The 63,102-nt window shown below is 47.2% G+C and overlaps 4 protein-coding genes, 1 long non-coding RNA gene and 2 pseudogenes across 7 annotated transcripts; all 7 read right to left on the reverse strand.

The window, feature by feature from the left end:
- Positions 1 to 439: 439 nt before the first annotated feature.
- Positions 440 to 3,186, reverse strand: LOC109439851 (cathepsin G). The gene is given in 6 exon segments (XM_074326708.1): positions 440 to 542; positions 545 to 694; positions 1,235 to 1,489; positions 1,649 to 1,784; positions 2,189 to 2,336; positions 3,056 to 3,186. Coding segments are annotated over 6 exon segments (771 nt in total). The 5' UTR covers positions 3,111 to 3,186; the 3' UTR covers positions 440 to 515.
- An 8,216-nt stretch (positions 3,187 to 11,402) lies between these two features.
- Positions 11,403 to 18,396, reverse strand: LOC141570765 (granzyme H-like; annotated as a pseudogene).
- A 1,567-nt stretch (positions 18,397 to 19,963) lies between these two features.
- LOC141570613 (mast cell protease 1A-like) lies at positions 19,964 to 22,919 on the reverse strand (annotated as a pseudogene).
- A 5,863-nt stretch (positions 22,920 to 28,782) lies between these two features.
- Positions 28,783 to 31,286, reverse strand: LOC141570614 (uncharacterized). Its single transcript, XR_012494813.1, has 2 exons — positions 29,652 to 31,286; positions 28,783 to 29,034 (listed from the first exon to the last, which is right to left on the reverse strand). It is a non-coding gene; the product is annotated as an uncharacterized LOC141570614 (long non-coding RNA).
- Positions 31,287 to 31,302: 16 nt separating this feature from the next.
- On the reverse strand, positions 31,303 to 36,653 carry LOC109439895 (mast cell protease 1A). Of its 2 annotated transcripts, XM_074328101.1 has the most exons (5): positions 36,361 to 36,641; positions 35,254 to 35,398; positions 34,653 to 34,788; positions 34,212 to 34,469; positions 31,304 to 33,827 (listed from the first exon to the last, which is right to left on the reverse strand). In XM_074328101.1, exons 1-5 carry the CDS (start codon positions 36,413 to 36,415, stop codon positions 33,666 to 33,668), a joined length of 756 nt encoding a protein of 251 aa, XP_074184202.1. In that variant the 5' UTR covers positions 36,416 to 36,641; the 3' UTR covers positions 31,304 to 33,665. The 2 variants fall into 2 exon arrangements, with proteins under 2 accessions (XP_074184203.1, XP_074184202.1); XM_074328102.1 differs by lacking the exon at positions 34,653 to 34,788 and having other exon boundaries at positions 31,303 to 33,827; positions 34,212 to 34,551; positions 36,361 to 36,653.
- An 11,676-nt stretch (positions 36,654 to 48,329) lies between these two features.
- LOC109439931 (granzyme B) lies at positions 48,330 to 51,668 on the reverse strand. Of its 2 annotated transcripts, none has more exons than XR_012494375.1 (3): positions 51,439 to 51,668; positions 49,539 to 49,673; positions 48,330 to 48,460 (listed from the first exon to the last, which is right to left on the reverse strand). XR_012494375.1 is itself a non-coding variant. In XM_074326709.1 (3 exons), the coding sequence occupies exons 1-3, from the start codon at positions 50,290 to 50,292 to the stop codon at positions 48,424 to 48,426; spliced, it is 270 nt and encodes an 89-aa protein (XP_074182810.1). In that variant the 5' UTR covers positions 50,293 to 50,681; the 3' UTR covers positions 48,330 to 48,423. The 2 variants fall into 2 exon arrangements, 1 of the variants encoding a protein (XP_074182810.1); XM_074326709.1 differs by lacking the exon at positions 51,439 to 51,668 and adding an exon at positions 50,195 to 50,681.
- Positions 51,669 to 53,719: 2,051 nt separating this feature from the next.
- Positions 53,720 to 56,736, reverse strand: LOC109439940 (mast cell protease 1A). The gene is made up of 5 exons (XM_074328099.1): positions 56,526 to 56,736; positions 55,440 to 55,584; positions 54,839 to 54,974; positions 54,398 to 54,655; positions 53,720 to 53,989 (listed from the first exon to the last, which is right to left on the reverse strand). Exons 1-5 carry the CDS (start codon positions 56,686 to 56,688, stop codon positions 53,828 to 53,830), a joined length of 864 nt encoding a protein of 287 aa, XP_074184200.1. The 5' UTR covers positions 56,689 to 56,736; the 3' UTR covers positions 53,720 to 53,827.
- Between the last annotated feature and the right edge of the window lie 6,366 nt (positions 56,737 to 63,102).

Genomic DNA, 63,102 nt, shown 5'->3' on the forward strand with positions numbered 1-63,102 from the left:
TAATACCACATATGGAACGTTTATTGTTTTCCAGTGATTTGAGACACCACCTTTGCCATATATTAAATTGAACCTTGTATGGAATTTCAATTGGGTTCCTTTGGTCTGCCTGTCCTACACATACCAGTGGCACAGCGTTTTAAAGTGTACTTCTATATCTGTAGGGGAGTCTCTGGTAGAGTCTTGTAGGAGAGCAGAGAGCCTTGCCCTTGGGAGACATCTGCCCTTCCATCACACCCTGAGGACATGGTGGAAGGGAGATGGGGAATGGATGTCTTGGAGGAGGGAAGTAGCTCATCCTATCCCCCAGGGTGGTGTGTGGGGAAGTTCATTTGTCTGGGGGAAAGACCCCATTTCCCTGTAGTAGCTCAGACTCAGTCCTGGATACATTCATTATGTAATGAATGATGTTTAAAGAACACATGAGAAATAGGTTACATACACTCTAAACATGGACATTTATTATGGCTCTGGGAGCTGCGCTGGAGCTGGCCTCAATCCCAGAGAAGAGTCAGTCACAGGAGGGGCGTCTCAGTTTGATCCCCCGCTGCTGGAAGCGTTTCATTGTTCTTTTTATCCAGGGAAGGAAGTGTGTAACCCTGGTGAAGACTCCTGGAGGTGTCCCGGTGCCACTTCCATAGGAGACAATACCCTGGGCCACATTGTTACACACCAGAGGGCCTCCGGAGTCCCCCTGTGGGTGATGAGAGGAAGGACACTTGCTCCAGGCCTCCCCAGTGCTGCTGCCCTAAGGCCTGAAGCTCAGAGAGGCAGGGTGGGTGGGCTCCTTCAGTTGCTGGGTGTGTGTGAGATGGGACGGTGTTGGGGTTGCAGAAGTCAAGGTTCTGTATCTCTAATTGGTTGGGCTTGAACCCTGGCTATGGTTACTGTTTCTAGCTCAACTGAAGTCAAGGTATTAGGTTGGTGCTAAAGTAATTGCAGTTTAAAAGTTTGAAAATAATTGCAAAAGCCACAATTACTTTTGTACTAATCTAATACTTTAACATGACAAGGGTAAACTCTGAATACAAATATATATATTATATATACTCACTTGTCCTGTGTACCTCCCATTGCCCCGGACCAGACTGGTAGGAAAAAGCCCCCTCAATACTCTGATCTGGCTCCCAGATTGAGGCCGTTGGGATTCCCATGGGGATGCAGTCTGTTCCCATTGCCCTGTTCTGCCCACGCTTCTCTATCTCGGGCCCATTGGTAGATTCCGTGGTATTACCTTGAAGGCAGACTTCTTCTGCCTGCGGTCCCCTACACAGATCTGCGTTTGGCCAGTGTAGAACCTGAAGCGACCGCTGCACTCCTGATCTCTCTGCACGTGCAGCCGTACATCCCGGAGTGTGTCTGTTCCCCCGTTTAGGCTGACCCGGCCCCAGCCGGCCACAGTGCACACGGTCCCAGCACGCAGCATGGCCTGACTCCGAGGCAGAGCCACTGGCCTCACGCTTCGATTCCGCCTGGCTCTATTTTTCAGCTGGCATGAAGAGAGCAAGTAATCAGGGACTGTCTGTGCAGCACTCACTGCACGCACCCCACCACCCTCTGGGACTCTGCCCCTCCTTCCTCCTCCATGGTCACAGGACAAGGTGGGGAGCCAGCTCAGCTGGAGACCAGAGGGTCAGGCATGTGGTACCTGCAGTAACATGATGTCATTCAGGTTGGTTTTGTCATTATAACCAGGATGGGCGATGGCTCTGAGCACAGATATTGACTGCTGGGTCCTTTCCCGTTTCCTGATGTTGTGAGCCCCCAGGATGACACGCATAGGGCTGCAAAGGAATGGTGGCCTAGAGGTAGGTATGAGCCACAGGAGCTAAGGTCTGCAGTATAGGTGGACAGCCTAGGACAGCAAGACTGAAGTGGAGGGAAATGAGCTCTCTCTGCTGTCTGCTTCTCCAAAGCCCTGAGCTGGGGATGATGGGGGACACAGTGACCTTAAGTTTTGCTTCCTATAGACTAAATTGAGAATTAGCTTGAATTCATATTTCGATCCCCAATGCATGACTTCCATCTCCTCCTTCGGTCCTCATTTACTCTGTCCTCTTCCCTGCCCCCCAGTTCCTACCCAGTCTCTTCAACCCTTTATTGCTAGACACCTGCTTTCAGACAGATGTTCTCATTAACTTTCCTGGGCCTGCCTTATTGGTAGCCTAGAAGCTCCTTAGTTCCTCACCTGCCCAAGCAGTGAGCTGCTGTCATCACAAAGTCTTCTCGCACCAGGAAGCCCCCACACGCCATCGGACCCTTTGGTGTTTCAGTCAGAAGAAAAGCCATGTAGGGGTGGGAGTGGGGCCTGGCTTCTCGGCCTCCAATGATCTCCCCTGGAAGGAAGAATTCAGCACTTATCTCTGCGCTTGCTGAACTCACAGTTGGTGGCTCCAGAGAGGCTAGAAGTTGGGGAGGCTGGAGAGGTGATGCAGGGGAAGGAGTATTTGCCCTGAGAATTGGGGTCTGTAGGGTACCACATTATGGGAGAGGGCTCCAGGGTTTTCAAGGAAACACTGCTGGCTCCCCACTGGGACCTCAGCTCACTGCCACATCCCCAAAATGAGAGCACCCCTTGCTGTAGGCAAGGCCAGCGTAACCTCACATTGTGGAGAGATCTCTGCTGTCCAGATCTGGAACCTCTGGAGCGGTTCCTCCCTGAAGTTCCCGGTACTTTGTCTTCCTCAGGGAGCTTCCCTGCTCCCTCCGAGTCCAGCTCATGGCCCACATGGGAGCGGTTTTTAAGTTTCTAGACATGAACTGGTGGGACTGTTACTGCTGTACTTGTCTCCTAGGCTCTGACACATGAGCTACAGAATGAATTCACAGAGCACAGTTATAGAGCTTTTACTATGTACATACCAAGTGCAATTCCAAATTTCATGGACACTAACTAATTTAACTGTCTTAGCAACTCTATGAGGTAGGCTTTGCTATTATTCCTGTTTTGTAGATGAGGTACTGTGAATTCAAATAATGTGCCCAATGACAAAGAGTTAGGGAGTGCCTGGGCCGTCAGACTCTAGAGTATATGGGATGGGGTTGGGCCACTCACCTGCCCCAGCCCTGGAGGGTAGGAGAAAGGCCAGCAGCAGTAGGAGCAGCTGCATCTTCCCGGGAAGGCTGCCCAGCTAGTGGCTGTTGGTGCTCCCTCATGCCAGACTTTTAGTCCCCAGAGAGGAAGGAAGGGTGGGGTGGGGCTTGAGGGTTCACAGTCCCATTCTCCTGCTGGTGTGATAGGTTTCGTCACCCACGCTGCCCAGGAGGTTTGCCCACCAACTGCCAGTGACCTGGGGGAAGGTAGAGTAATCGAAGCCAACACCGGATCTCCCAATCTGCTGAGTCAGTACTGGCATCAGAAATGGGAAGCAGGACACAAGGAGAGGGGCTTTGGGCACTGCATTACCCCAGAACCCTAAACCCATGCAATTTAATAAAATTCCAACAAGGCATGAAAGATGCCAGCTGCCTACTTCTTTTCTTTCCTATTCCTTTGGGATTGAAGCTTGCCTGACTTCACCTTTTGGCCCCTGGCCACTCTGCTGAGACCCTGTCTGCTCCCATGTCTTTCAAGAAGTTGTCAAGGCAGATTAAATAGCTCTCTGTCTCCTGAGTGGGTGGAGGGGACTAGCAGAGAAGGAAAATGAAAGAAAAAGGCTCTGCAATTGATTTTAACTTTCTCAGGCCACGTGAGCCCGAAGAAATGCTCAGTGAAGGTTATGATACAGTTGCAATTGCAGACTTCTCTTTGCCTGCTTCCTACTCAAGGTGGAAGACTTTGTGTTCCAGAAGTTGCCCTGCATGCCAAAAAAGGCCCAGTGTCGTGATTTTGTTGAGAGTTGTCAGAGCCTGACTGGAAAACATCTAAGACCCTAATTCATCCTGAGGAAAGAGAGCAATCAGCCAAATCCCCAGCTCTTCCCATGGTGGAGAGCTTCTAAGCGGCAGATATGAGGCCTGATAATTAAGTTCATGAACTCATCCTAGAAAAAGTGCTACATACCTCATTGCTGAATATTGCTATGGTCACCTTCGAAGTACATCCTTGGGAAGCTGCACACTGACACCAGTGCCTAGTCCACCCTTAAATGCAATTTTGGAACTCTTTCTGGAATGGCCATCAGAGCTGTTGTTGTATGTCGCGTCCAGCACAACATGGGCAGTGAGGGTGTGAGAAGGGGCGGCGTTGGGTTAGATTTTAAGAAAGAAAGAAACAGAGACTTAATGCAGTTAAATCTCAGAAGGCCAGGGGGTCTCGCACTCACCAGAGACTGGAGCCCCGGATCGGGCCGACTGGTGGCTTTTATTGATAATCATAGAAGGAAGTGGTATTGTTTTTTACATGGTCTGTGAGACTCATCCATCATGTCACAGAAGTGAATCAAACCAATTATCTTTGTCCCCAAGCAGCCGGAGCAGAAAGTCTTGTGATGACTTAGATGACGTATGCACCTCCCTGGGGGGCAAGTCTCTCATGTTGTAACCTTTCCTTTCGTTGAGATAAGTGGAGAGAGCTGGTCTTTATTGCCCTCCTGACTTCTCTCACAATCAGGTGAGAGAGGAAAGCCAGAGTCAGTAATGGCTTTTCCCAGGCAGGGGGGGAAGGGGAGGCAAGGCTCCTTCCCGGATTTTCTAAGACAGCTCATTGGGGGTCCCCACTCAGTTCCGCGTGGCTTAGGTTGTATCTCACTTGAGATATCTTACCTGTCTTTGGCTGCAAACTATCTTTTGGAGACCAGACAGAGAGACATAAGGTGTAAAACACTGAGATAAGAAAAGTCCCAAAAAGGCACTGTCTCACAGACTTTTCTTTCCTTAAGGAAAGACACGGGGGGACTGTTGGCTAGGCTGCTGTGTGACGACAGTTGTATTACCCATGATGTCCTGAATGTCATCAAAATGTCTTTCTTTCAATATTTCCTTTATCATCAAGTAAAGAAGAAGTCACTGGAGGTTAGATCATGTGAGTAGGGAGGGTGTTCCAATACAGTTATTCATTTACTGGCTAAAAACTCCCTCACTGACAGTGCCAGGTGAGCTGGTGCATTGTCCTTTTTCAAGAGCCATGAATAATTATTGGCGAAAAGTTCAGGTCATCTAACTTTTTCATGCAGACTTTTCAACACTTCCAAATAGTAAAATTGGTTAACTGTTAGTCCAGTTGGTACAAATTTGTAATGAATAATCCTCCTGATATCAAAAAAGGTTAGCAACAGCGTTGCAACAAGTTCAGGAACGTAATTGTCAGACCTCATACATACTTGCTGTGTTACCTATAATACGTAAATCCAAAGAACTGGAATCACACATTCAATGTTGAGTGTAAGGCCCGGCCTAGTACTGCAGAATAACGCTGTGGGTTGTGAGGAACACTTAACACTACCGAGAAGCTTCTTGTATGCTCTGAAAAACATTATGACCCGGTATAATTTTTGCTAAAATACCAGAATTGTAAACTAATAGAATTTTCAATTTTTTTAAAAAAATATTTTATTGGGGAAGGGGAACAGGACTTTATTGGGGGAACAGTGTGTACTTCCAGGACTTTTTTTCCAAGTCAAGTTTTTGTCCTTTCAATCTTAGTTATGGAGGGTGCCATTCAGCTTCAAGTTGTTGTCCTTTCAGTCTTAGTTGTGGAGGGCGCAGCTCAGCTCCAGGTCCAGTTGCCGTTGCTAGTTGCAGGGGGTGCAGCCCACCATACCTTGTGGGAGTCAAACTGGCAACCTTGTGGTTGAGAGCCCGTGCTCCAACCAACTGAGACATCCAGGAGCTCAGTGGCAGCTCAGCTCAAGGTGCCGTGCTCAATCTTATTTGCAGGGGGTGGGGCCCACCATCCCTTGCCGGACTCGAGGAATTGAACTGGCAACCTTGTGGCTGAGAGCCCACTGGCCCATGTGGGAATCGAACCGGCAGCCTTTGGAGTTAGGAGCATGGAGCTCTAACCACCTGAGCCACTGGGCCGGCCCTAGAATTTTCAATTTTTTTTGATGATTGTAATAGCCCCACTTGAGATTCTTCTGAAAATGAAGTCTCCTCTCCTTATATCTTAAAATACACACTTATTTTTTCAGTTATTTGCAAAGCTGTGAAAAGTTTAATCCCTTTCTAATATATTCTCTATAATTGTGATCTCATGAAATGTTTTTATGCATCCAAAGTACTATGCAGAAAAATGTAGAAAAAGAAAAAATAGTATAGCAGCTTTATTAGTGCCTTAGCATTTGGGGTGATTTTAATTTATTGTTACTTAAGTGTTACTCAACACACAATTTTGTTTTAAAAACAATTAGTCTAATTTAAAACCAGAAAGATAAAGAACAGCCTGCACGTGTGAAAAGGGGAGCAAATTCTATGCACCCAGTGATCTGAACAGAGATATGGGGAATGATTTTACTAACAGTGACCTAGGATTTCATGCCAATCTTCCCACTAAAAACAACCAAAATAAAGCTGTTTAAAACGTCTAAAAACTTTCAAAGCCTTCATAGCTTTGAAGAAATGCCAATGCAGGAGTGATTATGAGGCAAAAATGAAGGAATAATGGGAGTTCTGTTGGTATTAATATCTACTATTTTTCTGAGGGAATTTGCTGAACCCACAATTTCTGAGCCTCTGTTTTGAAGACCATATAAGGTGAGGGAAATAGAAATCAAAGACCAAGACCCACCCAGGCAGATCCAGTCAGAGCCCCTCTCCACAGGAAACTTAACCTAAGTCCTATAACTAAGACTCTGCACCCATCTACATATCACTTGGTAGCTCATACCAAGTGGCTCTGGGCAAGGCCCAGGAAGGAGCTGACCTTGCTCTGACACAGAGCCCCTCTCGAGAGGTCTCAGAACAACACATCAAGGGGTCAGATTCAGACCACACCAAAGGGCAGCCTGGGCAGGCACCAGAGTCCTGCTAGAACAAATCCTGCTGTGTGTATGGTCAGCTCCAGCTCCTCTCATGGCCAGTCCTCACAAGCAATCAGCCTGAGTGTCAGTCTCTCCCATTGATATGCAAACAGCAACCAAAGCTTAACTACAACAGCAGGGCACATAAAACACACACAAGGGACAAACCTGGAGAACCTGGCTCAGGTGAGATTGTGCCATTGAGCCTCACATGACATCTACTACATAAGGTCACTCTACTAAGATTGGGAGGCATAGCAGCCCTACCTCACGCATAGGAACAAAATAGAGATGCAGCCAAAATGGGGAGATAAAGAAACATGTCCCAGATGAAAGAACAGAATAAAGCTCCAGAAAAAGAACTAAACAAAATGGAGACAGGTAATCTACCAGACGCATAGTTCCAAACACTGGTTACAAGGATGCTCAATGATCTCAGTTAGAACTTTAACAAAGAGATAGGAAACATAAAATTGGAGATAGGAAACATAAGAAAGAACCAGTCAGAAATGAAGAATACAATAACTGAAATAAAGAATACATTAGAGGGAATCAACAGTAGATAAAATGAAACAGAGGATTGAATCAGTGCTTTGGAAGATAAGGTAACAGAAGACACCCCATCAGAATAGCAAAAAGAAAAAATAATTTTAAAAAATGAAGACTGTTTAAGGGGCCTTTGGGACAACGTTAAGAATACCAACAATCACATCATAGGGATACCAGAAGGAGAAGAGAGGAAACAAGAGACTGAGAACTTATTTGAAGAAATAATGACAGAAAACTTCCCTGACCTGGTGAAGGAAATAGAAACACAAGCCCAGGAAGTGCAGAGAGTTCCAAACAGGATGAACCCAAAGAGGGCCGCACCAAGGCACATCATAATTTAAATGGCAAAAGTTAAAGACAAAGAGAGAATCTTAAAAGCAGTCAGAGACAAGCAATTAGTTACCTACAATGGAGCTCCCATAAGGCTGTCAGCTGATTTTTCAACAGAAACTTTTCAGGCCAGAGGGGATTGGCAGGAAATATTCAAAGTGAGAAAAGGCAGGAAATATACAAAATGATGAAAGGCAAGGACCTACAAGCAAGATTAATCTACTCAGAAATCCTATCAGAATTGAAGGGCAGATAAAAAGATTCCCAGAGATAAAAAAGCTAAAGGAGTTCATCACCACCAAACAAATATTACAAGTAATGTTAAAGGATTTTCTTCAAGAAGAAGAAAAAAGATCAGAAATATGAATAATAATATGGCAATAAATAGAAAGTCTGACAATTAAGTTAGCGAACTCATCCTAGAAAAAGTGATACACACCTCATTGCTGAATATCACTGTGGTCACCTTCAGACTACTCCCCTTGGGGAGCCATGCCCCTACGCCAACACCTAGCCCACCCTTCAAAGCAATTTTGGAACTCTTTCTTGAATGGCCATCAGAGCTGTCGTCGTATTACCCTTGATGTCCTGAGTGTCATCAAAAGGTCTTCTTTTCAATATTTCCTTTATCTTCCGGTAAAGAAAGAAGTCACTGGGGGCCAGATCAGGTGAGTAGGGAGGGTGTTCCAATACAATTATTTGTTTACTGGCTAAAAACTCCCTCACAGACAGCTCAGTGTGAGCAGGTGAATTGTGATGCAAGAGCCATGAATTGTTGGTGAAAAGTTCATGTCGTCTAACTTTTTCGCACAGCCTTTTTAGCACTTTCACATAGTAAACTTTGTTAACTGTTTGACCAGTTGGTACAACTTCATAATGCATAATCCCTCTGATATCACAAAAGGTTAGCAACATTGTTGCAACAAGTTCGCGAACTTAATTGTCTGACCTCGTATTAATGTTTTTGGCATCCTTTGTATTTAGTTATGAATCCTATAATTGAAATAATTTAACATAAACATTCTATTAAAATATATTAGTGAATATCACCTCAGAATCTCATTCATATTTGATAAGCAGGCTTTTAAGTTATCCAAATAATACATAATAGTTGTAGAAAAATAGGAAAAAGGATATAATGGAAGAAAAAAATAGCCTAAAAGGAAAATATAAGAAAAAATTTGATACTTGTATACAGTCCTGCATGCCATAACCATATTCTGGTCAAAGACAGCCTGCATATATGCAGGTGGACCCATAAGGTTATAATGGAGCTGAAAAATTCTCATTGCCCAGTGACATCATAGGCTTCGTAATGTCCTAGCGGAACGCATTCCTCAGGTGTGTGTGGTGATGTTGATGTAAACAAACCCACCACACTGCCAGTTGTACAAAACTATAGCACATGCAATTATGTGCAGTACACAATAGGTGATAGTAATAATAAACTACTATGGTACTAGTTTATGTATTTACTATAGTATGTTTTTTATCATTATTTTAGAGTGCGCTTTCTCTACCTTTTTCTGTGCTATAAAACCATATTTGTGTTAGGCCCACAGCAGCTTTATTTACATCTCTTGATTGCATCATTTTCTCTTGTGCTTGATTTAGTCTTGTGTTTTTTTGTTAGTGGCCTGTACTATCTGTGTGTATAAACGCACTCTGTGATGTTCACAAAACGACAAAACCACTGAACAACCCATGTTTTAGCATATCTCCATTGTTAAACGGTACAAGACTGTATACTGCTTTCTGACCTGCTTTTTCTTTTTCTTTCTTTTTTTTTTTTGCTGTGTAAATTAGTGCTTTGTCTGCTGTGTATTTTTTATATTTATTTATTTGTTTGTTTATTTATTATTAGTTTCAGCTCTAACCTGCCTTTGACTTAATTATGCCTGGTGAGCTTTCTTCCATGTGGCAAAATGCATTCTGTGTCATAGCTTTAATGGTTCCATAGTTCGATTATATGTAATAATGTAAAAGCTAATCCCAAATTTTTGTTAGACATATGTATGGTTTTTAAGATTTGACTTGTGCAACAAATATTTAAGAAATTATCTTGTCCAAATTTCTTGGTGTGGTTGATGGCTAGTAAAAGACTACTTTTTTTTTTAGGATGTTTGTGTACAACGTGTGAAAACGCCATTTTCTCAATGTTCATACTGAATCTGAATATTATTATTTTTGTAAACTCTTCCTAATCAGATAAGCAAAAATTTATTACTATTTTAATTTGCATTGATTAGTTAGTAAGCGGTTACTTTTTTCCAAATGTTTATCAGTTTTTTTCTTAAATTTGTCTATTAATGTTCTCAGCCTAGTTTTCTTTCTTTCGTTTTCTTAACCTAGTTTTCTGCAGTCATAGATAATGTAGCTGTGAATGGCTTGCATAATACATAATATGGTGTGGCATATATGACCATTTCCCTATTTTGGACATTAATATGATTCTAATTCAGAGTCTATTATTAAATAATGGTGTGATGAACATCTTTAGGAACAACCCCCAGCCCACATACACACTTCAGACCTCACGTAGGATAAACGTCCTAGAAATAAAAATTGCTAGATCAAAACAGGGAGAAAGAAATGTAAACATACTTAGAAATCACTTTAAGGAAACAGGTACCATCTTCATGATGCTATGGTTATTATAAGTAACAGTTGTTCCTCTTAATATGTGTCGTACTGTGTCAAGGGCTCCTCTCAGGTGTAAGGGAATAAGACTGACCCATCAGGCGCTGTCCTTTGAAGCCACAACCTTGCCCCTGGTGGCAGATATCCTTGGCTGCTTTTCTGGCTGGCTCTGGCTTACACCCTGGGGCTCCATGGAGCCCCTCATGGCTGACTATCTGGGGTCTTTATTTCTTTTGTGTGATGGCTTCTCCCTAGAGCGTCATGTTTTACTGCTGTAGCCTGAAGCTGTCCCTTGGCTCGTGCACGTTCTACTGTTCGCCTGTTTATCTCCGCACGTGCATTTAGCTCTTCTCTCACCTGTGCTTCTGCCAAGGCTGTGAGCCCTACAGAAGACTTGGCAGATGGACGAGGGTCAGTCTTGTGTGAAAATAATTTTGTTTGCTTTTAGCCTTATGTTTACATGTGCTGGATTTTGCTTCTCATACCCATGTTATCTTTTTCTAGTGAAGTTGTTTCTCTTTGGATGTGGGTTCTTCCCGATTCAGTTTGTCCAGCTCTTGTGAATTTGTTGTATCTGACACATCCAGCTAACTGGTGGTGCTGTTTGAAGGATACAGGCTCTAAACTCAGGTCATCTGGGTCACAATGAACTGTCTTGCACTTGAAATGTGGCATTTGTGGGTTTTGTGGACTGAGGCTTATCCTTCCTACATGTAATATACAAGGTCTGATAATTAAGTTTGCGAACTTGTTGCAACGGTGTTGCTAACCTTTATTTTTTTTTACATCAGAGGGATTATTCATTATGAATTTGTACCAATTGGACAAATAGTTAACCAAGTTTACTATTTGGAAGCGCTGAAAAGGCTGCGTAAAACAGTTAAATGACCTGAAATGTTCGTCAACAATTCATGGCTCTTCCATCACGACAATTCACCAGCTCACACGGCACTGTCTGTGAGGGAGTTTTTAGCCAGTAAACAAATAACTGTATTGGAACACCCTCCCTACTCACCTGATCTGGCCCCCAGTGAAATCTTCCTTTACCCAAAGATAAAGACAATATTGAAAGGCAGAAGACAGAACCTGGGAAGGCCAGGGAGGAAGGCCTTAGGGAGAAGCTAGGCTTTGGCTTTGCAATTTTGTGTTTGTAAAGACTTGACCATGTTGCAATGCTGATGGGGAACGTTAGGAGAGCTGAAGATGCAGGAGCGCTTGGGGAGGGGGATAGATGCAAATCAGCAAGGACCCTTAAGAGCCAGGACAGGAGGTATTTGAAGCCCATATGCAGAATCGTTTTGCTGGGTTTGAGAGCAAAGTCTTTGTCGTGCGGGAGACCCTGCTCGCTGCGCCATTTGTCGTGCGGGACGGCCTGCAGGGTCTCTGGTCCCGCTCCCCACATAACGCAGGATATGGTGAGGCCGAAAAGGAACACCCACGGAGCCATAGGTAGGGGAGTCATACCACTATATTCTCGCTGGCAGCACTATACTCTCACTGGAGGCTGGATCCACACTGTCCGCAAACCGCCATCCACACTTGCCAGCCTAGCCGCCATCTTCTTGCTAGCCCCCATTCTTCCTCTTTCTCCTCTCTCATCGCCACAGCAGTTATATTGTGGCCAATGGCTCACTGGTTACAGCTGACGGCCAACTAGCCACAGCTGATGGCCATGCAATCACAGTTGGCCATTTACTACCTGAGCCAGGCACCTATCTATGTGAGGCCGAGAGCCTGGAAACTACTTTCTGGGGCTCTGCCCCCCACAGTCTTGTATCTGCATCACCCTGTCACCTCCCACTGTCACTGCCTGAGAGTCCACCACTGTCAAAGTTCCCAAGGCCAAGTGACTTGGAAAGTGTTTGTAGTCAGAAACATTTTTACCCCACTGGGCATAACTTCGTATCCTTTCCAGTAAGGAGATACAAAATACATGATACCAGGACATGTATCCTGGGGCAGCTTCCTATGTACGTGACATGGTTTGATGCAAGGGACACTAAGTCTGTTTCCACCTAAAACAGCACTCACCAACCTGCCTCAGATCCCTGAAATATCACACCACTTGGATTACCTTCCTGAAGAGTCCTGTTAAAACACAAACAGGTCAAAACCATCTTGAAAAGAGCGCCCATGTTCATAGCAGCGTATTCCCAATGGCCAAAAGGTGGAAGCAACCCGAGTGTCCATTGATGGATGCATGGATAAACAGGAGGTGGTATGGTCACACTACGGAATGTTATTCAGCCTTGAAAAGGAAGGAAATTCTGACCCATGCTCCAATATGGATGAACCTTGAGGACATTATGTTAAGTGAATAAGCCAGTCACAAAAACACAAATACTGTAGGTTTCCACCCACATGAGATACACACAGGAATCAAATTCAGAGACAGGAAGTAGAATGGTGGTTGCCAGGGGCTAAGGGCAGTGGGGAGTGGGGCATTGTTGTCTAATGGGCACAGAATTTCAGTTTTGCAAAATAAAAGAGTTCTGGAGATGGATGGTGGTGGTGGTTGCACAACAATGTGAACGTACTTAATGCTGCTGAACTGTGCACCTAAAATGGTTAAGATGGTGAATTTTATGTTATATGTATTTTACCATAATTTAAAAATATGAAACAATAAAAAACACAGGTCATTTAAAAGGTGAAAAAGAAATATTGAAAGGCAGACATTTTGATGACATTCAGGACATCAGGGTAACACGATGACGACTCTGATGGCCAGTGCAGAAGAAAAGATCCAAATTTCCTTTGAAGGGTGGACTAGGCACTGGCATCAGTGAATAGCTTCCCAAGGGGAGTACTTCAAATGTGACCATAGTCATATTCAGCAATGAGGTGTGTAGCACTTTTTCCAGGGTGAGTTCTTGAACTTAATTGTCTGACCTTGTAATTAAAGATAAGGTACGCTGGTTGCCTCCTTCCTCACCTCTGGAGATGGACTTCACTGAACATAGATTGGAAACCACAGGACCTGTGGGTCTCCAGGTCTCTTAGGTATTTTACACGGCCCTTCTGGAATCAAACAAGATCCTGCGTGTAAAACTGTAATGTGCAATACAGATAAAATACTGAGAGTTTAATTATTTTCAAGACAAGATTTCTTGTGGATTCCAAATACAGATCTATGCGTGCTAAACTGATCTGCCTCATGGAAGGAGAGGAACCAGAAAAATTGAGAGACAATTTCTCATCACTGTAAGTTTCTCAGTGGTAGGGACAGAACCTGTTATGTGCCTGGCACAGAGAAATCTAAACTTGACGTGTTGATGGATGGCAAAGTGGTGCTTTGCAGCCCTGCAGCCTGGAACCTTCTGGCTCACAGAACTGCCATAACCCAGGTGGCCAGCAGAGGGAGGGAGGTCCCGAGCCCAGGCCAGGCTGAATAGGGTAGAGGCTGCAGAGTGACTCCACAGGCCATGGTGGCTGTGCCCCAGGGGGATGCTGGGCTGGAAGGAGTGCCTGGGCTGTCCTTGCACAAGTGGGACGTGAGTTCTGGCTCCTCCAATAGGTATTAGGTGGGCTTCCAGTTCAGGGCTGGTGAGGAAGCAATAGAGAATTCACTTGGGACACTGGGTACTCTGTTTGGGAAATGAGATTCTGGCTCAAAACAGTGTGGGCTGGGAGGGTAGGCGCTGGTGGCCAGGGCACTTGGATGGAAAACAGGGGCTGGTGTGGGAAGTTCAGCCAGGGAGGAAGGCAGACAACTGAGCTCAGCCCTGGGCCCAGGGCAGGGGAATAGGACCTAAGTGAAGCGAGGGCCATCATAGGAGCATCTCAGCCTCCTAAGCTGTTGAAAGTCTTGGCTGTGGTTGAAGCCTACTCCCTGTGGAGAGAGAGAGGCCCGGGAAACAGGAAACTGAGTGTCCAGATATGGCCTCTGGCCTCTGGGTCCCTTGAGATATTCCCCTTCCATTGACCTGCTCCTTTCTCTGCCAAACAGTTGGGGGATTGGTGATGGTGTTAGTCTTAGAGAAGGTAAGAACTTTCTAAGGCCCAGAGAGAACTATTTTTTTGGGGGAGAAGATTGTCCTTTAATAATAGAGTTTAGACTCAGTCCTTACTGACGGCTAAGCACCAAAGAGCTGTGCTCGCAGGTACGAAGCTACATGGGTTTTAGGGAGGAAAGAGGGCTGTGGGAGAAAGAAGGACGCAAAATCCAGAATTGCCAGCAGAGGGCTCCCTGGAGCGGTGTTGTTGCCTATTGAAAGTGGTTCAGTGAATAAGATTTCAGTGTCCTCACTCTAGGGATTTGTTTATCATGGCCCTGTACTCCCCACTGCCCACCCCCGTGGAATTCTTGCCTCTGCCCCAGGAGAGATGGTCAGACCCAGAGGAAGGTCAGTCTCATGCTGTTAGAGGTGCTTCACTGTTCTCTTTGTCCAGGGCAGGAAGTGTGAGACCTTCATGTAGCCGCCTGGAGGTTTCATGTTTCTTCCATAGGAGAAAGTACCCTGGGCTGTGTTGTTACACATGAGGGGCCCCCAGAGTCTCCCTGTGGCAGAAAAAGGAAGGACTGAATTGGGCTTCCTCATGGTCCTGCCTGTCCCAGGGGTGGGTGGCCTCTGTTAGGGGCTGCGTGGGGATCCAGGCCAGGGCAGGCCTCCTCACCTCCTTGTCGGAGGGCTCCAGCCTGGCTCTGACTATCTTTCCAGCTTGGCCCACGCCAAGCCTTTCTCTTCATTCCTCAGGGAAATGCTGGTGATGACATTGCTGTGGGATGACTGATCCTTCTTCCCCCAAACCCCGGATCCACTCAGGGCAAAACAATAAAGTCTATATTTGTGGACTGGGCTGTTCAAACTCTCAGGCTGACGCATGAAGATATGGCCGTTCCCATACCCCAGAGCTCCCAAGTTCCTCTCCCCACGACTTGTCTAGGTAAACGCTAGAAACCTGACCTTGACACCTGTCATCCTCTCCTGGGTCCCCTACACAAACCTGGGTGTCCCACAGTAGTAGCTGGGGAAGTGGGATCTGCACTCTCGATCCTTTTGAATGGTCAGCTCCACTTCCTGTAGAGTATTTGCTAAGGTGCCCATCGTGCCTTGTCCCCAGCCGGCCACGCTGCACTTCTGTCCTGGCCTCACCGAGTCCTTACCCCTGTGCAGGCGGACGGGCTTCACAGCTTTAGTCAGCTTGATATTTCTCCCCAGCTGATGGGGAAGAGGCAAGACAGGCCAAGGTCAGCCAACGACCCCTGGGCCTGGACATGCGATGGGTCTGCACTGTCTTCCTTCCCCCCTGAGGCACTGGGACTAGTCAGGTGGCCAGGATGGGCAAGAAGGAAGGAAGAGGTCACAGTGAGAGGAGAAACAATCTGGACCCTGGAGAGCAATCACAGGAGGAGGTTTCCTTACCTGCAGTAACATGATGTCATTGGAGAAGTTCAGGCTGGGGGATGGCTTTTGTCACTTTGAAGACATACTGGATCTTCTCCTGTTGCTTGATGTTGTGGGCTCCCAGGGTGACAATGATTGAGCTGCACAGAGAGCAGAGTGGGAGTGTGGGGGGCATGGGGTCTCAGGACATACAGCCCATGAGCCGTGAAGGGTAGATGACAGCTGAGGTGGGACAGAGCTGCCGTTAGGGGAAATTGAGGCAACTGGAGGGCCAGGAGCTGAGTGTCCTCTCTGCTTCTCAAGGACACTGAGGGTAGGGCTTCTGGGAGCTGTCTCTTGCTCTCAGGCAGTATCATGACATTGCCTGAGTTTGCATGTTTGCCCTAATGCACACTTTCTCCTCCACCATTGCTGGATTTGGCCAGTGTGGTCCCTCTCTTCTCAATTTGCCACTTGTCTCACCTGTGACCCTCTGAGCCCAGCTTGCCTGTCCTATTTCTCAGTTTTTCATTGCCCAGTCACGCTCTCACATGGCTCCTATGAAGAGCTCTGGTGGCTTGAGTTAGCATGAGCCCGGGGAGCTCACCTGGGCTGCAGCCCTTGGGGAAGGACAGGGGTCCCTGTAGGAATCTGGGGGGAGGGGAAGGCTGGCTGCTGCCACTTACCTGCCGCTGCAGTGAGCAGCTGTCAGAACAAAGTTCTCTCGCACAAGGACACCTCCGCACCTTTTCTGTGTCCCATTATCCACAAACTGAATGTAGGCCATGTCGGACGGGAGTGGGGCTTGGCCTCATGTCCCCCGATGATCTCCTCTGAAGGAAAGGCTGGAAGGTGGGTGACTGGGAGTGGCTGTGGGAGGAGGGAAGGCTTAGGGAGGCGATGACTGAGGTGTGACCCGAAGACAATGGGGGGAGGGTCTCTGGTTCTCTTTCAGCAGAATCACATTTTATGAACCTGAAGCCTCAGTTTCCAGCTTGAGAAAGGCGGGGCAGTGCTTGTTCTCCGAGTCATATGCAGACCCAAGTATGGAGGAGCTAAGACCTATCTTGAAGGTGACGGAGCTGCAGGTAATGTGTACAGGACGCAGTGAGTCTCCCTGACCACTCCAAGTCTCTGGTAGAATCCTGATTGGTGCTGTTTTCTAATGATCTACCCATGAGTTATGGAGCTGGATTTCTAAAATCTTCCTGTCTGAAGGCCTAGACATCCTAGGTTCTCAGTAAGCATGTTATGATTGCATCAATGCATGGCCTCCAATTAGCTTCTGGCTGAGGATTGGTGGGGACAGTGCTGGTGGGATTCAAAGCCACAGGGACGGTGAGAGGGCACTGCCAATGACAGTGGAGCAGTTGAGGGCCTGGGAAAGCCAGGGGAAAAGGGGATGAAATAGGCTGCCCAGGCCTGGGGCAGAGCCAAGGCTACCAGGGAACCCTGTGTGCAGTCATCTAGCCACTGCTGAGATCAGTCGCACCCTGGGCTCCTCTCCTGAGCAGGAGCAAGGTGGTGGAGGGCATAAGAGCTTTAAATGGTTCTTGAGCTGGTCCAGGGACAACTCTCCCAATGAGCGATTTGTCTGAGGTGCCCTTTCCTGGGTTGGAGTGAGGGATTTTAATTCCTTTTCTTTTGTAGCTTCACATCCTTTGCTAAATGTATTTCTAAGAACAATCTCCTTTCCCAGTGATGAGAGAGAGTGCTAAGACCTTGCAGTGGAACCCTTTTCCCAGCCATCCTTGTTGAGTATCTATCAAACATGGGACTTGTTGGTCTGGGTTGGGAGGGAAGCAAGCTGGGCTTCAGAAAGTTCCTGGGCTCAAATGCAGGACAAGCCCTGCCTGTGCTGGACCAAAGGTTTGGGAATAGGGGTGTTTTATGAGATGGGCTTAGGCCCTAGGAATGGGATGGTCACTCACCTGTCCTGAGCTCAGAGGGTAGAAGAAAGGCCAACAAGAGCAAGAGTGGATGCATCTTCCCTGAAGGTCTGCTCAGGTCAGAGCCACTGGTGTTTCTGCCTTCCAGACACAAAGCCCCAGAGGGGAACAAAGGAAGTGTGGCTCAGCGACTCACACACCTCCTCAACACTTGCTCCTTTAGTTTTGCTGGGTGTCACCATAGAAGGTGGTTTGTCAGAGTTCTCTGGTTTGGTTAGGTGAGAATGGCACTGTCACCACATTTGTATTTCATGGCTCCTGCCTCTTTTTCCTTTCTGATGAAATCATGAATAATTACTTAGCAAGTTGTGTTTAGTGGTATGAGTGATGTGGCCCTGTCCTTCAGAGGCTGACGGTCAGCTGGAGTAGACTGAGAATCTGTGGGTAGTTGGGGTGCTAAGGGCGATGGTGGAGGGTCTGCTTGGTGGTGGGAGATAGAGGCTGGACTGGCCTGAGGCCCAGGTAGCACTGAACACACCCCAGTGAGCCAAACGGTCACTGCATTTCCTATCTTACCACCTCTCCAGCCCATATTTTTCGAATATTTGGAATCCCCACTTTAAATATCAATATTCTGTGACACACAGAGACCTAGAGCTTTTCTTATCCACAGTTTTGAACACACATCCTTGACTTGATACTCACTGGATGGAAACAAGTCATCATGGCGTCTGTTGGAGCCGAGTGGCCTGATTGGCTCATGCTGCGGTTATTTAGCACCCCTTGGGCTGAGGACGGGACTGCCCCCCCCCCCAAATCATAGAGCCTCTGTGTGGGCAATTTCCCCTCAAGAAATGCTGGTTACTGTTGCCAGGCGATGGGGAAATTGATGCCGACCATCCCAATAGTTACTGGCCACTAAGTTTTCTCTGTCCAGTGTCCAGAGAACCTTGTCTCTGACGTCCTCGGGCCTAGCACTTATGTATGTTGCAAACAGATTATCCCAATGCTGTCATCAGTGTGACAGAAGAAGAAAGAGAAGTGGAAAGGGAGGTATGATGACTTCCAAACAGCCCGACCCAGTTCTGTTCTAGGAACGGCATCTGGTGAATACATCGAGAAGAGTGGAAGTAAACAGGCTTAAGCAGCAGTCATGATCTCTGGGTGGTGGATCTCGGCAGTTTTCATTTTCTTGTTTATGTCTTAACTCTCTTTCTATGACAAATAGGTATTACTTATATACCCAGAATACATTTTCCCTGAGTCAAAGCAACTCATCCACGGCCCACATTCAGTGAACCACTCTTTTTCACTCCTGCCTTCTCCAAGGTCGATGTTTAAAATGAGGTTACTTTTCTGAATTCAGTATTGTGAAAGATTTAGAGATTGTTGAAAAATAGAAGAAATAAACTCCCTCTATAAGCTTTATGCTGTAGGATACTGTTGAAACAATAGAAAAATACTGTTGAAAGTAGTACTTTTCATTACAGTGAGTTTCCTTTGGAGATACACACACACACACACACACACACACAACACACACACACACGCACAATGGGAGGTGGGGAGAGGCTGGCCTAGACCAAGATGGAAGAGCACCTTGAAGGTCATTTCGGGCTGCAGGAGGATGGGCGGCCAGGACAGCAGAGGTTGCAGTGAGCCCTGCGCCCAAGACAGGGCTGTGACAGGCACTGCGCTGGGCCTGGGAGTACTCAAGGGCCCTCCTGAATCTTCTCAGGCTTCCAACTGCTCTGATTTGGGGAAGGAGTGTTTCGTGGGGTGAAATTACATCTTTCCAAGGTTCTCACACATTTTTGTTCTGGTAGGAGAAATGGCCCCCTACCCAGGGCGTCTTAGCTCATCCTTGTTTCAATTTCTAAATTCTTTTATGTTGTGTATTGGCCCTTGGTTCTGCTAGTGGGGTAGGGCTGTGGGTGTGGATTGAAGTAGGAGAGGAATATGGATGCCATACGAGGGTTGTCAGGACGAGGGTCACTTTTTCCTGGGGTGACGCCCCTTTTTCCTGATGGAGCTTTCATTCAGCCTGGCAGGGGGAGGTGGCACTGGGAAGGTGTATTTGGAAGGAGTTTGTTATCGATGCAGAATGATTTTTTATTGTATGGATGGAAGGTGAGTTACACTGAAGGGGGAAGTCTGTAAAAGATCAGAGATGTGAACAGATGGTTTCTGGACACAATAGTTGGTAAGTAATAAAGGTTTCAGTGAACAAAAGAGGAATCAATGATTTTCAGTCTAGAGATGGGAGTTTATTAAGTGTCTGGCAGAGTGCTCTCCACCTACTGCAGTATTGGCCTGTGTCCCAGAGAAGATGGGTGGATCAGTTCCGGGGTACCTCAATGTGGTCTCCGCAGATTGAAGTGTTTCATTGTTCTTTTTATCCAGGGCACAAAGTATTTGATCCTGGCGTAGACTCGTGGAGGTTTTCCAGTCGTTTTTCCAAAGCAGACCATGCCCTGGGCCTTCTGTCCACATACGAGCGGGCCCCCGGAGTCCCCCTGTGGGCAGAGGGATGGAGGACTTAGTTGGACTTTCTCGTGGTCTGACCCTCCTTGTTGTATGAAGGGTGGGTGGTCTCTGTTAGGGGCTGTGTGGCAGTTAAGTGCCAGGTCCCAGGGCCAGGGTTACAGCTTGGCTCTGATGGGTCCCCTTCTCCTTTCTCCATAAAGCCTGTCCATAAGTGGCTGCGGGACAGTCTCTCATTCTACCCCACTTCCCGCCCCCAGGGAGCCGGCACCAGAACATCTGAGGACATAGGTGTATGCCTACTCCAGGAATTGCCACTGAGCCCGAGCTGCCAAGAAGCACAGGGCACACTGTCCTGGGTCTCCTCAAAGCTTGTCTGTGTCCAGGACTGGGCATCGACAATGATGCCATCTTACCTTAAAAGAAGACTGAATCTTTGTCGGGTCCCCCACACATATCTGGAATTCCTTGTTGTAATATTTGTAGCGAGAAATACATTCTTTTTCTCTCTGGATTTTCAGTTCTACCTCGTGCAGTTTCGCAGGGCCTGGGGTGTTCACACCTAGGCGCCCCCAGCCGCCACACTGCACACATCCCCGGGCTCCACGTTATCTCTTCCCCCGGGCAGGTCGATGATTCTCACAGCATCATTCAGTTTGGCTTTGTCCTTCAGCTGAAGGCAGAGGACAGGAATTGTAATGTACCTGTGGTCCACAGACTGCAGGGATAGTCGTGTGGTTGTCATCTTCACGGCCCTGGGACAAGTAAAGATGCCACACTGGGAAGAAGGACAGGACAGAGGTCATGTGGACACAAAACCCTGAGGCTAAAGTGTGCAAGATGCAGTGGAGCCCTACCTGCAATAACATGATGTCGTTCGCATGCGTGATTTTATTAAATTTTGGGTGGGATATAGGTGTTTTCACCGGGATGACCTGCTGGTTACTCTCGTTCATCTTGATGTTGTGGGCGCCCAGGACGACAGTAATTGAGCTGCAGAGACCAGAGAGGGTGGTTAAGTCACAGGAGATATAGCCTAGGGGCTGTGAAGGAAAGAGGCCAGCTGGGGACAGGGCAGGACTGGAGTGGGGAGGTGTGACAGGTCCCCTGGGGCTGAGCACATTTGTGCCTCTGCTTCTTGGCAGCTCGTGCTCAGAGGCAGTTCCTGGAGCAGATTTCATTGTGCTGAGCTTGCCTATCGCTTAGCCAAACTGTGAAGGTCTCACATGTGCCCGCTGGGCTCTAGGGCACAACCTCCATCTCCTTCCCCTGCCACCATCCATCAGTGCCTTCTGTCTTCAACAGGCCACCTGCATTGAGCTGTCCCTCTCTCCCCAAAGCTTACTTGTCTCATGAAGAGTTCCTCTGTGTTATTAGGGGGCTCAAGTCTGTAGCCCCCGAGATGAGGGTTCCCTTCCAGGTATCAACAGAAGGGTGGGGGCCCAGAAACAATTACTCACCTTCCCAGGCAGTGAGCTGCTGTCAGCACAAAGTCCTCACGCACAAGGAAACCTCCACAGTATTTATTCTTTGAAGATGTGATCTTAAGATATGCCATGTAGGGACGAGAATGAGGCTTGGCTTCTTGACCCCCGATGATTTCCCCTGAAAGGAAAATTCTACCCTGTGTGCTGTGCTCGTGGAGTCAAGGACTGAAGCCAGGGAGGCTGGGATAACCTGTCGCAGTTTTCAGAGGAGTGGGATGGAGACGGTGAGGTCTGTAGTCGTCAGCAGTAACAAGAAGGGGTCCTGCGGGTGACTGGGGCAACAACTGTGGCCTGCCAAGTGACCCACAAGACTCAGATTGTCCCTCTGACAAAGAGAAGGACAGTCCTTATTACTCAATTGCAGCTGCAGACACGTATGTGGGCAGAGAGGATTTGTGTTTGGAACAAGCAGGGAAGGCCCTGTACATCCTGGCAAATCCTTTCCCTGACGTCCCCTGGTCCTCTCTCCATTCTTGTTTCCCAGACTCACTGAGCTGCTGCTGGTTTGTAACACTCAGAACATTTTGACTGACAAATTACCAGAGAGAACTTGATGCTGAACCAGCCAATCACAAGTGCTAAGGGGACTAGGATGCCACCAACTCTGGGATCAACTGTGTCCTCAGCTTCTTTCCTGGGCAGCATAGGAATGACAAAGCTTGGAGAAGGAGGAGAGGATTGAGGGTAGATTTTAAGACATTGAGTTAGAATGTGAGAGGGCCTTCTTTATTCCAAAAGCCAGCCTGTTTTCCAAGCTGCCCTTTCCTGGGGATTTAATTATTTCTCATTCTCAGCTTCCAATCTTCTTCCAGATTCCTTTGTGGAAGAGCCCACATTCCAGATGAGAAGGGAAGACCTGGGAAGAACATGATACCCACTGGCCCTCCTGGAGAACAGCCCTCTGTCCTGCATTCCCGTGGAGTGTTTATTCTGCATCAGATACGCTGGTCTTTGATTCAAGGCTGAACCTAGAGTTCAGAAAGTTCCTGGGGATGGACCAGGCCCAGAATGTGTAGCGTCTGAGCATGGCTGTGGCAGTGTGCATTGGGGTTGGGAGTCTGTTGGTCGGGACAGTCACTCACCTGCCTCTGCCATGGGGGACAGAAGAAGGGCCATCAGGAGCAGAAGTGGCTGCATCTTGTCAGGAAAGCAGCCCAGGTGAGAGCTGCTGGTGCTTCCTCCTGCTCTTCTAACCCGAGGGCTCTTTGGTGTTGAGGCCTTTATCACGTTAGGCTCTATTTGCATGCCTGACGCAGCTGTCTGTTGAAATATTCAATCCTGAGTGGAGTAAGAACTTATCAGTAACGACATAAGCACCTGTAGCTCTTGACTCAGTGCTTGGCACAGCAGCTGAAACAGGAAACAGTGGCTACAGGGTGGGGTGGTGTGAGATGCTGTATTAGCCAGTAGCAGGTCCCAGAGCCCCCAGAAACCTGAGTCTCATGATGATGCCTGCAAGAACTCCTCATTTCCTTATTTCTCTAGACTGTTTATTGAGGCCCCTTTTTTGAGCCTCAGGGGTATTGGTCATGAGATTTCTTGCATCTGGTAGAGACAAAACCATCAGTGATCAGATAAAGATGGTGAGGGCACGGTTAGAGGGATGGATACAATGGTGTGGCAATAGTGCTCAGGGGGCTTATTCCAGTTTCTCAAGAGCCGAGTGGCTTCAAACAACAATGACAACACAATTTATTCTTCTCACAAATCTGCATGTTGGTCAGGATGTAGTGTGGATCGCTCCCCTTTGCTCCCCTTCCTGTCAGGGGAGGCTTGGCCTGGAGCCTCTGAAAAGCCGAGGGATGACTGACACATGCCCAGTGGTTGGTGCTGCTGCCCACTGGGCATGTCAGTTCCTCTCCGTGAGGGCCTCTCGTATGGTCTCTGCATAGGATCGGTCGGTCTGGCAACATGATGGTGGGTTTCTGCAGAGTGAGCACCTCTGAAAAATGGACTTGGGTAGAAGATGTGTTCTTTTTCTTACCTAGACATCGATGTCGTGTGGTATCCATTGTACCACGTGCTACTGCCTGGGGCAATCAAAAGCCCTGACCCAGATTTAAAAAGGAAGCAGTGCTGCAGGCATGTAAGAAGAGCCTGTGGGATGGGACATACACAGTGGCGGTCAGAGCAAAGCCCAGTCTGCCACTCCGCTTTAGGTGCATGTACAGGTGGCCAGACGAGTCGAAACCAGTCAACCCTGTAAGCCTGGATCACAGCCTTTGCAAAGGTCGGGGTGTCCTGTCCAAACCACGTGTCCTGAGAATGGAAGACGGTTGGCTCTCCCCAAAGCTGTTCTCTTTAATGAATCTCTGATACCATGTGAAGTGGGAATGGATGCCAGGAAGCCAAAGCAGTACTGTCAGACCACTGTCCAGAGAACTGGTACATTTCTGATATCCTGGTGCTATGCTAATATGTGCATTAAATGTGATTTCAATAGAATAACTGCACTAGAAAATATAGTTTATTCTCCTAGCCTTATACAAGTTCTAGACTCTTCTAAAATTCACGTGGAAAATTAGCATGCAAGAATAGCTAGGAAAATTATGACAAAAAGAAAAAGAATGGTAAGGGAGAGGCTTAGCTTTATCACATATTAAAAAGATCCTATAAAACTTCTTTCCTGAAAATAGCATGATGCTGACTCATGAGTGAACAGAGAGACCAATGAAATGGAATAGAAAGTCCAGAAACATTTCCAAGTACGTAAGGACGTGTAGTTTATGATAAGGTGGCATTTCTTTTCTTTCTTTCTTTCTTTTTTTTTAAAGATTTTGTTGGGGGAAGGGGAACAGGACTTTATTGGGGAACAGTGTGTACTTCCAGGACTTTTTCCCAAGTCAAGTTGTTGTCCTTTCAATCTTAGTTGTGGAGGGTGCCGTTCAGCTTCAAGTTGTTGTCAATTCAGTCTTAGTTGTGGAGGGCGCAGCTCATCACCTGGTCCAGATGCCATTGCTAGTTGCAGGGGCACAGACCACCATCCCTTGCGGGAGTTGAACCAGCAACCCTCTGGTTGAGAACCCACTGGCCCATGTGGGGATCGAACTGGCATTTTTTGGAGTCAGGAGCATGGAGCTCCAACCGAGGTGGCATTTCAATTCATTGAAAAATAGACTTTCTAATGAGGGATATTGCAACAACTAGATAGTTCTTTTTTGAGATATCGAGATGGAGTATATTTCACATAAACTACCAGAATAAACTCGAAATTGATGAGACTCAAATACACAATAAAACTGTAAGGGCACTAGAAATAAACATGAGTAAATTTCTTTATAAACTCAGAAGGGGCAAAGTCTTTCTAGCAATAACTCTAAATAGAGAAACATAAAAGAACAGATTGATAAATACATTTTAATATGTTAAAAATCAACTTTAAAAGTTTGGATGTCAAAAAGCAGCATAAGTGAACTCAAAATACGGACAGCAAACATGGAAATAAATCAATGCAATATGTATCACAATTAAAGAGGGAACCTATTTTATATAGAAAGAACTCTGAAAATCCAGAATAAAATTCGGAAAAGTTGACAGAAAAATGGGCAAAGACCTGCACAGATCACAGTAAAATATACTTAAAAAAATAATGCAGAGAATGTCAACTTCACTCATATGAAGAGAAATGGAAATAAATATGGAGAAATGGAAATGAAACTTCAACTGAGACACTTTAGCTCTTTTCACAGGTGGCCTGTGAAAAGTTAAACAGCACACTTCATGGGCAAGGTTGTTTTCTTTGGATTGGTTGCAGAGTATCTCTTGTGTATTTCTATAGTTTTACATTCATTCTACCCATGTCTTTATATTTAGCATGGGTCTCTTATATACAGGAAAAAATTGGGTCTTGCATTGTTTTAGCCAGATGGCAACCTCTGCCTTTTAATTGGATAACTTATATTTTCCCTCTGTCTAATTTCAACTTTTTCCCTTTTTCTTTGATTGTTACCATTTTGACTATTATGGTATGTGCGTAGATGTGATTATCTTTGTCCTATCAGAGGTTGGCTGATCATCCTGAATCTGTGGATTAGAAATGGAGTCTAGCAAGAGGCCTAGACAAAAAGGAACCCATTGCTGTACTCCTTTGACGCTAAAATATGTTTATTGTTCAAACTCAGTGTTGTGTAGGATACCAAGACAGGAAACAAACCCTGTAGGACCTAAGTCCACATAGAGTGGAAGTAAGGCAGAAGTATGGTGCTGGGCAGGGAAGGCAGAGCCATCCCAATGCATGTTACTGGGACAAGTGAGCAAGCTCTTGCCTTCCTTTGGCCCATTCCCCCTGCTCAAGGAGCTGGCTTTGCAGTTCTCTCTGAAGCCGTGCTGAGCCCTCACTCTTCTTGTGGGTCTGGAGGGAAGAAGGGGTGGTGGAAATGGGTCTTGGTGAGTAGAGGCATTACAGAGGCATCTTATTTTGTTTTATTGTTCAATGTTCATGACAAAGATTTTTAAGCAAGGGAAGGTTGTTTCCTCCATGTTGGGGTGGCATGGGGTGGGAGGGGTGCTTCCACAGGCAAAGGACATTTGAATGACTCAGCATGTTTAAGGTGCTTACCAGCCTCCATTCCAATGTGTCCATGGGCAGACTTCACCACACAAAGGAAAGTGTTGGGAATACTTGTCACAGAATGGCTGCCATAGGAGCCTAGAGGCTTTCTCTCCAGGGAGGTGTCTGAGCAGAAGCTTATGATTTGTTCAGGGAGCCAGGAAGTTGTTGCAGGGTAGGTGTTAGAAAACATATAAGAGGTGTTGCTGCGCTGGCTGCAAGGGGGCCTGGACTCAGTCCCGCCTCTGTCCTAACTCTGTGGTACCTTCAGTTGCTCGCCACTGCCTCCTGGGACATTGTGTCTCTCTCTTTCTCTCATTTCTCAAAAAAGGATGTCATACAACAGGGTCCTCAAAGTTGTTTTAAACCACAGAATCGTTTCCTCAAAGTAAATGTTGTATATTAACCAGTATGAGGTTCAGCAACTTTTTTAAATACTAGTTTTGCTTTGCCTTCTATGTTTTCCTTTGTCTTTTTCAGTCAAGGCGCCAGGCCCTTAGCAAGTGTTAGATGTGGGGATTTTTTTCAGCTGCACATCAGTAGCTGTGTGACAATACTGTTCTTCCCTTGTAAAAGTGCCCAAGGTCATTCAGTGATGTGCTGTTGCGTGCTTTGTGGGCAACAAGATGTGAGAAGCCTTATGGGCCTTTGAGGGTTAGGCCATCTCAGAGTATTTACCCCACGCCCGAAGAGAGTGTAGTGTATTTGGGGCAGGAGGGATTTAGCTCAGAGCTGGAACTTATGCTCAGCTCTTAGGCAGTGCCCCACGATACTGGCAAGACATGGAGGGATGGCTGATGGGAAGGTCTGGAGGGGTTAGCCCAGCACTGGGAGAACCTGGCTCAGATATATTATCATTCTAGAGATACACAATGTGTGGCCTCTGAGCCAAGAACTTCCCGACGTTGAAACGTCTGGATAGTCTTGGATACCATGGATGCAGCAGTCACCAGGATGGATTAAGGAGCAGAGGCATTCCTCCATTTTTCACCACGTGAGCCTTCCTGATTCTACAAAAGCCAGAGCTTCTACATAAGTCATGACAGGGATCATGTTTCTGGCCCATCCAGTCGGGTGGGGGTTTAAAGTCAGACTCTCACTGGCTTCTAGCAGGTATGCAACCAGGTTTTCCTACCCTTTGAATCTGTACAATGACATTCACACCTGCTACTTTGAAAGCAAATGAAAATGAGGCTGCCCCACCTGCCTGCTGCCCTCTCCCCTGGGTGAAGAGGATGTTCCAGTGAATAGTTTGGCAACTTCACATCTAGGAACTAAAGGACTGAAGGCATTCCCAATCCTGTACACTGCTGTTCTACTGTCACATGTGATAAAACTCGTTCAGGGTGTAAGCTGAAATAAAACGAAATACCAATGCTTCCCTCCTGTGGGCTTCCCACATAGACCTAGGCCACGTGGATGCATGTGAAGGAGGAGAGGGCATTGGATGATTTGGATAAAAGCCAACACTGTCATTTTCTTTTGCATTTGGAACAGAACCTGTATTATGTTCACTGTACGTCCTCAATGCCTGGCCCGTAGTAGGTGCTCCATCAGCACGTGTTTGTTGATCGATAGAAAACACTGTGCTTTGCAGTCCTTCTGCAGAGCAGAGTCCTTTCTAACTGAAAATGTCGAGATGGCCCGAGGTGGCCAGCATGGAGTCTTAGTCTAGAGGCCAGCAGTGACTCAGAGTAGCAGGCTGACAGGGACTAAGGCTACCGAGTGACCAGGAGGCCAGTAGCCTCTGAGCACATGTGGGACACTGGGCTGGATGTGAGGGGTTGAGCTGACCCTGTCGGGGTGGGGGATGGGGCAAGGGTTCTGGAGAGACATCCTGCCAGCCCTGTCCTCCAGGGGTCCTGCCTGGTGCAGGCACAGGCCTAGGGCCTCTGATCACCCTCTCTAGGGTGTTAGCTGTGGAGTCATCTCCGTGGCGAGACCCTGCTGGAAGCACACGGAGCTCTGGGTGTCCTAGGTGGGAGGGACATGGGATGTGGCCACCTCAGATCTGTGGTCTGGAGGGGACAGGAGTTAGTAGACTCTGAGACCTCTCAGCGGTAATCAGGATGCAGAAGGAGGGACACAGGGTCCTGGAGGCCAAGCTGTGCTCTGAGCTCAGAGGAGGGCAGAGTAGGGCAAGGAAAGAGTGAGCCTTGGTGAGAATGAGAGCTTCTCAAGGCCGTTTGCACCCTAACTCTGCCAGCGTCCCTGGCTCTGGGAGTGAATGTCCTGCTCTGGAGGATTTTGCCCTCCCCGGTGTGGGGTGGGGGCAATGCTCTTAATCTGCAGCCCCAGGCTTGATGTCCAGCACACAGGGTGTTACCCCTTCCTCTCTGCCTTGTAACACAGGGGAAGGAGGTGAGAAGTTCAAGCTGAGCCCCAGTCCCTGAGAGACTCCCGTTTTCTCCTGATGGGGCTCAGCTTCAGCCCTGGCACAGAGCAGCCCTGGAGGTACAGGTGTGGGTAAGAAGGAGCTGGGTAACAGCTTTGCATGGGGTTTGGGGGAGGTGGGGGGGCTATGGGGAAGAAGAGGAAGCAGAAAACTGCAGAATTGTTCCCTTGGCCATCTACGCATACAGCTGGTGGCTGTGAATCAGGGTCAATGAATAAACAAGGAACCAGCTCTTCCCACTCAGCTAAGAGGCATTTATTAGGGTGCTGGCACCACCTGCCCTCTCCTACCCCCTCAGTGTGATTCTGGATTCGCTCGAGAAGACAGTCTGGTTCCTGCAGTCAGGCTTTGTCCATGGTTTCCTTTATCCAGGGCAGGAAACTTGAGACTTTGGTGTAGGCCCGGGGAGATGTCCCATTTTTTCTTCCGTAGGAGACGATTCCCTGGATCACACGTCTGCACACGAGAGGGCCCCCGGAGTCTCCCTGCAGACAGACGGGGGGGACTGAGCAGCTCTTCTCCTGGTCCTGCCCTCTCTGCCATCCCACGCCCCCTCTCAGAGAAGGCCACCTCGCGTGGCTGCCATGTGGGAGATCAGAGGGCGGCAGGCCACTGTGGGACCCTCAGCTTGGACATTGTCACAGCTTCACTTCACCCCAGGTGTCAGTTCCCTCTCCTCTCCCAGGTCCCGGATGCTCTTCCTCTACAGGTGCTGTGGGACTGTGGCTCGTCTACTGTGTAAGGACATGAAAGCAGGCGGCTGGGGCTGACACTTAGCATGGAGGACCAGCCTGTTATCCAGGGTGGGTGACAACTCTGCTCACGCAGGGAGCACAGTTATACAAGCGCTGTGCCTCAGTGTGTGCCAGAGAATTACAGAATCATCCTCTGGAGGAGGACCATGTATAGATTGACCAGGGGCCCTTGGTTGGTTCTCAGAGGCCCTATTTCTCCCCAGCTCTGGCTGCTCTCCGTTGCCTTTCTGGGGAGAATGATCATAGGCTGGAGGGTGGCGAGGTTCCCCACTGCTTGTGTCTCCACGTCCCCCATCTTTCCCCCAAAATTTGTCTCTCCAGATCAAGCTAGCCACGCTCAATCTCACCTGAAAGGAAGCCTTCCTTTCTGTCGGGTTCCCCATGTAGAGTTGAATGGCAGGGTCATAATAATTTTGTAAGTAGCTTTCACACTCCCAATCCTCTTGCACAGTCAGCTCCACTTCCAGTAGAGTGTTTGCTAACGTGCCCATCAGGGTGATCTGTCTCCAGCTGGCCACACTGCACTTCTGTCCTGGCCTCACCGAGTCCTTGCCCCTGTGCAGGCGGATGGGATTCACAGCTTTAGTCAGCTTGATATTTCTTTCCAGCTGATGGGGAAGAGGCAAGACAGCCCAGGTCAGCCAGTGACCCAGGGCCTGGACATGCGATGGGTCTGCACTGTCTTCTTTCCCCCCTGAGGCACTGGGACTAATCAGGTGGCTAGGATGGGCAAGAAGGAAGGAAGAGGTCACAGTGAGAGGAGAAACAATCTGGAGCCAGTAGAGCAATTACAGGAGGAGGTTTCCTTACCTGCAGTACCATGTTGTCATTGGGGAAGTTCTTGGGATTATAGACTGGGTGGGGGATGGCTTTTGTCACCTGGAAGACCTGCTGGGTCTTCTCCTGTTGCTTGATGTTGTGGGCCCCCAGGCTGACATTGATTGAGCTGCACAGAGAGCAGAGTGGGAGTGTGGGGGACGTGGGGTCTCAGGACATACAGCCCATGAGCCTGAAGGGTAGGTGACAGCTTATGTGGGATAGGGCTGCAGTTAGGGGAAATCGAGGCAACAGGAGGGCTAGGGGCTGAGTGTCCTCTCTGCTTCTCAAGGACACTGAGGGTAGGGCTTCTGGGAGCTGTCTCTTGCTCTCAGGCAGTATCATGACATTGCCTGAGTTTGCATGTTTACCCTAATGCACACTTTCTCCTCCACCATTGCTGGATTTGGCCATGTGGTCCCTCTCTTCTCAGCTTGCTACTTGTCTCACCTCTGACCCTGTGAACCCAGCTTCCCTCTCTTATTTCTCAGTTTTTCATCACCCAGTCACGCTCTCAGATGGCTCCTGTGAAGAGCTCCTGTGGGCTTGAGTTAGCAGCTGTCCAGGGAGCTCACCTGGTCTGCAGCCCCTGGGGAAAGACAGGGGACCCTGTGGGAGTCTGGGATGGGGTAGGCTGGGTGCTGCCCCTCACCTGCCGCTGCAGTGAGCAACTGTCAGAACAAAGTTCTCTCGCACAAGGACACCTCCGCACCTATACTTCTTCCCAGGACGGGAGTGGGGCTTGGCCTCACGTCCCCCGATGATCTCTGAAGGAAAGGCTGGAAGGTGGGTGACTGGGAGTGGCTGTGGTAGGAGGGAAGGCTTAGGGAGGCGATGACTGAGGTGTGACCCGAAGACAATGGGGGGAGGGTCTCTGGTTTTCTTGTAGCAGAATCACCTTTTCTGAAACTGAATCCTCAGAATCCAGCTTGAGAAACGGGGTGCAGTGCTTGTTCTCCAAGTCATATGCAGACCCAAATATGGAAGAGGTAAGACCTATGTTGAAGATGGCAGAGCTGCAGGTAATGTGTACAGGACGCAGTGAGTCTCCCTGACCACTCCAAGTCTCTGGGAGAATCCTGACTGGTGCTGTTTTCTAATGATCTACCTATGAGTTATGGAGCTGGATTTCTAAAATCTTCCTGTCTTAAGGCCTAGACATCCTAGGTTCTCAGTAGGCATGTTATGATTGCATCAATGCATGGCCTTCAATTAGCTTCTGGCTGAGGATTGGTGGGGACAGTGCTGGTGGGATTCAAAGCCACAGGGACGGTGAGAGGGCACTGCCAATGACAGTGGAGCAGTTGAGGGCCTGGGAAAGCCAGGGGAAAAGGGGATGAAATAGGCTGCCCAGGCCTGGGGCAGAGCCAAGGCTACCAGGGAACCCTGTGTGCAGTCATCTAGCCACTGCTGAGATCAGTCGCACCCTGGGCTCCTCTCCTGAGCAGGAGCAAGGTGGTGGAGGGCATAAGAGCTTTAAATGGGTCTTAATCTGGTCCAGGGACAACTCTCCCAACGAGCGATTTGTCTGAGGTGCCCTTTCCTGGGTTGGAGTGAGGGATTTTAGTTCTTTGTCTTTCGTAGCTTCACATCCTTTGCCAAATACCTTTCTAAGAAGAACCTCCTTTCCAGGTTGATAAGAGAGAGGCTAAGACCTTGTAGTGGAACCCTTCTTCCCAGACATCCTTGTTGGGTATCTATGCAGCATGGGACATGTTGGTCTGGGTTTGGGAGGGAAGCAAGCTGGGCTTCAGTAAGTTCCTGGGCTCAAATACAGGACAAGCCCTGCCGGTGCTGGACCAAAGGGTCAGGAGTACGAGGGGTTTTATGATATGGGCTTAGGCCTCAGGAATGGGATAGTCACTCACCTGTCCTGAGCTCAGTGGGTAAAAGAAAAGCCAACAAGAGCCACTGTCATCAGGGCATCTGTTGGAGCCGAGTGGCCTGATTGGTTCATGCTGTGGTTATTTAGCACCCCTTGGGCTGAGGACGGGACTGCCCCCCAAATCATAGAGCCTCTGGGTGGGCAATTTCCCCTCAAGAAATGCTCATTACTGTTGCCAGGAGATGGGGAAATGGATGCCGACCATCCCGATAGTTACTGGCCACTAAGTTTTCTCTGTCCAGTGTCCAGAGAACCTTGTCTCTGACGTCCTTGGGCCTAGCACTTATGTATGTTGCAAACAGATTATCCCGATGCTGTCATCAGTGTGACAGAAGAAGAAAGAGAAGTGGAAAGGGAGGTATGATGACTTCCAAACAGCCCGACCCAGTTCTGTTCTAGGAACGGCATCTGGTGGATACATCGAGAAGAGTGGAAGTAAACAGGCGTAAGCAGCGGTCAGGATCTCTGGGTGGTGGAGGTGTCGGCAGTTTTCATTTTCTTGTTTATGTCTTAACTCTCTTTCTATGACGAATAGGTATTACTTATATACCCAGAATACATTTTCCCTGAGTCAAAGCAACTCATCCATGGCCAAAATTCAGTGAACTACTTTTTTTCAGTCCAGCCTTCTCCAAGGTGGATGTTTAAAATGAGGTTACTTTTCTGAATACAATCTTGTGAAAGATTTAGAGATTGTGGAAAACTAGAAGAAGAAAATCTCCATCAATAAGCTTTATGCTATAGGATACTGTTGACACATAGAAAAATACTATTGAAACTAGTACTTTTCATTACTGTGAGTTTCCTTTGGAGATACACACACACACACACACACACACACACACACACACACACGCACAATGGGAGGTGGGGACAGGCTGGCCTAGACCAAGATGGAAGAGCACCTTCAAGGTCATTTCGGGCTGCAGGAGGATGGGCTGCCAGGACAGCAGAGGTTGCCCTGAGCCCTGCGCCCAAGACAGGGCTGTGACAGGCACTGAGCTGGGCCTGGGAGTACTCAAGGGCCCTCCTGAATCTTCTCAGGCTTCCAACTGCTCTGATTTGGGGAAGGAGTGTTTCGTGGGGTGAAATGACAGCTTTCCAAAGCTTCTCACCCATTTCTATTCTGATAGGAGAAATGGCCCCCTACCCAGAGAGTCTTAGCTCATCCTTCTTTCAATTTCTGAATTCTTTTTTGTTGTGTATTGGCCCTTGGTTCTGCTAGTGGGGTAGGGCTGTGGGTGTGGATTGAAGTAGGAGAGGAATATGGATGCCGTACGAGGGTTGTCAGGAAGAGGGTCACTTTTTCCTGGGGAATCTCTCCTTTTCCCTAATGGAGCTTTCATTCAGCCTGGCAGGGGGAGCTGGCACTGGGACGTTGTATTTGGAAGGAGTTTGTTATCGATGCAGCATGATTTTTTATTGTAGAGATGGAGGTGAGTTACACTGAAGGGGGAAGCCTGCAAGAGATCAGAGATGTGAACAGATGGTTTCTGGACACAACAGTTGGTAAGTAATGAAGGTTTCGGTGAATAAAGGAGGAATGAATGATTTTCAGTCTAGAGATGGGGGTTTATTAAGTGTCTGGCAGAGTGCTCTCCACCTACTGCAGTATTGGCCTGTGCCCCAGAGAAGATGGATGGATCAGTTCCGGGGTGCCTCAATGTGGTCTCTGCAGATTGAAGCGTTTCATTGTTCTTTTTATCCAGGGCACAAAGTATTTGATCCTGGTGTAGACTCGGGGAGGTTTTCCAGTATTTTTTCCAAAGGAGACAATGCCTTGGGCCTTCTGTCCACATACAAAGGGGCCCCCAGAGTCCCCCTGTGGGCAGAGGGATGAAGGACTTAGTTGGATTTTCTCCTGGTCCGACCTTCCTTATTGTATGAAGGGTGGGTGGTCTGTGTTAGGGGTTGTGTGGCAGTTCAGTGCCAGGTCCCAAGGCCAGGGTTCCAGCCTGGCTCTGATGGGTCCCCTTCTCCTTTCTGCATAAAGCCTGTCCATAAGTGGCTGTGGGACAGTCTCTCATTCACCCCCACCTCCCGCCCCCAGGGAGCCGGCACCAGAATATCTGAGGACATAGGTGTGTGCCTACTCCAGGAATTGCCACTGAGCCCGAGCTGCCAAGAAGCACAGGGCGCACTGCCCTGGGTCTCCTCAAAGCTCGTCTGTGCCCAGGGCTGGGCAAGGACAATGATGGGGTCTTACCTTAAAAGAAGACTGAATCTTTGTCGGGTCCCCCACGCATATCTGGAATTCCTTGTTGTAATAGATGAAGCGCGAAGTACATTCTTCATCTCTCTGGATTTCAAGTTCTACCTCGTGCAGTTTCGCAGGGCCTGGGGTGTTCACACCCAGGCGCCCCCAGCCGGCCACACTGCACACCATCCCCGGCTTAATCTTATCTCTTCTCCCTGGCAGACCGATGATTCTAACGGCATCATTCAGTGTGGCTTTGTCCTCCAGCTGAAGGCAGAGGACAGGAATTGTAATGTACCCGTGGTCCACAGACTGCAGGGTCAGTCGCGTGGTTGCCATCTTCAGAGCCCTGGGACAAGTAAATGTGCCACACGGGGAAGAAGGACAGGACAGTGGTCATGCGGACACAAAACCCTGGGGCAATATGTGCAAGATGCAGTGGAGCCCTACCTGCAGTAACATGATGTCGTTCGCATAGGGGGTATTATTGTATTGTGGGTGGGGTATGGGTGTTTTCACCGGGATGACCTGCTGGGTACTCTCCTTCACCCTGATGTTGTGGGCTCCCAGGGTGACAGTAATTGAGCTGCAGAGACCAGAGAGGGTGGTTAAGTCACAGGAGATATAGCCTAGGGGCTGTGAAGGAAAGCGGCCAGCTGGGGACAGGGCAGGACTGGAGTGGAGAGGAGTGACAGGGTCCCTGGGGCTGAGCACGTTTGTGCCTCTGCTTCTTGGCAGCTCGTGCTCAGAGGCAGTTCCTGGAGCAGATTTCGTTGTGCTGAGCTTGCCTATCGCTAAGCCAAACCGTGAAGGTCTCACATGTGCCCGCTGGGCTCCAGGGCACAACCTCCACCTCCTTCCCCTGCCACCATTGATCGTCCCTGTCTCTTCATCAGGCCACTTGCATTGACCTGTCCCTCCCTCCCCACAGCTTACCTGCCTTCCGAATAGCTCCTCTGTGTTACTAGGTGGCTCTAGTCTGTATCCCCCGAGATGAGGGTTCCCTTCCAGGTGTCTAAAGAAGGGTGGGGACCCAGGTGCAATTCCTCACCTTCCCAGGCAGTGAGCTGCTGTCAGCACAAAGTCCTCATGCACAAGGAAACCTCCACAGTATTTATTCTTTGAAGATGTGTACCTAACATATGCCATGTAGGGACGAGAATAAGGCTCAGCTTCATGGCACCCGATGATTTCCCCTGAAAGGAAAATTCTACCCTGTGTGCTGTGCTCGTGGAGTCAAGGACTGAAGCCAGGGAGGCTGGGATAACCTGGGGCAGGTTTGGGAGGAGTGGGATGGAGACGGTGAGGTCTGTAGTCGTCAGCAGTAACAAGAAGGGGTCCTGCGGGTGACTGGGGCAACAACAGTGGCCTGCCAAGTGACCTGTAAGACTCAGATTGTCCCTCTGAGAAAGAGAACAACAGTTCTTGTTACTCAATAGCAGCTGCACACACGTATGTGGGCAGAGAGGATTTGTGTTTGGAACAAGCAGGGAAGGCCCTGTACATTCTGGAAAATCCTTTCCCTGACGTTCCCTGGATTGTCTCTCCATTCTTGTTTCCCAGACTCACTGAGCTGCTGCAGGTTTGTAAACTCAGAACATTTTGACTGACAAATTACTAGAGAGAATTTGACACTGAACCAGCCAATCACAAGTGTTAAGGGGACTAGGATGCCACCAACTCTTGGACCAACTGTGTCCTCAGTTTCTTTCCTGGTCAGCATAGGAATGACAAAGCTTGGAGAAGGAGGAGAAGGTTGATGGTAGATTTTAAGACATTGAGTTAGAATGTGAGAGGGCCTTTTTTCTTCCAAAATCCAGTCCCTTTTCCAAGCTGCCCTTTCCTGGGAAATTAATTATTTCTCTGCCAGCTTCCAAAATTCTTCCAGATTCCTTTGTGGAAGACCCCACATTCCAGATGAGAAGGGAAGACCTGGGAAGGACATGGTACCCACTGGCCCTCCTGGAGAACAGCCTTCTGTCCTGCATTCCCGTGGAGTGTTTATTCTGCATCAGATACGCTGGTCTTTGATTCGGGGCTGGACCTAGAGTTCAGAAAGTTCCTGGGGATGGACCAGGGCCAGAATGTGTAGCGTCTGATTATGGCTGTGCCAGTGTGCGTTGGGGTCGGGAGTCTGTTGGTCGGGACAGTCACTCACCTGCCTCTGCCTTGGGGGACAGAAGAAAGGCCATCAGGAGCAGAAGTGGCTGCATCTTCTCGGGAAAGCGGCCCAGGTGAGAGCTGCTGGTGCTGCCTCTTGGTCTTCTAACCGGAGGGCTCTCAGGTCTTGAGCTTTTATCGCTTCAGGCTCTATTTGTATCCCTGACACAGCTGTCTGGTGAAATATTCAAGCCTGAGTGGAGTAAGAACTTATCAGTACGACATAAGCACCTGTAGCTCTTGACTCAGTTCTTGTCACAGCAGCTGAAAACAGGAAACCGTTGCTCAGGGTGGGGTAGTGTGAGATGCGGTATTAGCCAGTAGCAGGTCCCAGAGCCCCCAGAAACCTGAGTCTCATGATGATGCCTGCAAGAACTCATTTCCTTGGTTTTTGTAGACCGTTTATTGAGGCCCCTTTTTTGAGCCTCAGGGGTATTGATCATGAGATTTCTTGCATCTGGTGGAGACAAAACCATCAGTGATCAGATAAAGATGGTGAGGCCACGGTTAGAGGGATGGATACAATGGTGTGGCAATAGTGCTCAGGGGGCTTATTCCAGTTTCTCAAGAGCCGAGTGGTTTCAAACAACAATGACAACACAATTTATCTTCTCACAAATCTGCATGTTGGTCAGGATGTAGTGTGGATCGCTCCCCTTTGCTCCCCTTCCTGTCAGGGGAGGCTTGGCCTGGAGCCTCCGAAAAGCCGAGGGATGACTGACACATGCCCAGTGGTTGGTGCTGCTGCCCACTGGGCATGTCAGTTCCTCTCCGTGAGGGCCTCTCGTATGGTCTCTGCATAGGATCGGTCGGTCTGGCAACATGATGGTGGGTTTCTGCAGAGTGAGCGTCTCTGAAAAATGGACTTGGGTAGAAGATGTGTTCTTTTTCTTACCTAGACATTGATGTCGTGTGGTATCCATTGTACCATGTGCTACTGCCTGGGGCAATCAAAAGCCCTGACCCAGATTTAAAAAGGAAGCAGTGCTGCAGGCATGTAAGAAGAGCCTGTGGGATGGGACATACACAGTGACCGTTAGAGCAAAGCCCAGTCTGCCACTCCGCTTTAGGTGCATGTACAGGTGGCCAGACGAGTCGAAACCACTCATCCCTGTCAGCCTGGGTCACAGCCTTTGCAAAGGTCAGGTGCTCTGTCCAAACCATGTGTCCTGAGAATGGAAGAGGGTTGGCTCTCCCCAAAGCTGTTCTCTTTAATGAATTACTGATACCATGTGAAGTGGGAATGGATACCAGGAAGCCAAAGCAGTACTGTCAGACCACTGTCCAAAGAACTGCTACATTTCTGATATCCTGGTGCTATGCTAATATGTGCATTAAATGTGATTTCAATAGAATAACTGCACTAGAAAATATAGTTTATTCTCCTAGCCTTATACAAGTTCTAGACGCCTCTAAAATTCACATGGAAAATAAGCATGCAAGAATAGCAAGGAAAATTATGACAAAAAGAAAAAGAATGGTAAGGGAGAGGCTTAGCTTTATCATATATTTAAAAAATCCTATAAAACTTCTTTCCTGAAAATGGCATGATGCTAAATCATGAGTGAACAGAGAGACCAATGAAACGGAATAGAAAGTCCAGAAACATTTCCAAGTACGTAAGGACATGTAGTTTATGATAAGGTGGCATTTCAATTCATTGGCAAATAGACTTTCTAATGAGGGATGTTGCAACAACTAGATAGTCCTTTTTTGAGATATCAAGATGGAGTATATTTCACATAAACCGCCAGAATACACTCGAAATGGATAAGAGACTCAAATACACAAAAGAAAACTGTAAGGGCACTGGAAATAAACATGAGTCAATTTCTTTATAAACTCAGAAAGGGGAAAGCCTTTCTAGCAATAACTCTAAGTAGAGAAACATAAAAGAAGAGATTGATAAATACATTTTAATATGTTAAAAATCTTCTTTAAAAGTTTGAATGTCAAAAAGCAGCGTACGGAAACTCAAAATACAGACAGCAAACATGGAAATAAATCATTGCAATATGTATCACAATTAAAGAGGGAACCTATGTTATATAGAAAGAACTGTGAAAATTCAGAATAGAAATACGGAAATGTTGACAGAAGAATGGGCAAAGACGTGCACAGATCACGGTAAAATATATTTAAAAAATAATGCAGAGAATGTCAACTTCACTCATATGAAGAGAAATGGAAATAAATATGGAGAAATGGAAATGAAACTTCAACTGAGACACTTTAACTCTTTTCACAGGTGGCCAAAATTCAAAAGTTAAACAGCACACTTCATGGGCAAGGTTGTTTTCTTTGGATTGGTTGCAGAGTATCTCTTGTGTATTTCTATAGTTTTACATTCATTCTACCCATGTCTTTATATTTAGCATGGGTCTCTTGCAAACGGCACAAAATTGGGTCTTGCATTGTTTTAGCCAGACTGGCAACTCTGCCTTTTAATTGGAGTGTTTAATCTGTTCACATTTAATGCGATTACCGAGAGGGTTGGATGGAAGAATATCATATTGCCGTTTGATGTCTCTCAGCATCATTTCTTCTTTCCTTTGTCGTTTTCTTCTCTTCTTTGGAGGTATCTTGTTTTCTTTTCTTTTTTTTTTTTGGGGGGGGGGTTGTGATTATGTTCTTGTATGTGGTCTGACAATTAGTTCGAGAACTGTTTGCTTACTGTTTTTGATATCAGCGGGATTATTCATTATGAATTTGTACCAACTGGAGAAACAGTTAACGAAGTTTACTAGTTGGAAGTGCTGCAAAGGCTGTGTGCAAAGTTAGACGACCTGAACTTTTTGCCAACAATTCATGGCTCTTGCATCACGACAATATACAAGCTTACAGGCACTGTCTGTGAGGGAGTTTTTAGCCAGTAAACAAATAACTGTATTAGAACACCCTTCCTACTCACCTGATCTGGCCCCCAATGACTTCTTTCTTTACCCGAAGATAAAGGAACTATTGAAAGGAAGACATTTATATGAAGTCATAGTGATATTCAGCAATGAGGTGTGTAGCACTTTTTCTCGGAGGAGTTCGCAAACTTAATTGTCGGGCCTAGTATATTATTAAAGTGGTTACTCTAGGGTACAATATGCCTTCTTCACACATCACAGTCTACTTGGAATTAATGTTATAGCACTTCCTATGAGAACCTCGTAATGCTACGTTTCTGTTTATCGTCCCTCCCACCTTTTGTACTTCGTCTCATTTTAAACTTTAATTTCTCTTTTCCCTTCTGCTTACAATGGAGATCGTTTCCCTTCAGCCTGAATATCTTCTTTTAGCAATTCTTTCAGTGCTCGTGTGATGGCAATGAATTCTCTTACCTGTGCTCTTTTGAACACATTCTTATTTTCACCTTCATTTTTAAGCCATATTTTCAGTGCATATAGAATTCCAGAACTAGATTGCTTATTTTTCTCTCAACTGTTTGAAAATATAAGTTTTCTGTCTTCTGACTTCCATTATTTCTGATGAGAAGCTTGTTGTAAATCTTATTGTTGCTTCCCCTAAAGTAAGGTAACTTATATTTTCCGTCTGTCTAATTTCAACTTTTTCCCTTTATCTTTGATTGTCACCATTTTGACTATTACGGTATGTGTGTAGAAGTGACTTTCTTTGTCCTATAGGAGGTTCACTGATCATCCTGAATCTGTGGATTAGAAATGGAGTCTACATAGACACAGACAATGGTTTGGTGGTTGCCAGAGGGTAAGGGGTGTGGGGGGTGGGAGATGAGGGTAAAGGGGATCGAATATATGGTGATGGAAGGAGAAGTGACTCTGGGTGATGAACACACAATGGGATTTATAGATGATGTAATACAGAATTGTACACCTGAAATCTATGTAATTTTACTAACAATTGTCACCCCAATAAATTTAATAATAAAAAAAAAGAAATGGAGTCTAGCAAAGGCCTAGACAAAAAGGAACCCATTGCTGTATTCCTTTGACGCTAAAATATGTTTATTGTCCAAAATCAGTGTTGTGTAGGATACCAAGACAGGAAACAAACCCTGTAGGACCTAAGTCCACATAGAGTGGAAGTAAGGCAGAAGTTTGGTGCTGGGCAGGGAAGGCAGAGCCATCCCAATGCATGTTATGGGACAAGTTAGCAAGCTCTTGCATTCCTTTTGGCCCATTCCCCCTGCTCAAGGAGCTGGCTTTGCAGTTCTCTCTGTAGCTGTGCTGAGACCTGACTCTTTAGGTGGATCTGGAGGGAAGAAGGGGTGGTGAAAATACGTCTTGGTGAGCAGAGGCGTTACAGAAGTATCTTATTTTGTTTCATTTTTGAATGTTCATGACAAAGACTTTTAAGCAAGGGAAGGATTGTTTCCTCCATGTTGGGGTGGCGTGGGGTATGCGGGGTGCTTCCACAGACAAAGGAGATTTGAAGGAATCAGCATGTTTAAGGTGCTTACCAGCCTCCATCCCAATGTGTCCATGGGCAGACTTCAGCACACAAAGGAAAGTGTTTTGAATACTTGCCACAGAATGGCTGCCATAGGAGCCTAGATGCTTTCTCTCCAGGGAGGTGTCTGAGCAGATGCTTATCTTTTTTTTTTAATTTTTAAAAAAAATTTATTGGGCTGACAATTGTTAGTAAAATTGCTTAGATTTCAGGTGTACAGTTCATATTACATCATCTATAAATCCCATTGTGTGTTCACCACCCAGAGCCAGTTCTCCTTCCATCACCATATATTTGATCCCCTTTACCCTCATCTCCCACCCCCCACACCCCTTACCCTTTGGTAACCACTAAACTATTGTCTGTGTCTATGATTTTTTGTTTCTCATTTGTTTGTCTTGTTCTTTTGCTGTTTTTGCGTTGATTTTGTAGCCAGTAACTTTACTATATTCGTTGATTGTTTCTAATAGCTTTTTGGTGGAGTGTTTAGGGTTTTCTGTAAATAGCATCATGTCATCTGCCAAAAGTGACAATTTAACTTCTTCATTCCTAGTTTGGATGCCTTTTATTTCTTTCTCTTGCCTGATTGCTCTGGCAAGGACTTCCAACACTATGTTGAAAAGCAGAGGTGACAGGGGACAGCCCTGTCATGTTCCTGAACGTAGAGCAAAGGGCTTCAGTTTTTCACCATTAATTATGAGATTAGCTGAGGGCTTGTCATATATGGCCTTTATTATGTTAAGGTACTTTCTTTCTATACCTATTTTATTAAGTGTTTTAATCATAAATGTATGTTGTATATTGTCAAATGCTTTTTCTGCATCAATTGATATAATCATATGATTTTTGTCCTTTATTTGGTTTATGTGATGTATAGCTTGATGGATTTGCGGCATTGAACCATCCTTGTGGCCTGGTGATGAACCCCACTTGGTCGTGATGAATAATCTTTTTAATGCATTGTTGTATTCAATTTGCTAGAATTTTATTTAGGATTTTTGCATCTGTATTCATCAGAGATATTGGTCTGTAGTTTTCTTTTTTTGTGGTGTCCTTACCAGGTTTTGGTATCAGGGTAATGTTGGCCTCATAAAATGAGTTAGGGAGTCGTGTCTTTCTTCAATTTTTGGGAAGAGTTTGAGCAGGATTGGTATTAGATCCACTTTGAAGGTTTGGTAGAATTCACTAGTGAAGCCATCTGTTCCCGGACTTTTGCTTTTGGGAAGGTTTTCGATGACTGATTCAATTTCGTTACTGGTGATCGGTCTGTTTAGATTTTCCAATTCTTCATGGTTCAGCATTGGAAGGGTATATGTTTCTAAGAACTTTTCCATTTCTTCTAGGTTATTGAATTTGGTGGCATATAGCCCTTCATAGTATTCTTGGATGATCCTTTGTATTTCTGTGGTGTCTGTGATAACTTCTCCTTTTCCATTTCTGATTTTGTTAATTAGTGTCTTCTCTCTTTTTATGTTAGTGAGTCTAGCCAAGGTTTGTCAATTTTGTTAATCTTTTCAAAGAACCAGCTCTTTGTCACATTAATTTTTTCTATTGTCTTTTTGTTTTATATTTCATTTAGTTCTGCTTTGATTTTTGTTGTTTCCTTTCTTCTGCTGACCTTGGGTTTCACTTGTTCTTCTTTTTCTAGTTCTTTAAGGTGTAACATGAGGTTATTTATTTGGGAGTTTTCTTGTTTCTTGAGATAGGCCTGTGATGATATAAAGTTCCCTCTTAAAACTGCTTTCGCTGCATCCCCAAAATTTTGGTAGGATGTATTTTCATTGTCATTTGTTTCTATGTATCTTTTGATCTCTCCTCTAATTTTTTCTTTGACCCAGTCATTCTTTAAAAGTATGTTGTTTAATCTCCATGTATTTGTTGTTTTTTCCTGCTTTCTTTTTGCAGTCGATATCCAATTTCAAAGCCTTGTGATCAGAGTCTATGCTTGGTATGATTTCAATCTTCTTAAATTTGCTGAGGCCGATTTTATGTCCCAATATGTGGTCTGTCCTTGAGAATGTTCCATGTACACTAGAAAAGAATGTATAGTCTGATGTTTTAGGATGAAGTGCTCTATAAATGTCAATTATGTCCATTTCAACTAATGTGTCATTTAGGGCTGCTATTTCGTTATTTATTTTCTGTTTGGATGATCTATCCATAGCTGTCAATGGTGTATTTAAGTCCCCTAGTATAATTGTGTTGTGGTCAATTTCTCCCATTATTTCTGTTAGTAGTTGTTTGGTATATTTCGGTGCTCCCTGATTGGGGGCATAAATATTGATGACTGTGATGTCTTCTTGTTGTACAGTCCCCTTCACCATTATGAAATGTCCATCTTTGTCTCTTGTTATCTTTTTCACCTTGAAGTCTGTTTCATCTGATATCATTATGGCTACACCTGATTTTCTCTGGGTACCATTTGCTTGGAGTGTCAATTTCCACCCTTTCTCTTTGAATCTATGCTTGTCTTTGTAGCTGAGATGTGTCTCTTGGGACAGCATATGGTTGGGTTTAGTTTTTTGATCCAATCTGCTACTCTGTGCCTTTGTATTGGTGAGTTCTGTCCATTTACATTTAGGGTGATTATTGATATGTGAGGATTTCCTGTCATTCTATCTTTAGTTTTCTGGTAAGGCTGTGTCTCCATTGTTTCTTTGCCTTTTTGTTGTTGTCTATTATTTCTGTGCGGTGGTATTCAATGATGTTTCCCTCTGTTTCTTCTTTTATTATAGTATATATTTCAGTTCTGGATTTTTTTGAGTGATTACCCTTAAATTTATGTAAAAGAAAGTTTGATATTTAGAGTATTCCATCTTCTTCAGCACACTTACTTTCTCCATTCCCATGTTCTGGTTCAGGCCTTTACTCTCCCCCTTTTTATGTTTGGGTTGCCACAAATTGTCCCTGTTGATGGTGGTCGAAAAGCCTCATTTAGTATTTCTTGTAGTGCAGGTCATGTATTAGAAAATTCCCTCAGCTTCTGTATGTGTGGAAAGGTCTTTATTCCTCCTTCATATCTAAAAGATATCTTTGCTGGATATATTATTCTTGGCTCATAATTTCTCTCTTTCAATAGTTTGAATATTTGGTTCCACTCCCTCCTGGCTTGGAGAGTTTCTGCTGAAAAATCTGATGATAATCTAATGAGATTTCCTTTGTAGGTTACCATCTTCTTTTCCCTGGCTGTCTTGAGGACTCTTTCTTTGTCATTGATTTTGGACAGCTTCAATGCAATGTGCCTTGGAGAAGGCATGCTGGGGTTGAGGGAATTAGGTGTTCTATTTGATTCATCGATTTGAGGATCCAGTTCTGTCCACAAGTTTGGGAAGTTCTCATTGACAATTTGTTTGAATATATTCTTTGTTCCCTTCTCTCTTTCTTCTCCTTCTGGTATGTCCATTATTCTTATATTGCTCTTTCTGGTGGAGTCAGAAAGTTCGTGTAGAATTCTTTCATTTCTTTTAAGTTTCAAGTCTCTTTCTTCTTCCATCTGTGTAATTTCCAGGTTTCTATCTTCAATGTCAATGATTCTTTCCTCCATCTGGTCAACTCTACTACCTAAGCTGGTTATTTCATTCTTAATATCTTCTGTTAAATTCTTAATCTCCAGAAGTTCTATTTGGTTCTTTTTTAAAATTTCAATCTCTTTCATAAAATGCTCATGTTGTTCTTTGATTGTGTTTCTGAGTTCCTTAAACTGCCTTTCTATGTTTTCTTGCATCTCGTTGAGTTTTTTCTGAACTGCAATCTTGAATTCTCTGTCATTTAAGTCACATATTTCCATATCTTTAAGTTTTTTTTCTGGGGACTGTTCACTTTCTTTCTGAGCTGTCTTGTTGCCTTGGTTATTCATGGCAATTACTGATTTATTATTTCTCTTGCTAGACATCTACAGGAGTTGCTTCTGCAACAGGTTGATAGGAAGAGGTTTTTCTTTTGTGTTCCAGTACGTGTTGGTTGAATGTTTTATTTTCTCTCCGACTGCAGCCTTCTTTTCCCCTCACATGGTAGTACTATGTTTTCTCTGCACTATCCCAGCTTCTCACACACTAGGGGGATTCCCTGGAGACAGGCTTCTCCTCTGTTAATAGTTCGTCTGGGTCACAGGGCGCAGTGTCTGCGTGAGTATGCAGAGAGCTTTTGAAGTTCCAAAGCACTTCCTGCACCAGATTCAGAGCCCGTATGTTTCAGCAGTTCTGTTTACTCCTGCAGGGATCCGCCCAGATAGGTGGGGCCAGGGGCGTGGTGAGTTGTGAGAGGTGGCCCAGAGTAATGTTGGTGACCACCACCACAGCTGGTCCTGCTTCCACAGCTCCCTCCCCTTTCCCGGAACTAGTTGGGCTGCGAATCTGTGTCTGCGGACTACAGTTCTCAGGACAGCAAATATTCTGTTCTTTTGATCTGACAGTGCTACTGTTCCGCTTCTTGCACCGGGCAGGTGGGGGCGGGGTGAGCTCTGGGAGGGTAGGCAGGGGGCGGCTAGTCTCAGTGACTAAGGCTTCTGTTCTCTGCTCGGCAGTGAGGGCTTCAACCACCTTTTTCAGCCTTCTTCCCTCAGTCTTTTATCCGAGGTCTCTGCCGTGAACGTTGCGTTCAGCTGTGTTATATGCTGCCCCCTCAGCCCTGTGGGCCATAAGCGGAGCCCTAGCAGTCCGAGTTCTTCCCTCTCCTGCAGCTGCGGTAGTTCCGGGATGCAGCGAGCTCGGAGCACTGAGCTAGGTCTGCGTTCTACACCCACGCGGCTCCAACTCTGCACTTCTTCCTTCCCTCCTCCTCTGCTCGTGCGATTTGCCCACCTTTAGGTGAATTCAGTAGTGGGTCTCTTTGTCTTGCCTGTCTGCTGTGCAGGGAGTCCTTTGTGGAGTTATTGTTGTTCAATTAGTTGTAAATTCCAGGGGAGCTTTACAGAGGCTCACCTCATGCCGCCATTTTGATCTGGAACCAAGACCGCTTATGTTTTGTTCAGGGAGCCAGGAAGATGTTGCAGGGTAGGTGTTAGAAAACACAAAGGACCTGTTGCTGGGCTGGCTGCAAAGGGGCCTGGGCTCAGTCCAGGCTCTGTGCTAACTCTGTGGTACCTTCAGTTGCTCGCCACTGCCTCCTGGGACATTGTGTCTCTCTCATTTCTCTAAAGAGGATGTCATACAACAGGGTCCTCAAAGTTGTTTTAAGTCACAGAAATATTTCCCCAAATTAAGTGTTGTATCTAAACCAGTATGACGCTCGACAACTTTTTAAAATACTAGTTTGCTTTGCATTCTATGTTTTCCTTAGTCTTTTTCAGTCAAGGCGCCAGGTCCTTAGCAAGCCTTAGATGTGGGGATTTTTTTCAGCTGCAATTCAGCAATACAGTTCTTCCCTTGTAAAAGTGCCCAACATCATTCAGCTATTGTGTTGCTGCGTGCTTTGTGTGCAGCAAGATGTGAGAAGCCATATGGGTCTTTGAGGGTTTGGCAATCTCATAGTATTTACCTCACTCCGGAAGAGAATATAGTGTTTTGTGTATTTGGGGCAGGAAGGAATTATTCCAGAGCTGGAACTTATGCTCAACTCTCAGGCAGTGCCCCACGATAGTGGCAAGACATGGAGGGATGGCTGCTGGGAAGCTCGGGTGGGGTGAGCCCAGCACAGGGAGAACCTGGCTCAGCCAAAATATCTTTCTAGAGATAAGTAAGTGTGGCCTCTAAGCCAAGAACTTCCTGACCTTGAAATGTCTGGATAGTCTTGGATACCATGGATGCAGCAGTAACCATGACGGATTAAGCAGCAGAGGCATTCCTCCATTTTCCAGACCACGTGAGCCTCCTGATTCTACAAAAGCCAGAGCTTGCAGTCATGACAGGGATCATGTTTCTGGCCCGTCCAATCGGGTGGGGGTTTAAAGTCAGACTCTCATTGGCTTCTAGCAGGTATGCAACCGGGTTTTCCTACCCTTTGAATCTGTACAATGACATTCACACCTGCTACTTTGAAAGCAAATGAAAATGAGGCTGCCCCACCTGCCTGCTGCCCTCTCCCCTGGGTGAAGAGGATGTTCCAGTGAACAGTTTGGCAACTTCACATCTTGGAATTAAGGACTGAAGGCATTCCCAATCCTGTACACTGCTGTTCTACTGTCACATGTGCTAAAACTTGTTCAGGGTGTAAGCTGAAATAAAACTAAATACCAATGCTTCCCTCCTGTAGGCTTCCCACATAGACCTAGGCCACATGGACTCATGTGAAGGAGGAGAGGGCATTGGATGATTTGGATAAAAGCCAACACTGTCATTTTCTTTTGCATTTGGCTGATAGAACCTGTATTATGTTCACTGTACATCCTCAATGCCTGGCCCGTAGTAGGTGCTCCATCCCCACGTGTTTGTTTATCGATAGAAAACACTGTGCTTTGCAGTCCTTCTGCAGAGCAGAGTCCTTTCTAACTGAAAATGTCGAGATGGCCCGAGGTGGCCAGCATGGAGTCTTAGCCTAGAGGCCAGCAGTGACTCAGGGGAGCAGGCTGACTAGGACTAAGGCTACCGAGTGACCAGGAGGCCAGTAGCCTCTGAGCACATGTGGGAGACTGGGCTGGATGTGAGGGGTTGAGCTGACCCTGTTGGGGTGGGGGTTGAGGGCAAGGGTTCTGGAGAGACATCCTGCCAGCCCTGTCCTCCAGGTCTCCTGCCTGGTGCAGGCACAGTCCTGGGGCCTCTGATCACCCTCTTTCAGGGTGTTAGCTGGGGAGGCATCTCCGTGGTGAGACCCTGTTAGAAGCACAACGCAGCTCTGGGTGTCCTAGGTGTGAGGGACATGGGAAGTGGCCACCTTAGATTTGTGGTCTGGAAGTGACAGGAGTTGGTAGACTCTGAGACCTCTCAGTGGTAGGCAGGATGGAGAAGTAGGGACAGCAGGATCCTGGAGGCCAAGCTGTGCTCTGAGTTCAAAGGAGGACAGAGTCGGGCAAGGAAAGAGTGAGCCTTGGTGAGAATGAGAGCTTCTCAAGGCCCCTCGCCCCCTCAACTCTGCCAGCATCCCTGGCTGTGGGAGAGAATGTCCTGCTCAGGAGGGATTTCCCGTCCCTGGTGTGGGGGTGCAATGCTCTTAAACTGCAGCCCCAGGCTTGGCGTCCAGCACACAGGGTGTTACCCCTTCCTCTCTGCCATGTAACACAGGGGAAGGAGGTAAGCAATTCAAGCTGAGCCCCAGCACTCTAGAGACTCCCGTTTTCTCCTGATGGGGCTTAGCTTCAGCCCTGGCACAGGGCAGCCCTGGAGGTACAGGTGTGGGTAAGGAGGAGCTGGGTAACAGCTTCACATGGGGTTTGGGGGAGGTGGTGGGGGCATGGGGAAGAAGAGGAAGCAGAAAACAGCAGAATTGCTCCCTTGGCCATCTATGCATACAGCTGGTGTCTGTGAATCATGCTCAATGAATAAACAAGGAACCATCTCTTCCCACTCAGCTAAGAGGCATTTATTAGGGTGCTGGCACCACCTGTCCTCTCCCACCCCCTCAGTGTGATTCTGGATTAGCACGAGAAGACAGTCTGGTTCCTGAAGTCAGGTTTTGTCCATGGTTTCCTTTATCCAGGGCAGGAAACTTGAGACTTTGGTGTAGGCCCGGGGAGATGTCCCATTTTTAATTCCGTAGGAGACGATTCCCTGGATCACACGTTGGCACACGAGAGGCCCCCTGGAGTCTCCCTGCAGACAGACGGGGGGCGGGGATTGAGCAGCTCTCCTCCTGGTCCTGCCCTCTCTGCCATCCCAAGCCCCCTCTCAGAGAAGGCCACCTCGCGTGGCTGCCATGTGGGAGATCAGAGGGCGGCAGGCCACTGTGGGACCCTCAGCTTGGACATTGTCACAGCTTCACTTCACCCCAGGTGTCAGTTCCCTCTCCTCTCCCAGATCCCGGATGCTCTTCCTCTACAGGTGCCGTGGGACTGTGGCTCGTCTACTGTGTAAGGACATGAAAGCAGGCGGCTGGGGCTGACACTTAGCATGGAGGACGAGCCCGTTAACCAGGGTGTGTGACAACTACTGCTCACGCAGGGAGCACAGTTATACAAGCGCTGTGCCTCAGTGTGTGCCAGAGAATTACAGAATCATCCTCTGGAGGAGGACCATGTATAGATTGATCAGGGGCCTTTGGTTGGGTCTCAGAGCCCTATTTCTCCCAGCTGTGGCTGCTCTCCATTACCCTTCTGGGGAGAAAGATCACATGCTAGAGAGTGGAGGAGTTCCACTGCTAGTGGTGCGTCCCCATTCTTCCCCAAACACCTCTCTCCCCAGATCCAAGTTAGCTAAGCTCAATCTCACCTGAAAGGAAGCCTTCTTTTCTGTCGGGTTCCCCGCGCAGAGTTGAATGGCAGGGTCATAATAATTTGGAAAGTAGCTTTCACACTCCCAATCCTCTTGCACAGTCAGCTCCACTTCCTGTAGAGTGTTTGCTAACGTGCCCATTGGTGTGACCTGTCCCCAGCCGGCCACACTGCACTTCTGTCCTGGCCTCACCGAGTCCCTGCCCCTGGGCAGGCGGAGGGCCTTCACAGCTTTAGCCAGCTTGATATTTCTCTCCAGCTGATGGGGAAGAGGCAAGACAGCCCAGGTCAGCCAGCGACCCAGGGCCTGGACATGCGATGGGGCTGCACTGTCTTCCTTCACCCCTGAGGCACTGGGACTAGTCAGGTTGCCAGGATGGGCAAGAAGGAAGGAAGAGGTCACAGTGAGAGGAGAAACAATCTGGACCCAGGAGAGCAAACACAGGAGGAGATTTCCTTACCTGCAGTAGCATGTTGTCACTGGAGATGTTCTTGGGATTACAGTCTGGGTGGGGGTGGCTTTTGTCACCTGGAAGACCTGCTGGGTCTTCTCCTGTTGATTGATGTTGTGGGCACCCAGGATGACAATGATTGAGCTGCACAAAGAGCAGAGTGGGAGTGTGGGGGGCGTGGGGTCTCAGGACATACAGCCCATGAGCCGTGAAGGGTAGGTGACAGCTGAGGTGGGCCAGGGCTGCAGTTAGGGGAAATTGAGGCAACAGGAGGGCTAGGAGCTGAGTGTCCTCTCTGCTTCTGAAGGACACTGAGGGTAGGGCTTCTGGGAGCTGTCTCTTGCCCTCAGGCAGTATCTTGACATTGCCTGAGTTTGCATGTTTACCCTAATGCACACTTTCTCCTCCACCATTGCTGGATTTGGCCAGTGTGGTCCCTCTCTTCTCAGCTTGCTACTTGTCTCACCTCTGACCTGAACCCAGCTTGCCCCTCTTATTTGTCAGTTTTTCTTCACCTAGTCATGCTCTCAGATGGCTCCTGTGAAGAGCTCTTGTGGGCTTGAGTTAGCAGGAGCCCGGGGAGCTCACCTGGTCTGCAGCCCCTGGGGAAGGACACGGGACCCTGTAGGAGTCTGGGAGGGGGTAGGCTGGGTGCTGCCCCTCACCTGCCGCTGCAGTGAGCAGCTGTCAGAACAAAGTTCTCTCGCACAAGGACACCACCGCACCTATTCTTCCCGTTATCCACAAACTGAATGCAGGCCATGTAGGGATGGGAGTGGGGCTTGGCCTCACGTCCCCCGATGATCTCTGAAGGAAAGGCTGGAAGGTGGGTGACTGGGAGTGGCTGTGGTAGGAGGGAAGGCTTAGGGAGGCGATGACTGAGGTGTGACCCGAAGACAATGGGGGGAGGGTCTCTGGTTCTCTTTTGGCAGAATCACCTTTTCTGAAACTGAAGCCTCAGAATCCAGCTTGAGAAAGGCAGGGTAGTGCTTGTTCTCCGAGTCATATGCAGACACAAGTATGGAAGAGCTAAGACCTATCTTGAAGGTGGCGGAGCTGCAGGTAATGTGGACAGGACGCAGTGAGTCTCCCTGACCACTCCAAGTCTCTGGGAGAATCCTGATTGGTGCTGTTTTCTAATGATTTACCCATGAGTTATGGAGTTGGATTTCTAAAATCTTCCTGTCTTAAGGCCTAACACATCCTAGGTTCTCAGTAGGCATGTTTTGATTGCATCAATGCATTGCCTCCAATTAGCTTCCGGCTGAGGATTGTTGGGGACAGTGCTGGTGGGATTCAAAGTGACAGGGATGGTGAGAGTGCACTGCCAATGACAGTGGGGCAGCCGAGGGCCTGAGAAAGCCAGGGGAGGAGGGGAAGAAATAGGCTGCCCAGGCCTGGGGCAGAGCCAAGGCTACCAGGGAGCTTTGTGTGCAGTCATCTACCCACTGCTGAGATCAGTCGCACCCTTGGCTCCTCTCCTGAGCAGGAACAAGGTGATGGAAGGTATGAGAACTTTAAATGGTTCTTAAGCTGGTCCAGGAACAATTTTCACTATGAGCGATTTGTCCGAGGTGCCCTTTCCTGGGTTGGAGTGAGGGATTTTAGTTCTTTGTGTTTCGTAGCTTCACATCCTTTGCCAAATGCCTCTCTAAGAACAACCTCCTTTGCAGTTTGATAAGAGAGAGGCTAAGATCTTGCAGTGGAACCCTTCTTCCCATCCATCCTTGTTGAGTAGCTATAAAACATGGGACTTGTTGGTCTGGGTTTGGGAGGGAAGCAAGCTGGGCTTCAGAAAGTTCCTGGGCTCAAATGCAGGACAAGCCCTGCCTGTGCTGGACCAAAGGTTTGGGAGTACGGAGTGTTTTATGAGATGGGCTGAGGCCTCAGGAATGGGTTAGTCACTCACCTGTCCTGAGCTCAGAGGGTAGAAGAAAGGCCAACAAGAGCAGGAGTGGATGCATCTGCTCAGGTCAGAGCCGCTGGTGTTTCTGTCTTCCAGACACAAAGCCCCAGAAGGGAACAAAGGAAGTGTGGCTCAGCGACTCACACACCTCCTCAACACTTGCTCCTTTAGTTTTGCTGGGTGTCACCATAGAAGGTGGTTTGTCAGAGTTCTCTGGTTTGGTTAGGTGAGAATGGCACTGTCACCACATTTGTACTCAGATGCTAAGCCACAAGGCAAAAGCAGAAAGAAGGAAAAAGAAAGTGAAGGCCATGGCTACTGCCAGCAGAGAGGCTGGAACCCCAGAAGTCCCTTAGTGACTAAATCAAGAATGTTTCCACTTCATGGCTCCTGCCTCTTTTTCCTTTCTGATGAAATCATGAATAATTACTTAGCAAGCTGTGTTTAGTGGTATGAGTGATGTGGCCCTGTCCTTCAGAGGCTGACGCTCACCTGGAGTAGACTGAGAATCTGTGGGTAGTTGGGGTGCTAAGGGCGATGGTGGAGGGTCTGCTTTGTGGTGGGAGATAGAGCCTGGACTGGCCTGAGGCCCAAGTAGCACTGAACACACCCCAGGACACTAAACGGTCACCCCATTTCCTGTCTTACCAGCACTCCAGCCCATGTTTTTCGAATATTTAGAATCCCCACTTTAAATATCAATATTCTGTGACACAGAGACCTAGAGCTTTTCTCACCCACAGTTTTGAACACAAGTCTTGGACGTGATACTCATTGGATGGAAACAAGTCATCATGGCGTCTGTTGGAGCCGAGTGGCCTGATTGGTTCGTGCTGCGGTTATTTACCACCCCTTGGGCTGAGGATGGGACTGCCCCCCAAATCATAGAGCCTCTGGGTGGGCAATTTCCCCTCAAGAAATGCTCATTACTGTTGCCAGGCGATGGGGAAATGGATGCCGACCATCCCGATAGTTACTGGCCACTAAGTTTTCTCTGTCCAGTGTCCAGAGAACCTTGTCTCTGACGTCCTCGGGCCTAGCACTTATGTATGTTGCAAACAGATTATCCCGATGCTGTCATCAGTGTGACAGAAGAAGAAAGAGAAGTGGAAAGGGAGGTATGATGACTTCCAAACAGCCCGACCCAGTTCTGTTCTAGGAACGGCATCTGGTGAATACATCGAGAAGAGTGGAAGTAAACAGGCTTAAGCAGCGGTCAGGATTTCTGGGTGGTGGACGTCTTGGCAGTTTTCATTTTCTTGTTTATGTCTTAACTCTCTTTCTATGACAAATAGGTATTACTTATATACCCAGAATATATTTTCCCTGAGTCAAAGCAACTCATTCATGGCCCACATTCAGTGAAACACTCTTTTTCAGTCCTGCCTTCTCCAAGGTCGATGATTAAAATGAGGTTACTTTTCTAAATTCAGTCTTGTAAAAAATTTAGAGATTGTTGAAAAATAGAAGAAATAAACTCCCTCAATAAGCTTTATGCTATAGGATACTGTTGACACATAGAAAAATACTATTGAAACTAGTACTTTTCATTACTGTGAGTTTCCTTTGGAGATACACACACACACACACAATGGGAGGTGGGGAGAGTCTGGCCTAGACCAAGATGGAAGAGCATCTTAAAGGTGACTTCGGGCTGCAGGAGGATGGGCTGCCAGGACAGCAGAGGTTGCACTGAACCCTGCGCCCAAGGCAGGGCTGTGACAGGCACTGCGCTGTGCCTGGGAGTACTCAAGGGCCCTCCTGAATCTTCTCAGGCTTCTAACTGCTCTGATTTGGGGGAAGGAGTGTTTCGTGGGGTAAAATGACAGCTTTCCAAAGCTTCTCACCCATTTCTGTTCTGGTAGGAGAAATGGCCCCCTACCCAGAGAGTCTCAGCTCATCCTTCTTTCAATTTCTGAATTCTTTTATGTTGTGTATTGGCCCTCGGTTCTGCCAGTGGGGTAGGGCTGTGGGTGTGGATTGAAGTAGGAGAGGAATATGGATGCCATACGAGGGTTGTCAGGATGAGGGTCACTTTTTCCTGGGGAGTCGCTCCTTTTTCTGGATGAAGCTTACATTCAGCCTGGCAGGGGGAGCTGGCACTGGGACGTTGTATTTGGAAGCAGTTTGTTATCGATGCAGCATGATTTTTTATTGTAGAGATGGAAGGTGAGTTACACTGAAGGGGGAAGCCTGTAAGAGATCAGAGATGTGAACAGATGGTTGCTGGACACAACAGTAGGTAACTAATAAAGGTTTCGGTGAATAAAGGAGGAATGAATGATTTCCAGTCTAGAGATGGGAGTTTATTAAGTGTCTGGCAGAGCTTCTAAACCTACTGCAGTATTGGCCTGTGCCCCAGAGAAGATGGATGGATCAGTTCCGGGGTGCCTCAATGTGGTCTCCGCAGATTGAAGCGTTTCATTGTTCTTTTTATCCAGGGCACAAAGTATTTAATCCTGGTGTAGACTGCTGGAGGTTTTCCAGTATTTTTTCCAAAGGAGACAATGCCCTCTGCCTTCTGTCCACATACGAGGGGGCCTCCGGAGTCCCCCTGAGGGCAGAGGGATAAACGACTTAGTAGGACTTTCTCCTGGTCCGACCCACCTTGTTGTATCAAGGGTGAATGGTCGCTGTTAGGGGGCTGTGTGGCAGTTCAGTGCCAGGACAGGCCTTGTTCCCTCTCTAGGTCCTAGGTCCAGGGTTACACCCTGGCTCTGATGGGTCCCGTTCTCCTTTCTCCATAAAGCCTGTCCATAAGTGGCTGTGGGACAGTCTCTCATTCTCCCCCACCTCCCGCCCCCAGGGAGCCGGCACCAGAATATCTGAGGACATAGGTGTATGCTTACTCCAGGAATTGCCACTGAGCCCGAGCTGCCAAGAAGCACAGGGCACACTGCCCTGGGTCTCCTCAAAGCTCGCCTGTGCCCAGGGCTGAGCAAGGACAATGATGGGGTCTTACCTCAAAAGGAGTCTGAATCGTTTTCGGGTCCCCCACACATATCTGGAATTCCTTGTTGTAATAGCTGAAGCGCGAAGTACATTCTTCGTCTCTCTGGATTTCAAGTTCTACCTCATGCAGTTTCGCAGGGCCTGGGGTGTTCACACCCAGCCGCCCCCAGCCGGCCACACTGCACTCCATCCCAGGCTTCACCCCATCTCTTCTCCCGGGCAGGTCGATGATTGTCACGGCGCCATTCAGTTTGGCTTTTTCCTCCAGCTGAAAGCAGAGGACAGGAATTCTAATATACCTGTGGTCCACAGATTGCAGGGACAGTCGTATGGTTGTCATCTTCACTGCCCTGGGACAAGTAAAGGGGCCACACTGGAAAGAAGGACAGACAGTGGTCATGTGGACACAAAACCCTGGGGCTAAAGTGTGCAAGATGCAGTGGAGCCCTACCTTCAGTAACATGATGTCGTTCGCAAACGTGATACTGTCATATTTTGGGTGGGGTATGGGTGTTCTCACCGGGATGACCTGCTGGGTACTCTCATTCACCTTGATGTTGTGGGCTCCCAGGACGACAGTAATTGAGCTGCAGAGACCAGAGAGGGTGGTTAAGTCACAGGAGATATAGCCTAGGGGCTGTGAAGGAAAGCGGCCAGCTGGGGACAGGGCAGGACTGGAGTGGAGAGGAGTGACAGGGTCCCTGGGGTTGAGCACGTTTGTGCCTCTGCTTCTTGGCAGCTCGTGCTCAGAGGCAGTTCCTGGAGCAGATTTCATTGTGCTGAGCTTGCCTATCGCTAAGCCAAACTGTGAAGGTCTCACATGTGCCCGCTGGGCTCCCGGGCACAACCTCCATCTCCTTCCCATGCCACCATTGATCAGTGCCTTCTGTCTTCAACAGGCCACCTGCATTGAGCTGTCCCTCCCTCCCCAAAACTTACCTGCCTTCCGAAGAGCTCCTCTGTGTTACTAGGTGGCTCTACTGCAGCCCCCGAGATGAGGGTTCCCTTCCAGGTGTCTACAGAAGGGTGGGGGCCCAGGCGCAACTCCTCACCTTCCCAGGCAGTGAGCTGCTGTCAGCACAAAGTCCTCACGCACAAGGAAACCTCCACAGTAGCTATTCTTTGAAGATGGGTACTTAAGATATGCCATGTAGGGACGAGAATGAGGCTCAGCTTCATGGCCCCCGATGATTTCCCCTGAAAGAAATATTGTACCCTGTGTGCTGTGCTCGTGGAGTCAAGGACTGAAGCCAGGGAGGCTGGGATAACCTGGGGCAGGTTTGGGAGGAGTGGGATGGAGACGGTGAGGTCTGTAGTCGTCAGCAGTAACAAGAAGGTGTCCTGCGGGTAACTGGGTCAATATATTCATGGCCTGACAGGTGACCCACAAGACTCAGATTGTCCCTCTGACAAAGAGAAGGACAGTCCTATTCCTCAATTGCAGCTGCACACACGTATGTGAGCAGAGAGGATTTGTGTTTGGAACAAGCAGGGAAGGCCCTGTACATCCTGGAAAATCCTTTCCCTGACGTCCCCTGGGTCCTCTCTCCATTCTTGTTTCCCAGGCTCACTGAGCTGCTGCAGGTTTGTAATACTCGGAACATTTTGACTGACAAATTACCAGAGAGAACTTGAGGTTGAACAAGCCAATCACAAGTGTTAAGGGGACTAGGAGGCCACCAATTCTGGGACCAACTGTGTCCTCAGCTTCTTTCCTGGGCAGCATAGGAATGAGACAGCTTGGAGAAGGAGGAGAGGATTGAGGGTAGATTTTAAGACATTGAGTTAGAATGTGAGAGGTTCAGCCCCTTATCCAAGGTTCCCTTTCCTGGGGAATTAATTATTTCTCATTCTCAGCTTCCAATCTTCTTCCAGATTCCTTTGTGGAAGAGCCCACATTCCAGATGAGAAGGGAAGACCTGGGAAGAACATGATACCCACTGGCCCTCCTGGAGAACAGCCCTCTGTCCTGCATTCCTGTGGAGTGTTTATTCTGCATCAGATATGCTAGGTTCGGGGCTGAACCTAGATTTCAGTAAGTTCCTGGGGATGGACCAGGGCCAGATTTGTAGCGTCTGATTATGCCTGTGCTCGTGGGCGTTGGGGTCGGGCGTCTGTTGGTCGGGACAGTCACTCACCTGCCTCTGCCTTGGGGGAGAGAAGAATGGCCATTAGGAGCAGAAGTGGCTGCATCTTGTCAGGAAAGTGGCCCAGGCCAGAACTGGTGGTGCTGCGTCTTGGTCTTCTAACCCGAGGACTGTCCGGTGTTAAGGCCTTTATCACTTCAGGCTCTATTTGCATGCCTGACGCAGCTGTCTGTTGAAATATTCAATCCTGAGTGGAGTAAGAACTTATCAGTAACGACATAAGTACCTGTAGCTCTTGATAAAGTGCTTGGCACAGCAGCTGAAACAGGAAACAGTGGCTACAAGGTGGGGTGGTGGGAGATGCTGTATTAGCCAGTAGCAGGTCCCAGAGCCCCCAGAAACCTGAGTCTCATGATGATGCCTGCAAGAACCCCTCACTTCCTTGGTTTTTGTAGACCGTTTATTGAGGTCTGTTTTTTGAGCCTCAGGGGTATTGGTCATGAGATTTCTTGCATCTGGTAGAGACAAAACCATCAATGATCAGATAAAGATGGTGAGGCCACAGTTAGAGGGATGGATACAATGGTGTGGCAATAGTGCTCAGGGGGCTTATTCCAGTTTCTAAAGAACCGAGTGGTTTCAAACAACAATGTCAATACAATTTATCTTCTCACAAATCTGCATGTTGGTCAGGATGTAGTGTGGATCGCTCCCCTTCATGTCAGGGGAGGCTTGAGCCTGGAGCCTGGGATCAGCCGAGGGATGACTGACACATGCCCAGTGGTTGGTGCTGCTGCCCACTGGGCATGTCAGTTCCTCTCCGTGAGGGCCTCTCGTATGGTCTCCGCATAGGATCAGTCGGTCTGGCAACATGATGGTGGGTTTCTGCAGAGTGAGCAGCTATGAAAAATGGACTTGGGTAGAAGATGTGTTCTATTTCTTACCTGGACATCGATGTCGTGTGGTATCTATTGTACCACATGCTACTGCCTGGGGCAATCAAAAGCCCTGACCCAGATTTAAAAAGGAAGCAGTGCTGCAGGCATGTAAGAAGAGCCTGTGGGATGGGACATACACAGTGACCGTTAGAGCAAAGCCCAGTCTGCCACTCCGCTTTAGGTGCATGTACAGGTGGCCAGACGAGTCGAAACCAGTCATCCCTGTAAGCCTGGGTCACAGCCTTTGCAAAGGTCAGGTGCTCTGTCCAAACCACGTGTCTTGAGAATGGAAGAGGGTTGGGTCTCCCCAAAGCTGTTCTCTTTAATGAATTACTGATACCATGTGAGGTGGGAATGGATGCCAGGAAGCAAAAGCAGCATTGTCAGACCACTGTCCAAAGAATTGCTATATTTCTGATATCCTGGTACTATGCTAATATGTGCATTAAACGTGATTTCAATAGAATAACTGCACTAGAAAATATAGTTTATTCTCCTTGCCTTATACAAATTCTAGACTCTTCGAAAGTTCATGTGGAAAATAAGCATGCAAGAATAGCTAGGAAAATTATGACAAAAAGAAAAAGAATGGTAAGGGAGAGGGTTAGCTTTTTCACACCCTAAAACGGTCCTATAATACTTCTTTCCTGAAAATAACACTATGCTGACACATGAATAAACAGAGAGACCAATGAAACGGAATAGAAAGTCCAGAAACATTTCTAAGTATGTAAAGACATATAGTTTCTGATAAGGTGGCGTTTCAATGCATTGGGAAAGAGACTTTCTAATGAGGGTATTGCAACAATTAGATAGTCCTTTTTTGAGATATCAAGTTGGAGTATATTTCACATAAACCACCAGAATACACTCGAAATAGATAAGAGACTCAAATACACAAAATAAAACTGTAAGGGCACTGGAAATAAACATGAGCCAATTTCTTTATAAACTCAGAAGTGGGAAAGCCTTTCTAGCAATAACTCTAAATAGAGAAACATAAAATAACAGATTGATAAATAAATTTTAGTATGTTAAAAATCATCTTTAAAAGTTTGAATGTCATAAAGCAGCGTACGCAAACTCAAAATACAGACAACAAACATGGAAATAAATCATTGCAATATGTATCACAATTAAAGAGGGAACCTATGTTATATAGAAAGAACTGTGAAAATTCAGAATAGAAATACAGAAATGTTGACAGAAGAATGGGCAAAAACCTGCACAGATCACGGTAAAATATATTTAAAAAATAATGTAGAGAATGTCAACTTCACTCATATGAAGAGAAATGGAAATAAATATGGAGAAATGGAAATGAAACTTCAACTGAGACACTTTAGCTCTTTTCACAGGTGGCCAAAATTCAAACGTTAAACAGCACACTTCATGGGCAAGGTTGTTTTCTTTGGATTGGTTGCAGAGTATCTCTTTTGTATTTCTATAGTTTTACATTCATTCTACCCATGTCTTTATATTTAGGATGTGTCTCTTGTATACAGCACAAAATTGGGTCTTGCATTGTTTTAGCCAGACTGGCAACCTCTGCCTTTTAATTGGAGTGTTTAATCTGTTCACATTTAATGCGATTACCGAGAGGGTTGGGATGAAGAATGTCATATTGCCATTTGATTTCTCTCAGCATCATTTCTTCTTTCCTTTGTCCTTTTCCTCTTTTCTTTGGAGGTGTCTCATTGTGTTTTGTTTTTTTGTCCTGTAATTATGCTCTTGTACGTGGTCTGACAATTAAGTTCGAGAACTTGTTTCTAAGTATTTTTGATATCAGATGGATCATTCATTATGAATTTATACCAACTGGACAAACAGCTAACGAAGTTTACTATTTGGAAGGGCTGCAAAGACTGTGTGAAAAAGTTACACGACCTGAACTTTTCACCAGCAATTCATGGTTCTTGCATCACGACAATATACAAGCTTACACCGCACTGTCTGTTTTGGAGTTTTTAGCCAGTAAACAAATAACTGTATTAGAACACCCTCCGTACTCACCTGATCTGGCCCCCAATGACTTCTTTCATTACCCAAAGATAAAGGAACTATTGAAAGAAAGACATTTAGATGAAGTCGTAGTGATATTCAGCAATGAGGTGTGTAGCACTTTTTCTCGGAGGAGTTTGCAAACTTGATTGTCAGGCCTAGTATATTACTTCAGTGGTTACTCTATGGTACAATATGCCTTTTTCACACATCACAGTCTACTTGGAATTAATGTTATAGCACTTCCTATGAGAACCTCGTAATGCTACGTTTCTGTTTATCCTCCCTCCCACCTTTTGTACTTCGTCTCATTTTAAAGTTTAATTTCTCTTTTCCCTTCTGCTTACAATGGAGATCGTTTCCCTTCAGCCTGAACATCTTCTAGTAATTCTTTCAGTGCACGTGTGATGGCAACAAATTCTCTTACCTGTGCTCTTTTGAACACATCCTTATTTTCACCTTCATTTTTAAGCAATGTTTTCAGTGGATATAGAATTCCAGATCTAGGTTGCTTATTTCTTGTTTATCAACTATTTGAAAATATCACTTTACTGTCATCTGACTTTATCATTTCTGATGAGAAGCTCATAGTAAATCTTATTGTTGCTTCCCCTAAAGTAAGGTAACTTATATTTTTCCTCTTTCTAATTTCAACTTTTTCTCTTTTTCTTTGATTGTCACCATTTTGAATATTATGGTATGTGCGTAGATGTGACTGTCTTTGTCCTATCGGACGTTCACTGATCATCCTGAATCTGTGGATTAGAAATGGAGTCTAGCAAGAGGCCTAGACAAAAAGGAACCCATTGCTGTACTCCTTTGACGCTAAAATATGTTTCTTGTTCAAACTCAGTGTTGTGTAGGATACCAAGACAGGAAACAAACCCTGTAGGACCTAAGTCCACATAGAGTGGAAGTAAGGCAGAAGTATGGTGCTGGGCAGGGAAGGCAGAGCCATCCCAATGCATGTTACTGGGACAAGTTAGCAAGCTCTTGCCTTCCTTTTGGGCTATTCCCCCTGCTCAAGGAGCTGGCTTTGCAGTTCTCTCTGAAGCGGTGCTGAGCCCTCACTCTTCTTGTGGGTCTGGAGGGAAAAAGGGGTGGTGGAAATGGGTCTTGGTGAGCAGAGGCGTTACAGAGGTATCTTATTTTGTTTCATTTTTGAATGTTCATGACCAAGATTTTTAAGCAAGTGAAGGAATGCTTCCCCCATGTTGGGGTGGCAGGGGTGGGTGGGGTGCTTCCACAGGCAAAGGACATTTGAAGGAATCAACATGTTTAAGGTGCTTACCAGCCTCCATCCCAATGTGTCCATGGGCAGACTTCAGCACACAAAGGAAAGCGTTTTGAATACTTGTCACAATTTGCTGGCATGGGAGCCTAGAGGCTTTCTCTCCAGGGAGTTGTCTGAGGGGAAGCTTATCTTTTGTTCAGGGAGCCAGGAAGTTGTTGCAGGGCAGGTGTTAGAAAACACATAAGACGTGTTGCAGCGCTGGCTGCAAGGGGGCCTGGACTCAGTCCAGGCTCTGTCCTAACTTTGTGGTACTTTCAGCTGCTGGCCACTGCCTCCTGGGACTTTTTGTCTCTCTCTCTCTCTCTCATTTCTCAAAAAAGGATGTCGTACAACATGGTCCTCAAATTTGTTTTAAACTACGGAAGCATATCCTCAAAGTAAACGTTGTATCTAAAGCAGGTTGAGGCTCGAAAACTTTTTAAAATACTAGTTTTGCTTTGCATTCTATGTTTTCCTTTGTCTTTTTCAGTCAAGGCCCCAGGCCTTTAGCAAGTCTTAGATGTGGGGATTTTTTTGCAGCTGCAAATCAGTAGCTGTGTGACAATACAGTTCTCCACTTGTAAAAGTGCCCTAGGTCATTCAGTGATGTGTTGCTGCATGCTTTGTGTGCAACAAGATGTGAGAAGCCACATGGGCCTTTGAGAGTCAGGCCACCTCACGCAGGAAGAGAGTGTAGTGTTTTGTGTATTTGGGGCAGGAAGGAATTATTCCAGAGCTGGAACTTATGCTCAGCTGTCAGGCAGTGCCCCACGATAGTGGCAAGACATGGAGAGATGACTGCTGGGAAGGTCGGGTGGGGTGAGCCCAGCCCAGGGAGAACCTTGCTCAGCCAAAATATCTTTCTAGAGATAAATAAGTGTGGCCTCTGAGCCAAGAACTTTCCGACCTTGAAGTGTCTAGATAGTCTTAGATACCATGGATGCAGCAGTAACCATGACGGATTAAGCAGCAGAGGCATTCCTCCATTTTCCAGACTATGTGACCCTCCTGATTCTACAAAAGCCGGAGCTTGCAGTCATGACAGGGATCATGTTTCTGGCCCGTCCAATCGGGTGGGGGTTTAAAGTCAGACTCTCACTGCCTTCTAGCAGGTATGCAACCAGGTTTTCCTACCCTTTGAATCTGTACAATGACATTCACACCTGCTACTTTGAAAGCAAATGAAAATGAGGCTGCCCCACCTGCCTGCTGCCCTCTCCCCTGGGTGAAGAGGATGTTCCAGTGAACAGTTTGGCAACTTCACATGTAGGAACTAAAGGACTGAAGGCATTCCCAATCCCGTGCACTGCTGTTCTACTGTCACATGTGATAAAACTCGTTCAGGGTGTAAGCTGAAATAAAACTAAATACCAATGCTTCCCTCCTGTAGGCTTCCCACATAGACCTAGGCCACGTGGACGCATGTGAAGGAGGAGAGGGCATTGGATGATTTGGATAAAAGCCAACACTGTCATTTTCTTTTGGGTTTGGGTGACAGAACCTGTATTATGTTCACTGTACATCCTCAATGCCTGGCCCGTAGTAAGTGCTCCATCAGCACGTTTTTGTTGATCGATAGAAAACACTGTGCTTTGCAGTCCTTCTGCAGAGCAGAGTCCTTTCTAACTGAAAATGTCGAGACAGCCCGAGGTGGCCAACAGGGAGTCTTAGCCTAGAGGCCAGCAGTGACTCAGAGTAGCAGGCTGACAGGGACTAAGGCTACCGAGTGACCAGGAGGCCAGTAGCCTCTGAGCACATGTGGGACACTGGGCTGGATGTGAGGGGTTGAGCTGACCCTGTCGGGGTGGGGGATGAGGGCAAGGGTTTGGAGAGACATCCTGCCAGCCCTGTCCTCCAGGGGTCCTGCCTGGTGCAGGCACAGGCCTGGGGCCTCTGATCACCCTCTGTCAGGGTGTTAGCTGGGGAGTCATCTCTGTGGCGAGACCCGGCTGGAAGCACATGCAGCTCTGGGTGTCCTAGGTGGGAGGGACATGGGATGTGGTCACCTCCGATCTGTGGTCTGGAGGGGACAGGAGTTAGTAGACTCTGAGACCTCTCAGCGGTAAGCAGGATGCAGAAAGAGGGACACAGGGTCCTGGAGGCCAAGCTGTGCTCTGATCTCAGAGGAGGGCAGAGTAGGGCAAGGAAAGAGTGAGCCTTGGTGAGAATGAGAGCTTGTCAAGGCCCCTCGCCCCCTCAACTCTGCCAGCGTCCCTGGCTCTGGGAGTGAATGTCCTGCTCAGGAGGGATTTCCCGTCCCCGGTGTGGGGTGGGGGTGATGCCCTTAAGCTGCTGCTCCACGCTGGGCGTCCAGCACACAGGGTGTTACCCCTTCCTCTCTGCCATGTAACACAGGGGAAGGAGGTAAGCAGTTCAAGCTGAGTCCCAGCACCCGAGAGACTCCCGTTTTCTCCTG

Source organism: Rhinolophus sinicus, linkage group LG03, assembly GCF_036562045.2.
Source record: "Rhinolophus sinicus isolate RSC01 linkage group LG03, ASM3656204v1, whole genome shotgun sequence".
Lineage (NCBI taxonomy): Eukaryota > Metazoa > Chordata > Mammalia > Chiroptera > Rhinolophidae > Rhinolophus > Rhinolophus sinicus.

Excerpts from the sequence above, each read along its gene's own strand:
- LOC109439895 (XM_074328101.1), bottom strand. The coding sequence starts at position 36,415 with ATGCAGCCACTTCTGCTCCTGATGGCCTTTCTTCTGTCCCCCAAGGCA. Across the intron at positions 34,789-35,253 it reads GCAGCTCACTGCCTGGGAAG|CTCAATTACTGTCACCCTGG; the intron begins GTGAGGAATTGC and ends TGGTCTCTGCAG. Across the intron at positions 34,470-34,652 it reads ACGACATCATGTTACTGCAG|CTGGAGGACAAAGCCACACT; the intron begins GTAGGGCTCCAC and ends CTCTGCCTTCAG.
- LOC109439931 (XM_074326709.1), bottom strand. The coding sequence starts at position 50,292 with ATGGCCTGCATTCAGTTTGTGGATAACGGGAAGAATAGGTGCGGTGGT. Across the intron at positions 49,674-50,194 it reads GCTGCTCACTGCAGCGGCAG|CTCAATCATTGTCATCCTGG; the intron begins GTGAGGGGCAGC and ends CTCTTTGTGCAG. Across the intron at positions 48,461-49,538 it reads GTGACAACATGCTACTGCAG|GGAGACTCCAGGGGGCCTCT; the intron begins GTAAGGAAATCT and ends GTCTGTCTGCAG.
- LOC109439940 (XM_074328099.1), bottom strand. The coding sequence starts at position 56,688 with ATGCAAATAGAGCCTGAAGTGATAAAGGCCTTAACACCGGACAGTCCT. Across the intron at positions 54,656-54,838 it reads ACGACATCATGTTACTGAAG|CTGGAGGAAAAAGCCAAACT; the intron begins GTAGGGCTCCAC and ends CTCTGCTTTCAG. Across the intron at positions 53,990-54,397 it reads CGATTCAGACTCCTTTTGAG|GGGGACTCCGGAGGCCCCCT; the intron begins GTAAGACCCCAT and ends CTCTGCCCTCAG.